Below are 72,089 nucleotides of genomic sequence, written 5' to 3' on the forward strand. Positions count from 1 at the left end.
TGTTGCCATCTTTTGTGGTTTCATTGTCTCTGGTATCAATGTACAGTGATTTGATGTAGATTGGACCTTCCACATCTGAGGAGGGAGAACTCGTCTCATTTCTACCAATATCCTTCACACACAGACACAAACACTCACACACACGGAGGCAAGATCAAGCTGCAGTTTGTGTGCATGCATGTGTCTGTGTGTCTCTGTGTATAATGGAGGAATTCTGGGAGTTGAAGTCCACAAGTTATAAAAGGGACACACACACACACACACACACACACACACACACACACCAATTTAGGTGAACTGAAAAGATTTCTCCAGACGTTTATGTAGAAGGGATAAAAACCAATTTGCTATTACTCTAGGATAGCAATAGCAATAGCAGTTAGACTTATATACCGCTTCATAGGGCTTTCAGCCCACTCTAAGCGGTTTACAAAGTCAGCATATCGACCCCACAATCTGGATCCTCATTTTACCCACCTCGGAAAGATGGAAGGCTGAGTCAACCTTGAGCTGGTGAGATTTGAACCGCCGAGCTGCAGAACTAGCAGTCAGCTGATGTGGCTGCAGTATTGCACCCGAACCACTGCGCCACCTCGGCTCTTCTAAGGATGCCATATGGCATCTGTTGCATAGCATTCTAGAGTTTAATAAAGCTGTAATACAATTTCCAGCTTCATGGCTGATGTATAAAGTTTTAGAATGCTAAATAAAATAAAAATAAATAGTTGGATGATTGAAGAGGGCTCATTGGGTATCATTTCATAATGCAACACTGGTGCATTAATACAGTGGCATAATTAGCCATTCCAAGTAAATGCTTGTGTTTGAAAATTAATAACAATAGTTTATTAAGTGACCCAGTATACTTCCAATGGTTTTTAAAAGCCCAACTTTTGTGTAAAAATAAAAGATAATTATTGATAGTAAATGGTCTAGTACCATGATTAATCTGTAGTGTTTGAGATATAGTCTCACTTTTTATTAAAAACAGATATTCCCATTTTATTGTGGGTTTGCGTTATTGATCATTGATTATGTGCCAGCAAATTAGTACCAACTCCTAGCAACCTCATCCATAAATCTTTTCCAGGAGGAAAGTATGATTATGCCACAACATAATATTCACTCAAAAAGAAATATATAAAAACACATATATAAAAAACACATATATACCCCATGAATCATTCATCGCTTTCTCTGAGAATGAGAACAGATGTTTTAATTAAGAAAGACTATGTGATAAACTGCAGCATACTTTAATTCCATCAGTGAATTGGCAGTGATTGGAAGGAATTATAAATATTTATCTGTGCATCACTTGTTTCAATATCTTTTTTATTAATGCAAATGGAAGCCAGAGAAAGAGAGAGAGGAAGATGGGGGGGTCAAAGTTACATTGGGTTGCCTTTCCAAGAAAATCTTCCTTCTGCTTGCACGTATTTCTTCAGTTCATCACACAATCATCCCAAATGTCTGGTTTATTATATACTTAATTCTTCAGTCAACAAATGTTCAGATATCTGACTGTTGCACTGGGAGAAGAGAAATGCCAAACAGTAAACTTGTCAATTATTCTCCATATATCATAAAGTAACATCTCTGTTTAATTTATTATTGAACGAAATACATGCTTGGGGATAAAATATAAATTGCACAGTGTAATTTTGTAATTTGGTAAAAACAACAGGCTTACATTTAATGCTTACATTTGTTCATGGGAGATAATGAATCATCGGTTACATTTTGTGCGTTGGGACCAAAGGGTTTATTAGAAAGGCTTCTTTGTTTGTTTTTACTTTAGTAGCTGTACAACATTTACTCAAATTGAGTTGGCTCTAAATTTAACACAGTTCTCCACCCTGCAAAAAGAACATTAGAAAATTGGTGGTGGCGGTGGGGATCTCATATGTCTCTATTACCATTTTTTTTTTAGGAAGTGCAGGATGCACTTCCATTTAAAATTTAAATTATCCATTTAAAATTATTTGGGGAAAAACCTTAGTCTTTCCTTCATATAGATACAGTAGGTAAGGAAATTGTAAATTCTAAAAGTCCATTTCTATCAGTATTTTCCAAACAGCTACATAAGTATGATTTAGGACTCAACCACACATTCTGCTTATCATAGGACAAAGAACCCCTATTCACCAGTACCATCTCGACACTTATTTTATACACCCCAACACTTATTGTATACACTTATTGTATAGAGTATTTATACCACCCCATCATGCAATTGGAGATATTGACATTAAAAAAATGCAAATCCACTGTGGTCTCTGATTTGTGGCAAGGAAAGAGCAGGATTATATTACTCTGCACCAGAGGTGGGTTCCTACCAGTTCGCACCTATTTGGTAGAACCAGTTCGTCAAATCTACCGAACCGGTTAGAAGAGGTTCCACCAGTGGACCCAGAAAGCAGGCCACCCCTATAGAAGAGGTTCCAAAATTTTTTGAAACCAACCACTGCCACACAGACAGACAGACAGACACAGACTGACAGAGAGGGAGAGAGAGAGAGAGAGAGAGAGAGAGAGAAAGAGAGAGAGAGAGAAAGGAAGAAAGAAAGAAAGAAAGAAAGAAAGAAAGAAGAAAGAAAGAAAAAGAGTGAGAGAGATGAAAGAAAAAAAGATAAAAGGGACAGAGAGACAAAAGGAAGGAGAAAGAGAGAGAGAGAGAAAGAAAGAAAACACATGGGCGGCAAGCCACTCCCACCAGGTCACATGGCTGTCAAGCCACTCCCACAAAGGAGGCCACACCCACAGAGTAGGTTCCAAAAAAATTTGAAACTCACCACTGCTGTGCACAGTCTAGAGTCAGTTTGAGCTTGGTGGCATGCAAATATTATATTATCAGAAGCAGAGTGGGAAAAATATATATAGTACTTCATTCACTGCCCCATGTCCTGGAAATTGTGTGTGAGCCAGACAAATCATTATGAGGAAAATATATTAACTTTATCTTCTCCCAGTTATAACATTATCTGTGCTTGCATGCTGTCATTGAAGGGAAGCATAAAGGAAGCTGCAGTCATGTTTTCTATATTAATGTATATAAAAAAACGTAATGCAATTTCAAATACCAGATTCATACCCAAGGTCCCTTATTGTTTGACTAAAGAAAATTTCACTGACATTGTAAACATCCTGAAAGCCAGATGATTTATGCAGCATATTTGTGTAAATAGCACACAGATACACCAACATGATATATAAATGTATGGTGCAATATTCTTTGATCTCACTTGGCTGTAGTTACTATTTATTGATTATATGTTTCACTTGTTACGAGACCACAGTTCCATGGTACGACACAACACAAGATTTGTACTATGCAGACCCAGCTCCAATTCAGTAGAATCTAAGTTTCAAAATCATGGAGAGATACTATAAGGTGTAAGGAATACTGAGTTAGCAAGATCAGTTATTTATGAGCATATATACGGTATAAGGTAGCTTTGCTATGAATGACGACTATCTGGAATTTCACAGATGAAACTACTGACAGTCACTGTAAACAATCCTGTAGTAGTTTAAGAAATGTCTATATTAGGATACAGCCATTCCATGCACCTGTATTGTCTTTTTGCCAATTCTTTACTCATGATTTCCCTGTTTCTCAGGCTAACCAATACAAGAACACTGTGCATGATCTCAAAGTTAATCATATTCATCATGTGCTTCTTCTGTACGCCTTCATTTTCAGCAACTGTGAACACTTCAAAATAGCATGCAGCAGCTCAATGTATATTATTCCCCAATCAAACTTGCATTGTATACTGCTAGTAGTTTCTTTCTTCTGTAAATATTCTTTTTAGAAGCTTTTCAGTTAGGAAAGTGAATCTGCCTCATTATGCACAGGCATTGTATGGTTTAAAGGTATACACTGCATAACTCTCATAATTTATGATGGTGTATACATGCTTTTATCAAATAAAATATAATTATTGCAAAACAAATCTGGTGCAAATGCATAATATGTCACAGGGCATTAAAGCATTAAAACATGACATTATTTCTTAGAAACTTGATAGGTTGGAGTTGAAGGATTTCAGTTAAGGAAAATTAAAAAATAAAAAGATGTTAGAACTATTGCATGAAAATGAGGCAGAAGAAAAAAATGTGAGATGTCATGAAAGGATAGGATTATGAGAAATTATTTATTCATAATTCTCTGCTTTGATTTCTGAACATGCTTATGTGTCAGTTAAAACCATTCATTTCATAGAGGAATCAAGAATTGGTTTATTAACTGAACACCATAAGAGTCTGATATATCTACTACAGTATTAATTAGAGTTGAAATAAATTGCAATTTTCCAAGTTCCTGCTCTAATAGAAAATAGTTAGAGAAAATTACATTAGTCATAATAGTTCAAGTAGAAAAAAATAAGTGGTTAAATTATGATGCTAGAGCTATATTTTAGAAATTCAGGCTAAGTCTGCTTCCCAGCTGAGCTCTTTTTAGCATGAGAAACGGGCTAATGTAACCCAATTGAGAGCAAGATTCATGATTCTACAATCCTATAAACAGAAAAATTTCTGGCTTGCGTTGACAATCTTAAACCAAGCTACTTTATACCAAACCGATGTTACTTCACAAACATGGTGATCCCAGCGGTTATCAAAGAAATCTTGGATGGCGCTTAGAAAATATGTGCATTGATAACATTTCCATCTGTCAATTGCAAAAGCCAATAGCGCTTGGATCGTTGCATGTAATACACTGTCACATTGCAACATCCTAGGTATTTGCAAAAACCTTGATGCCTATGCTTATGGTGTATATGAAGATCAACACCCGCTGAACAACCAGGAGCTGTGATTTCACATTGTTGTGAACAAATAATAACAATTTACTTTTCAAAATGCTTTGACAAAATGACTCAACATCAGCCTGACTGTGCCACCAATCATAACTGGTGACTGAGTTGGAATGGTAAATAGCAATAGCAATAGCAATAGCAGTTAGACTTATATACCGCTTCATAGGGCTTTCAGCCCTCTCTAAGCGGTTTACAGAGTCAGCATATCGCCCCCACAGTCTGGGTCCTCATTTCACCCACCTCGGAAGGATGGAAGGCTGAGTCAACCTTGAGCCGGTGAGATTAGAACCGCTGAACTGCAGCTAACAGTCAGCTGAAGTGGCCTGCAGTACTGCACCCTAACCACTGCGCCACCTCGGCACACCTCGTTTCTCACCTGCCCCAGAAAATCATAAGCCCTCCCCTATAATAAGCCCAAGGCCATATGAAGAACGGTTGCAGGAACTGGGTATATCTAGTTTAATGAAAAGAAGGACCAGGGGTGACATGATAGCAGTGTTTCAATATCTCAGGGGTTGCCACAAAGAAGAGGGAGTCAAACTATTCTCCAAGGCACCTGAGGGCAGAACAAGAAGCAATGGGTGGAAACTAATCAAGGAGAGAAGCAACTTAGAACTAGGGAGAAATTTCCTGACAGTTAGAACAATTAATCAGTGGAACAACTTTTCTCCAGAAGTTGTGAATGGTCCAACACTGGAAGTCTCAAAGAAGATGTTGGATATCCATTTGTCTGAAGTGGTGTGGGGTTTCCTGCCTAAGCAGGGGATTGGACTAGAAGACCTTCAAGGTCCCTTCCAACTCTGTTATTTTAAAGGCTAATCTGTACATTCCTTCTTGGGCTCATGATTTAGCAATCAAATATTTACACATACATGTGTTTATTTCAGAACATTTGTTCATATTGGTATTTATCTTGGAAGAAATTGTTTTTTAATCTTTTGATTTCTATTAATTTGAGATAGATACAGAGGGAATAAAACAAACAGATTCCATTAAGAGCTGACTATCAGTGGGTGAACCTACCTTTTTCTGTGGATTCAAGCATCTTATTAGCTGTCATACATGTTGTCTGTGATGCATACGATTTTATGGGCGTGTTCACACAACATGCTTAATGAGATTAAAACTCCCCAAGTGCTTCTTGGGAACCCATAAATTTTAGTATTGCTAATCTTGGTTAGATTATCTGTAGTTTAGCCCACTATGCAAACCCAATCTGATTTGTTTGGTCATAGCACTTTTACCTGTATCAATTGTTATGCTATAATTCTATTAACTGTATAAATCCTTAAAATAATAAGCAGAAAATGGTTAAGTCAATAACCCATTTAAGCATGCTGTGTAGTTCTGCTTCAGTGGTAAAAGCTTTTTAAAAAGTATTTTTAATAACCAGAATCAAATTTTTTAAAGAAAGAAAAGGAACATATAAATCTGTCCATTATTTGTGTCCTCATTTCATACAGGTGTATGACAGGAGAACAGGCTATTTATTTTAATTCGTTTTAATTCGTTAAATTATGCTATTAGCATCAAAGTCATATTATTGACTAAAGCAATGCTATTTTATTAATCTATAACTTCAGATGGTGGATTTAAGTTCAACAATAAGAGTGTTTTATATATTTTCCATGAGCTGTTTTATATTTTATAGCCAGCAGTAAAGGTTCAACCTTTGCCACCTGATCAAGTTTAGCATCCATGATGATTCACTGTGTATTCTGAATATGTTTGTAAATTTCACATAAACTCCCTTAAGTTGATGTGAAAAAATAAAACACTATACATATGGTAAATTACTGTAGGATTGCTTTGATAAATCCCACAAATTGACTATAACAACTATGATATGTAGACCATGTCTAACTAGCTGAAATTTGGAATCCATTTATTCATGTTTATATAATGCAACTACATATCAGGAATGCAGAACCTAAAGTCCAGAGTTACAACTTCTTCAAATTACAATTTTTAATGTGACAAAATGAAAATATAATAAAAACATATGGATTAATCAGATAAATTATACTTAATCAATTTGTCTAATTTTCATTAATTCAATTTTAACTGAATACAGTCCTGGTCTCAACTCCTTCCTTGAAATCAGACCCTTTGAATGATAGTTCAAAGCCTATTACTGGCCCTGATATATCCGGCATGGTTCCCAGCAGGGGTAAAATCCTTTCACCCATTTGCCCATATTTAATTTTAGAAGTTAATAGCAGACATGCTAAATTCCTTAATTTAAACTAGATGATTATAATGGTTTTGTCTACTAGGCATTACCAGAATTAACAGAAAGCATAGTCTGTGAGGATGCTAATAATTTTGGTAACATACATCCACTCACCCACCTAGTTCCAATATTGCTTTGGGAAAAGAGAATCACATTTAGTCCAGTTTAATTCCGGATTGGTTTGAGTGTTGTAGAACTCTGAAAGAAAGTCACAAGTGAACTGGAGAAGTCCATTCATATGTCTTTTCTTCTTGAAATACGGTCATCTTCACTCCCTATCTCCCTCCCTCTCTCTCTCTCTCCCTCCCTCCATCTCTCTCTCTCAGCCTCCCTATCTCTCTCTCTCCCTTCATCTCTCTCTCTCTCTCTCCCTCTCTCTCCCTTCATATCTCTCTCTGTGTGTGTCTCTGTCTCTCTCTCTCTCTCTTGTGGAAAATGTTGGCAGCAACATTTGGAAAGTTAAAACATGTCAAACACAGCAAAACTGTTTTCTGCTCATACTCTTGGCGACACTCGAATGAATGTTGGCAGGTTTCTCAGTTCCAAAAACCAATCTGCCTATCATGAAAGATGCATTTAGTGCCGAGGCTGAATGAAACAGTGGAATGGTTGTGACAATATTCTTACCTGGTCTGTCTCAGGAAAAAAGAAGAGTGATGAGATCAATGCACTTTTTAAATCTTTTCTGCAGCTTTCCACCTTTACTTTTTTTATACATTGCAATATCTTAATAGAAGGTTCCCCAAACAAGCAAGTGATGGCAGAGGTGACATATCTCCATCTGACAAAATGTCTTTCAAATCATGTCAGCTTTATGTTGAGTATTTCAAGAAAAAGATGACATTTAAAGCTTAGTTCACCCAAGCAGTTAGCCTAAAGTTGGATGCTTTCATCTGCCTCCCCTTGAATAAGAAAGATATGTAGCAATTTATTAATTATTTCTGCTATATCCATTGCTGCCTGTATCCAGCCTACTAGGAAGCTATTTTCTATACATTTGCACAAGATGCAGAGAATTACAGCCGAATCTTAGCAGAGCTAGATACACTAAATTATCTTATTAGTGGGAAATAGACATCTAACTTTGAGTGGTCCTCTTTTCTCACTGAGCTTGCTTCTTTTCTTGAAAACGTTTTGCTACCCAAATAGGTAACATCATCAATGCTAGTTGAGTAACACTGATGAGGTTATCTAGTTAGGGTAATGAAATGTTTTTTTTTTTTTTAAAAAAAAACAAGCAAACCTCTCATTTCAACCTTGAGCTACAAATATTGGTACATCTAACTTTGTATAGTTCTATGGGTCCACTTTGCTTTATTTTATAAAAGAATAAATAAGATTCTAGCTGTCCTTGCTACAAATACACATAATGATGTTCATTAACAGCAATATTGTTCTTTATTTCCCACTTAATTACGCTAAATACTTCATTGATGGAGCAGTTTTCTAATGGAGTGGCTTTTCAATATTCCTGGTCACTGTCCTACTATGACTAATTAGCACACAATATTTGTATTGTACAATATTTATATCTTTATAAATATTGTACAATATTTAGACCTTCTTTAAAGAAACTTCTGATGGCTTACCTCAAATAAATTTAAATCATAAACATCTTTGGAAAAAAAACACCCAGTTGTTAACAAGCGATGACAAGGAAGTTAAACAAAGAATTTAAAAATAATGTTAAAATTATTCAATCTGAAAAAAGTTTACTGCAATAACCAGGGTATTCCCCTAAAATATTAGTCGCATAGGAAATGTTAGAGTCACTAAGGGAGTAATTTATTTGAGGGTAATGAAGGTTGCTACTGAAAAGGTTTATTTGTGGACTTGTTTCCCTAAGTTCCTGAAAAAGAGGACTTCCAACATTCCTTCCCAGATGATCTAATGGGTCGAGAAGATTTCACTGAAGACGTTTCCCAAGATATGCCAGACTACAGTAATAGGACTTTATACTGTGTTTCCCTGAAAATAAGACAGGGTCTTATTTTGATCTCCAAAATAAGTGCTTGGCCTTATTTTGGGGGAAGTCTTATTATTTTTGAGGTGCAGGAGTCGGCGAGCATGGTCACCTCATGGCTGCTGCTGTGCTGCAATATTTTCAGGGAGGGCTTATTTTCAGGAGAGGGCTTATTTTAGTGCATGCGCTCAAAAGCCCGATTCGGCTTATGATCGGGGGAAGTCTTATTTCCAGGGAAACAGGATAGTAATCCTTGAATTGCACTTAGAAACACCTGTATAATCAACTCAGCTTCTGCAACATTAATGCTATGCTGGTGAATGAGTTCTCACCAGTCAACATATGGGCTTCTATATTTTGTACTAAATCCAGTGTTAAAGTAGTCCGTAAAGACATTCCTAAAGAAACTCTGTTATTGAGAATTGTGGAGGCGCAGTGGTTAGAATGCAGAATTGCAGGCAAATTCTGCCAATTGCCAGCAGTTTGATTCTTACCAGCACAAGGTTGACTCAGCCTTCCAGTCTTCTGAGGTTGATAAAATGAGGACCCAGATTCTTGGGGACAATAGGCTGACTCTGTAAACCACTTAGCGAGAGCCGTGTAGCACTATGAAATGGTATATAAGTCGAAGTGCCATTGCTACTCTAATCTAGATGCAACTGGGGCATAAATCACCATTGGTACAACTTCCTGCTTTAACAGCTCTGCAACTCAAATTTAAGTCAAAGATGGGGAAAAGGTCCCCAGCTACGTGCGCCATTTGTTATCCTGAAGGTGCAACAAATTTAGGATAGCTCCAAGTTTTAGATGTGTTCTTTTGGAAGTGGTATAGCTGTATCTAGAATTAGCATGGAGACTGTTAAGCATCTTGACTATTTTATCTGTGAACAGCAGCTCTGTCTACTGGGATTTAGCCTTAGCTTGTTTAGGCCTACTGACATCTTTGGTGCTTTCAAACAAAATGATAGGACATCTCCTGCCTGTTCTTATGCATATGTTACATAACACTGGGGACAAAGCAAAATAATGTATCACCTGTGAGAGACTGTGTAAAACCATTGGAAGAAGCATTTGGATTAACTGAGAAAATATAACACAGTGCAGATGGAGAAGAAAACATTTGAGAGAGATTCCACCTTAATTAACTCATTATAAGTGAAGCTAAGAATGTGCTCTCACGGTTTCCAGAGTTTGTTTGGCCTTAGATTAGCAGTAAAGATGCCTTCATGAAATCTATCTGGGTTTGCTTCCTTGCCAAACAAGTAGAATTTAACAATATTCCATATTGGAATACCCAAAATTTTGAATGGCCCTCTTCCATACATATTTTTGGCAGCTCAGGATAAACTGGAAACACAGTACAGGAATGGCCACATCCCAAAGTGCTGTATTACATATTAGGCAGTTGTGTTAGCCACTAAGCTACAAGGTTCTCCTCCTTTATCAGCTGAGCCAGGGAAATAGGTATGTATTTAGTGTCAGGAGGAGAACCTTGTGGCTTAGTGGCTAACACAACTGACTAATATGTAATACAGCATAGGTTCGATTCCCAGCAAGGGTATGGCTAGCTGATGAGAGCTAAATAGCTTGAAATAGATCTATACTAGTCTCCCTTTATTTATCAGCACAAACATAACAAATGTAACAAAAACAGTAAACAGTAAAAAATATTGGGTTTCTGTCTGGATGGTCTCTTGTGACGAGCCACAAGGACAGAGAACGGAAGTAATGATCTTCCTCCCATATTTGGGCATACCAGGGGTTGTGACTTTATATATATATATATATATATATATATATATATATATATGTATATGTATATGTATATGTATATGTATATGTATATGTATATGTATATGTATATGTATATGTATATGTACGTACGTACGTACGTACGTGTACGTGTACGTGTACGTGTACGTGTACGTGTACGTATACGTATACGTATACGTATACGTATACGTATACATATACATATACATATACATATACATATACATATACATATACATATACATATACATATACATATACATATACATATACATATATATATATATATATATATATATATATATATATATATATATATAAAGTCACAACCCCTGGTATGCCCAAATATGGGAGGAAGATCATTACTTCCGTTCTCTCCATATATATATATATATATATATATATATATATATATATATATATATATATATATATATATATATATATATATATGGAGAAAATACCAACAAAAAGTGTCTCTCAGAGTTGAAAATACACTACATTTTATTTTCTTTCTGTTATGTAAAGGAGAAAAAAATATGGATTTTGTTGGGAAAAAAATCATTTAAAATAACGTGAGAGCAGACAAATTCAAGGCAGTGCAACAGATGGAGAGTAGTGTAACATCTTGTGTTAATTTATTTTTGAAGTACATAGTGAGCTTTTATGATATAATTGAATGAAAGAGTCAATAGAGTGTACACACACACACACACACACACACACACACACACACACACACACCAGACCCGCTATGTTTATTTTTCTTATAAACTTTTCTTAGGTGTCCCTAAAGGTTTGAAAAAATACATCTAAGGAGACTCCTCTTAAAACAGGTTGCAGCAACAGGTGGCCAAGTGGCTGTTTCCCACAACGTAGTCCCGTTTCAAAAGTATGAGGTGGCAGCCATAAGTAAATAATCAAAGAGCTATGATATTTCAAGTATCAGTATCTTCTAGAAGTCCCTTGTGAATTGGGATCTCTACAGGTATTTATAAAAATGCATAAAGAAGAGCGTGGAATACAGTGAAAACATGCAATTCTAAGACAGAAATATCACCCATAACTTTCCTGACTTAAATAGGGACTCTCTATTCTTGTAAACAATGTTTATTTACCCACCAATGAAACACAGACTTCCTTGCCTCTTTTTAAAGAAAAAATAAATAAACTGTCCAAATAGTTGAGATTCAACTTCCTAGATGTAATTCTTGTCTTTTAAAAGTGGATTTAATTGTCCCTTCTTTGCTTAATTATCACCCATAATAGAGAATCTTCAAAAGTTCAGCTTGAGAAGAAGACCTTGATGTCTTCTATCTGCTTTTGTGTTTGGGGCAATTATAACAGCTTTTAAGCTGGAAAACAAACAGATTTTTGGGGAAAATACTAAAAATGGTTTGAATTTTTATGGTGCACATTTCAATTTCCAAGATGCATATATAATTTTCATGCATATGCATCTTTCTTTATATTTTTGTTGTTCCTTCAGTTGAGATAGGATGCACAGATCCTTGAAATAAATAGCAAAAAATAAATAAATAACTGCAAACTCTACTTATCACAAACATCTTTTTCAAATTATCTTCTGCTCCCTAGAAAGAGGAATTGTTACCTGGCTCTCTACCTAAGTTCACCATCACTTAGTTAGATATTTCTTCAGAAAGTGTTATAAACTTCAGAAGAAAGTTAGGAAACTCTTATTTGATATTTTTTTCTGAGCATCAAGTTAGTTATGCAAGGACGAAAGGTTGCCAGACTTGAAATATTCCCCCACCCTATCCTTCCTCCACCATAGGGAATCTATCATAACCTCTTCAGAATAACATCTGATGACAGGTAACATAGCAATAGCAATAGCAGTTAGACTTATATACCGCTTCATAGGGCTTTCAGCCCTCTCTAAGAGGTTTACAGAGTCAGCATATCGCCCCCAACAACAATCCGGGTCCTCATTTTACCCACCTGGGAAGGATGGAAGGCTGAGTCAACCTTGAGCCGGTGAGATTTGAACCACTGAACTGCAGATAGCAGTCAGCTGAAGTGGCCTGCAGTACTGCACCCTAACCACTGTGCCACCTCAGCTCAATAACTTGGCGCAGTGGTTAAATGCAGCACTGCAGGCTACTGCTAGATCAGCAGGTCAGCGGTTCAAATCTCACCGGCTCAGGGTTGACTCAGCCTTCCATCCTTCCGAGGTGGGTGAAATGAGGACCCATTGGGGGCAATATGCTGACTCTGTAAACCGCTTAGAGAGGGCTGTAAAGCAGTATGCAAGTCTAAGTGCTATTGCTAGTGTCCTTCCTTCCTCCCTCCCTCCCTTCCTAGTGGCTAGAATGCAGCATTGCAGGCTGACTCTGCCCACAGTCTGGAGTTCGATCCTGACTGGCTCAGGGTTGACTCATCCTTCCATCCTTCCGAGGTGGGTAAAATGAGGACCCGGATTGTTGTTGGGGGCCATATGCTGACTCTCTGTAAACCGCTTAGAGAGGGCTGAAAGCCCTATGAAGCGGTATATAAGTCTAACTGCTATTGCTATTGCTACATGCTTCAGTTTCTTTTCTCTTTTGCAGTCTGCCTGATCTGGCACCTTCTTCACTGTAGAGGTGTTTTCCGTTTGCCCACTTGTTGAGATAATAGAGCAATTCAGTCACACCATCTCTGAGAACTCCTGACAGAACATATTTGCTGCTTTTGAAACTTTAACACTCACCATATGGTGAGGGCAGTGCAAGCTTCTGAGACTGTAAAACATGATTCCCCCCCCCTATATTTTTTTCATTTATTTTGTGAAACACACTAAAGCTTTATAAGAGCCAAAATTCATTTAATGTTAACAAAGTCATCCCTAAAATTGTAAAAGCTGTTTTCTGCAGTGAAATTGAAGTGCAGTTGGGAGCTTTTGAAAAAAAAAATGCAAAAAAAATCACCCACTCAAAATCTGCTGTGGGGTATTGAACAACCAAATAAACATTTGCTAAATATTCCTTCCTTCCTTCCTTCCTTCCTTCCTTCCTTCCTTCCTTCCTTCCTTCCTTCCTTCCATCCATCCATCCATATCTATCTATCTATCTATCTATCTATCTATCTATCTATCTATCTATCTATCTATCTATCTATCTATCTATCTATCATCATATAACTATACCAAGAGATAAAGTTATTGGTACAAAAACCACAGGAAGATGATTTGATGTAAACTTATTAAGGACTAAGACAAGAGTTAAGAGCCGAGGTGGCGCAGTGGGTAGAGTGCAGTACTGCAGGCCACTTCAGCTGACTGTTATCTGCAGTTCGGCGGTTCTAATCTCACCGGCTCAAGGTTGACTCAGCCTTCCATCCTTCCGAGGTGGGTGAAATGAGGACCCAGACTGTGGGGGCGATATGCTGACTCTGTAAATTGCTTAGAGAGGGCTGAAAGCCCTATGAAGCGGTATATAAGTCTAACTGCTATTGCTGTTGCTATTAACTAAAATATAACTGTAGGAATCATAACAGAAAAATCAAAATTGAAGATCTTAGCACCTTCACCTGGAACCAGGAACATTCATGGTGTAATTTTAGTTTAGCAAAATTCACCCCTGATATTCTGATTATAGAACTGCCTTCCTCTATCATAGAAGGAACTAGAGGTATAATTTAGGAGCATTAAAATTACATAATATTATTCTGTCTCCTGCTTTATCACATTTGATATAAATACTAGGTATCTGTTCTATATTTTCAAGATCAGCAATGTTGTACATTCAGTTTATTGTATGTGACTCATATTCCAGTTCTAATTAGTTTAGGGATAACAACAGAAGGATATTGCATTCTCTAAATAGCAAGGGAATTTGTGCTAGTGGTGAAGGCTCCAGGCTAGAGACTGAGAGACTGTGAATTCTAGTCTCTCTTTATGCATGAAAGGTGGTTGGGTGATTTTGGGCAAGTCACTCTCTATAAATTCACAAGGCCAGGCTAAGGTGACAAGCCAGTCAATCAATTCCTGTCACAACCAATGGATGAACACTCAATTGATTCCCTCCCTCCCCTCCCAAATGGACCCTGTTCTTGCAAAAGAATGCTAGGAAGAAAAAGACACACAGTCTCCAAATCTAGGTACATCCATTCAAAAATCTTGCTTAGCTCCTACAGTTAATCAGTTAATACTATTAATTTCCAAAGTTAAAAAAAAAAAAAAACACATAAACTCATGCAACAGTTTGGTTTGTAGAGGGGTTATTCTGGTAAGTAATATTACAAGCTTTCATGGAGAGACCAGGGGAACATTTTAAGAACTACGGAAAGGATACAATAAAGTTACCAGCCCAGAGATATTGACCAAGTAGAAGTGATATAGCCAATACAGAAGAAGTTGTAAGCGTCTGATATATACATACATGTCAATTACCCTAGGATCATTCATTCATCGGGTAAGAAGATCAAAAGAAAAAGTAGTCTAGATGCTAATTTTATCCAAACAATTTTATCCAAACAACTTTGCCATTATGCATATTGGGTGAAGAATTTTGGGTGCTGAAGTTCAAAAGATCTTAACCTTGCTGAGGTTGAGTAACAGTCCTCTATTGCAAAATGCAGATCACACTCCTATGGTAAACTTCATTTTCAAATCTAATTACTGCTATGTAGATGTAATGTCTTTCCCTATCTTCACATTTTCAGTTTTTTTGTAGGGTTTTGATTGGAAAGAAAATATTAATGCTATTTGATTTTAATGCTGGGATTTGTCCCATAGTGAAGTCTGATGAAAGCAGAATGTTCTAATTCATTTCCAGTGGAATTTACAGCAGAATATGTTTATAACCCTTGCTATTAGGTTATAATGCAAGGGTCTGGGCAAGTTCTAATTAGCACCAGCAGATATTCTAGTTCTAAATCATTCATTTCAAATGCCATCACAAAAATTTGAATGGAACCTGAAAAATGACTCAGGAATCTCTCTTCTCAATCAGAAAGAAACTCATGTATTCCTTTGCTAGCCCACTTGCAACATGCATTCAATTTCAATTTAATAAAATTTGTATGCCGCCCACTCCCTTGGGACTCTCGCATTGGTCCAACAATAGTTTTTGAGGTATCTTAAAAGTAGACCTCTGTATTTTGAAAACATTGTGACAATCCAGCTGTGATGTAATTACAGTATAACACCTGAATTACTTTGATTAAACTGAGTAAAGGCAATGTTAGCCACAAACAACTCCTGGGCCTTTAGGGTTCATTCTAAACTATGACTCAATATTTTAATAGGAAATAAAAACTTGTTCAACATCTACTGATCTCACTTCCAAGGTTAGCTTCATTTATCAAACCACCAATAATTTCTGCTCTGCATAGATTTGCATTACACATGAAATCTTCTTTAAGGAATAGTGCTATTGAGTAAGGGGATCATTAACTCCACTTTTATTTCTACCTTAAAGGCCTTGCATTGAATTAAATAATGTTACGATGCTCTGAATTAGATAATTTTAAAAGACCATGGCATTTGGCATCGTCTTCCTAGAGTAACATTATTCTATATAAGTTGTATAGACATTCTTTTTTCCTTGCTCTCATTTCCTATTTTGGCTTTATTATGATTCACATTAAAAGGAAAACTATAATTCTCTAAGTGCTAAACAATTAGGTTGAGAGAAAACAAATTAAAACGGAGACACTAACATTCAGAAGAGGAGCATTAAGTTAATATATCAAGTGATGAAGTTCGTCTTTTTTTAATCTACACAGCCGTTTAAGGGTACTGCAAAGTTTCTGCATTTTTTTATTTTGCGCCTTGTTTAATCTAATGTGAAGAGCACACTGGGCTAACTCATTTTTAAAAATCGGATTTTAGTGGCAATGATTGAAGTTAATGGAAGGTGGAGCAAATTACTTTAAGGGAGATTAGGGATCATAAGAGAAGCTATAAACTTTCCCCATTAACTTTGTTTCCATGGCACAGTGTACCACAATCTCCTCTCTCTCCCTCTCTCCCTCCATCCCTTCCTCCCCTCCCTGCTCCCTCCCTCCCTCTCTCTTTCTCTCTCTCCCCATCATGCACATAAGTATGTATACATAGGGGCAGGATTTTCATGATTTTCAACAAATCAATGATAAATACATATTTTTAAAAAGTGGTTTAAGAGAGAGTGACTGGCCCAAGGTCACCCAGCTGGTTTCATGCTTAAGGGAAGGCTGGAACTCACAGCCTCCTGGCATCGAGTTTGATGCCTTAATGACTACACCGAACTGTCTCTGATGAGATCTAATAAAATTATTATGTGATACGTAATAAATACACCACTAAAAATAATTGCACATGAATGTTTTTTCACAGAATGATTATAAATAAAACCACAGACAGGGAAGAGTGTACCCCAAATCAAATTACTAACAGTGTACGTGTTTATTCAGAAGTAAATGCAACTAAATTCAATAGCAATCATGGGTGAGTATTTATAGAACTAAAGACATCCATCCAACATTATGATCTGCTCATTGCCGTGATTTCTGCACCATAACGGAATAGAAAGGTTAGACCACAATAGACATGCTATAGTTAATGGTATCTATGACAGACAGTAAGGTAACTGACGTTATAGCAGGAGGCCACCCCTAGTTCATTGTTGCAGGAAGTAAAGTGGCAGAAGACAGTTAAGCAATTTCTTCCCTGCCTTCCTATGATTTCAGACATTATCTCTACACTATGCAAGAAGGTGTCTATTACAGAAACTTTTGCAAGTTACAAAAGATGCTGGAAGAAAAATCCCAAGCTGGAGTTACAATAGTATATAAATCCTGAAGTGCTCACACTAGCTTTTACTATATTTTATTGTGGTTGGGTTATATTGAGTGATTCTATGTTATCCTGCCTTGTTAGAGTCAGAGACAGAGGTAGGTTCCTACCAGTTCGCACCTATTTGGTAGAACCGGTTCGTCAAATCTACCGAACCGGTTAGAAGAGGTTCCACCAGTGGACCCGGAAAGCAGGCCACACCTACAGAAGAGGTTCCAAAAATTTTTGAAACCCACCACTGGTCCTTGGATATGATTATTCTACACTATCATGCTCCTATTTATAAAACTCAGGGCCTCTGTGAAAGGTAAGGATGACTACTGCGTTTGTGGTGCAATCGGAACATTGCGTGTGTTGAAGTTGTTTTAACGCAAACCAAAGATGCCTTTTAAAAAACAAGCTTACATCCTATTCTTCTGCATGCCAGTGCTGTGTGTGAGGTAATTTAAGGTGGTTCTGACAAGTGTCGTCGGCATCTTCATATCTGGTCACATGGGCGGCAAGCCACTCCCATCCGGTCACATGGGCGGCAAGCCACTCCCACAAAGGAGGCCACACCCACAGAGTAGGTTCAAACAATTTTTGAAACCCACCACTGGTCAGAGACTTCTATTAAAATCCAAAAATGTCCTTGTTGTTGTTGTTAGTTACGAAGTCATGTCCAACCCATCGCAACCCCATGGACATCGTTCCTCCAGCCCTTCCTGTCCTCTCCCATCCTCTGGAGTCCATTTAAGCTCACGCCAACTGATTTGGTGACTCCATCCAGCCACCTCATTCTCTGTTGTCCCCTTCTTCTTTCGCCCTCAATTTTTCCCAGCATTGGCACTGAAAAAAGTGACTTGTGACCATTTTTTTCACACGTACGACCTTTGCACCCTCCCCGTGATCACATGATTAAACTTCAGACCCTTGGCAAGTGATTCATATTTATGATCTCTGTAGTGTCCTGGGATCATGCAATGTTCTTTCGCGATCTTCTGACAAGCAACGTCAATGGAGAAGTCAGATTCACTTTACAGTCATATCACTAAATTAACAACTGCGGTGAGTCCCTTAACAACTGTAGCAAGAAAAGTCATAAATTGGGGCAAAACTCACTCAACGAATGTCTCACGTAACAACATAAATTCGGGGCTCAATTGTGGTTTTAAGGCGAGGACTACCTGCACCACTTTTATATTATACGAGATATGTTAGATTAAAGACTAGAATAAACTAAGTATCAAGTATAGCCTCTCTCAAAATATGCCAGTAGTTGTCCATTTTGCTCCAGGTAAGTGCAATATTATATATGGATAGCTACTGCTGTATGCTATTTCCTCAACCATTTGTTTTTTCCTAAATTTCCTGCCTCTTAAAAATGATGTTCAACAATACAAGTGAGAACAAATCTTTAAGGTGTATACTAAGGGAATGAATTTATTTGTTCGGTATGAAAAGATTATTTGACTAATGCAGAGGAGCTAGAATTGTTGTTGATAAATGTTGGGTTTGATTAATCCTAGTGTAGTGATGAATTCACAAATTAGATAGCAATAGCAATAGCAGTTAGACTTATATACCGCTTCATAGGGCTCTCAGCCCTCTCTAAGCAGTTTACAGAGTCAGCCTATTGCCCCCACAGTCTGGGTCCTCATTTCACCCACCTCGGAAGGATGGAAGGCTGAGTCAACCTTGAGCCGGTGAGATTAGAACCGCTGAACTGCAGATAACAGTCAGCTGAAGTGGCCTGCAGTACTGCACCCTAACCACTGCGCCACCTCGGTTCTTATAACCAGATATTGTTCTAATGGGACAATTGTAGCATTCTTTTCTCATTTGGAAGTCTCAGTAGAAGAGGCTCCATTTCTCTCTCTTTCTCTCCCCAGGCACAAATGCACAGATGGAAGAAACAAACCAACAAAAAAAGAAATTATTATTATTATTATTATTATTATTATTATTATTATTATTATTATTACACAATTGTATCACAGCGGCCAGTTGTTTCGCTGGATTTGGCATTGGTTACTAGTCGGGCCCCACCCACGGGCCTAGGACGTCGTAACGTATTTTCGTAATATGCGTGCAGATCCAAGCAGTGCGGCTTTTTGCATTTGACTGATGGTGATTTTGTCAATTTTTAACTGTTTTAAATGTAATTCCAGTGCTTTTGGAATACATTTAAAACAGTTAAAAATTGACAAAATCACCATCAGTCAAATTATTATTATTATTATTATTATTATTATTATTATTATTATTATTATTATTATATCAGACTCTTTTAGAAAGATTAAGGTTCAGGTCCTAAAGTAGCTATGAAGCATATTTGGTAATGCTAAATTCAGTTTTTTTGGCACCATTCAGATTTATATTACATTTGTAATACCCATACTTTGAGTGTGCCAATAAAACCTTGTCCTTATTACCACTATTAAAAATGAGCTTATCTTGTAGACATTTGTAAATGATATGGATATATTGGCAAGACATTGAAGAATTGTGCATGCAACTGTTCACATGCCGGCTTCCATGGAAACCATAATCTATAAAATATGGAAGGTAATATTCATGTTTTCTTTGATGACTATGGCTTGAAATTAGCTCTATTGCATAGAGACGAGAGATTTACATAGACAGGACTCTCAAATGTAATGTTTCTCCTCTTGAAAACACTTCAGAATGAAAAATCACTAATGATATCCCATCTATGTTGACTTCCACCCATTCCCTCTCCTAGAAAGCAAATAACTGATGGTTTTTAAATGTTGAAGACCTAAATAGCTTGGACCCAAGAATTTAGGATAAACCTCTTTTTGAATAGTCAGCCCAGATACTCAGATGGGAACCTCAGCTTTGAATGGCTAAGTGGAAAATGAACATTTGGCTAAGGTGTTCATTTTAGGATTTTCTTCCTTAGAGGATTTCAAAAGATATGCTGTAGAATAAATTCCACAACATTTATTTAAGCCAGCTTCTACTACTCAGCATTCCATACCTTCATTTTCTTGAATTGTACTGAGATGTTGTTGAGAATATTCCTCTGACAAAAAATGGTGCTTGGTTGATTGATTAACTCATACATTCATTACATTGATATCCTGTCTTTCCTTCAGGAGGTCAAAGTCACTTTTTAACCAGGATTCAGCAAAGTAGGGAAAAAAATGCTGTTGCTTTAAATCAGAACTGAGCATGCCTGGCTGTGGAATATTGGGAGTTGAAGTCCACAAGTCTTAAAGTTGCCAAGGTTGCTTTGCTGGCTGTGGAATTCTGGGAGTTGAAGTCCACAAGCCTTAATGCTGCAAACTTCACATTGAAACCTGCTTTAAACTGAAAAACTCAAAAGATTTGCAAAGTGGCATTCAGTGGTTTGTTTCTGGGTCAACTGAACAACAAACTGGATAAAAGGTAGGATTCTTACATGGTTTTTATATTTTTGAAGTTTTGGGGTTTGTGCAATATGGGCTTTGTGTTTCTAAAAGGGTTTGGATCATTCCATGCTTGTGAATGGAGCCAAACTTTCTATAGGCTCATTATCTCATTATCTATCAGGCAGGCATGTGGAATGAGCCTTTCTGGAAGTAATATTTGGGGGGGAGGTTGGTTGCTTCCCACAGAGGGAAGGGAGAAAGAAAAAGAGAAAGAAGGAAGGAAGGAAAGGAGACTATTTTTATTTATTTATCAGCACAAATAAACACACACACACACACACACACACACACACACACACACATATATATCCCGTATGAGCTGAAATTGTGCTTCTGCAGACAAGGGGTCATTAAAACCATTCATTTCCTGTTGTATTGCATTCTTTATAAGTGCTCACATCCTCATTTTATAACACCTTACCTGACAAAATATCCTTGGAATTCCAATCATTTTTTTATGTACAATTACTTCCATTGGATCAGTATGATACAGTTTCTTTGAATGTAACTAAGTATTACTCTCTGTAAAACCAGACTGTGGTTTTCCACTGATGATTTCACCATCAATTGTAATACATTAGTAGGCCCTGTCCTCTCCTGTTCTTTTATTTTATTTCAGTGTTTAACTTTTACTCTGGTCTATGATCGTAATAAAAATTGATTGATTGATTTTTTTTAAAAAAAAAACATGCTCACTTCTATACTTGACAGCAATTGATGTTTATTTATCTAGTATACCCAACATTTTATATGCTCTTCAGTAACTCTTTGAAATGGTCAATTGATTTATTTATAGAAAAAAATTGTTGTGAGAAATGGCTTGCCCTGATCAAGCTTTGATCACACACAAGTGGAGCAAAAGTGAAATTCTGACGGCGTGTGACTTTCCAAATGGCAATACCCTGAGTTATTTAAATTTCTCAGTACGGAATTGTGTTGTTGTTTTTATAGCTATGTTTAAGATTTGGAAAACATGTTGTTGGATTTGCATGGTAACAACAAGAAGCTTCAGGCTCTGTATTTCATTGCTGACATCCAATAGCTGTTAAAATTTTGCATTCTGGTTATAGTAGCCATAGCCACCATCCAAGTTCAGCTGATATCCTAGTTAACTATAGGCTGCTGTAGAAAGTCACTTACTGGCATAGATGGCTGCAGAAATCAAATCAATAACTTTCCCTAAGTCTGCTTGCAAAGGCACCATTTTAGTTTGTTGAATGAATCATTAGCCTAAACTGTGAAAAACTATCCAGAAGTTGAGTTTGTTTTGATAATGGTGCAAACTTAACTTTACCTCCATTATAAAACATTAAACTTTGCTTTACTTTATCAGATGCTAAATTAAAGGTTCAGTATACTTAATGACAATGGAGGGTTGTTTTTTATTTGTTTCTTTGAAAGAATACTACATTATTTATTGGTTTGTTTCAGTTCAAGACTAAATCCATAGATAGCTATTAAGTTCTGAAGACAATGTGTGTAAGGGTTAACTTAACTTACTGGAATAACTTTGTTATTCATCAATTGTTATGTGCTTTTCAGTAGAATACTCTAGATACAGTATGTCTCTATGCGCTAACTCCTAATGATCACTCTCTGACATCCTAAATGTTGCTTAGGATAAGCCCACCTGATTCTGACAATTTTGTTTGCTTCCTCTTATAATAGCAATAGCAATAGCAATAGCAATAGCAGTTAGACTTATATACCGCTTCATAGGGCTTTCAGCCCTCTCTAAGCAGTTTACAGAGTCAGCATATTGCCCCCAACAATCTGGGTCCTCATTTCACCCACCTCGGAAGGATGGAAGGCTGAGTCAATCCTGAGCCGGTGAGATTTGAACAGCCAAACTGCAGAACTGCAGTCAGCTGAAGTAGCCTGCAGTGCTGCATTTAACCACTGCGCCACCTCGGCTCTTATAAGGAAAGTGTTCAAATTTTGGATTAATTGTGGACTTGCTGAAGTATTATTGTCACTTAGATCTATTCTGATGGACTTCTGGATGGTTTGTAGCATTCTATCCACTAATCACGAAATGTCAGAAGACTTATTTATATCTGTGTGAAACCATTTTTCTTTTCTTTTCTATTCTATTTGCCCAATTGGTGTGTCCTTTAAGATGACATGGATATTTATTCGCTAATTGAATTCATACTTATTTGAAAAAGAATCATGCTAGATTTCTTAAACCATTTGTCTGTTTGGCAGATTTATGAAAGCAAGACCCTCTATTTCCTGTAGCATAGTAGCATTGAAAAGACCACTGTGATATTAGGCACATATTCAAACATGTCTTTTTGAGTTAAAGAAAATTCTCTGAACTTCTCCAAATTCCGTTTCCCTTCCTGCAGAATTTATTATATTCCTTGCCTTATCACAAGCCACCAGATTGCTCTTAAAATTTCACCTGCAGAAATGTGGAAATTTTCTCGGGAAAAAGTGTAGTCTTACTAAAATTCTCATATATCCATATTATACTATGTCTCATATGATTAGGTGAAGTATCATTTTACTCTTTGCTTGGTAGATCTTCCATAATCCTTGTATATGTGGAGAAAACCTATTTTGTCCAAGGCAAGATTTTCAGAAAGATTGCAAGGCTTTCCAAGTACATAAAGACATTATTGGCTCAGAAGAATGGTAATAAGTTTCACGTAGTGGTTTAAAGTACTCCTCCTCCTCCTCCTCCTCCTCCTCCTCCTCCTCCTCCTCCTCCTCCTCCTCCTCCTCCTCCTCCTCCTCCTCCTATTCCTGCAATTGCAGAGTCCACTTTTCAGATCATTGAACACCACTTTGCACAATCAGCTGCATCTCCAGGGCTCAGGTCCACAGCTTGGAAGTGCTGGCCTAGAAATCAGGAGACTGTGAGATCTCGTTCCACCTTAGGCAAGAAAGAAGCTATCATTCTTTCTCTGCTCAACTCAACTCAACTCACAGCGTTGTTGCTATGGGGAAAATAATAGGAAGAGGAAGGAGTGTTAGATATGTTTGCTGCCTTAAGATACTTAAAAATAAAGGTGGGATACAAATCTAATAAATAAATAAATAATCAAGTAACAGGAAGGTTATAAACACCACCTGGAATCCCAGTCATTGTGCAGTAAACCACTTCCATAATCAAAAGGAAGAATTTTACTCTGTTGCAGTAATTCCTAACTCCTGCTCAGTCTTTGCTAATTTATGCAAGGATTGGTGCTGATAGGATTCATACAAGAAAATAGGGGAAAACTTGAGAAAAAGTTAAAATTTTAAGCGGCTAAATCTCTCTCTCTCTCTCTCTCTCTCTCTCTCTCTCTCTCTCTCTCTCTCTCTCTCTCCCTCCCTCCCTCCCTCCCTCCCTCCCTCCCTCTCTCTCTCTCTCTCTCTCTCTCTCACACACACACACTTTTGGGATCTGGTATTCCAACACTGAATTTTAAGCATAACGTTCATTATTGGCTAAATAATTACAAACTGAAGATCTATGCTCTGTGTACTTTTAATAGTTATTTTCCCACAAATAACTCATAGCACCTGTTAGGCTCTCTTACCTTATGTGTCAAATGTCATCACGGCAGTGTCACGTGACATATCGGGACTTTTCCCCCTTTGCTAAATTGGGCATGGGCATGCCAGCGCGTGACTCATATGGCCCGCAGGCCAGGAGTTTTACAGCCCTGTCTTATATCATATATTTGACTATTAACAGTATGTATCTATTTAATGTATTTAAAAATGCTTTCTATTCTGCCAACTTTAATTTAAACCAATGTCTATGAGAGGAAGATTAGAATTTTGTTTTGCTGGTGATCTGTAACTCTTTACAGATATGTGGCTACTAAATTTTTAGCATGACGAATTCCTCAAACAAGGAGCCAAATTACATTGAGTATTACAATTTTATTTTGTACTTCATTTTTTTGCTTCAAGGAAACACAAAAGGAAAGCTACTTCATATTCCTTGGCATCTAGCTGTATTAAAAAAAAATCACGTACCTATTTCAAAAAAAAATCAAACCTATTTCTCACCACTCCAGTTTATATGACGCACTGAACTAATCATTTTCTGTTTTTTTCAAACACTCAATACATTATGAGTTATTATTCCTAATCATTTTGCAACATGTTTGCTATTCAAAACAATTTGTCAATTTATTTGTCTTCACAAATATTGTGAGGCAGAGCAATGATAGTGTTATTTCACAAAAGGGAGAAATTAAGTACCTAGCTTGTGACAAGAGTTTAAAGCAGAGTCTGTCTTTTGCCAGATGAATGACCTAGTCTGTTATTTTTTTCCCAGTTAACCTTTAAACCTCAGCCATTAGCTCATGTGGAAACAGCAGCCTTTATAGAAAACTGTTGTGATGCCAGAATGTCAACATGGAAACAGTAGTGCCAACATGCCAATGCTTCCAGTACACACATGAAAGTAGATATGTTGCAACACTTATCTGATGCCATCCTCATTCACACTTCATTCGCTTCCTTGCACCCATTCATAGATGCTCATATATTCATATTGAAAGGAACTTCTCAATGGATGCAGCTGCTGCCATTCCTTAGTCTTTAAGGGCCATGGGTCATACAGTGATCGTTAGTGACCAGGAATGCATATGGATGAAGTTGGGTTTGGGACTGTGGTGGGATTCAGCCAGTTCGCACCTATTTGGGAGAACCAGTTAGCAGTTAGACTTATATACCGCTTCATAGGGCTTTCAGCCCTCTCTAAGCGGTTTACAGAGTCAACATATTGCCCCCAACAACAATCCGGGTCCTCATTTTACCCACCTCAGAAGGATGGAAGGCTGAGTCAACCCTGAGCCGGTGAGATTTGAACAGCCGAACTGCAGAACTGCAGTCAGCTGAAGTAGCCTGCACTGCTGCATTTAACCACTGCGCCACCTCGGCTCTTCAGAGAACCGATTGTTGGAAGAAATCTCCTTTTGTTTTTCCCCACTTTACAGGGCTAATCCTGTAAGGAAGGCAGGAAGGAAACATTCTGGTGTTGTTTCTAGCCTCATCTTTATTGACCTGCTTACAGAAACTGCCTCTCCGGTTAACCCTTATTTCCTTGGTACAGCTAAGGCAAAACGCCCATCGACCTGAGTGACCTTGAGTTGGCCACGCCCACCCAGTCACATGACCACCAAGCCCCACTTGGTCATGGTCATTAGGGCAGAGAACCGGTTGTTAAATTATTTGAATCCCACCACTGGTTTGGGAGCAGTTTGGAGATTCCCTACCACCACCACATCATCTATAGGCTTTATGTTATGCTTTCCATCTGTTTTCTTGTGCAAAATGGTCAGGGGGGGAGTGCTTTCAGCCCTTAGTGCTTTTAGATAGTGGAAGCACTAAACGTAAGGCCAATATCAGTCTGGTTTTTTCCCCAGATATTTTAAGGCTTTAAACCAGTGGTGGGTTCCTACCGGTTCAGATCTCCAAGCTGAATCAGGCTTGAATAGGAAGAGTATAATGAAAGAAACATATCAAGTTCCAATTTCTGTGTCTCTCTTACCAAATTCTTAATTTTATAGCCTGCATTTCACTGAGAAAGTTATAGATCACAGTTCAATGGCTAAATATGCATATTTCATTAAGCCATAGTATAGCTCAATCGGTTATATATTACAATATTGTATTTGTCCAACTATAGTTATTTGTAAAATGTAGTTATTTATATGTAAATTAAATCATTTTATTTTATTCCATGAAACACAGTTGAAATTAACTATGCTTTATACAATGTATGAACATTAGTATAGGAACAAAAAAAACCAAATTATTTTAAAATTCGTTTACAATTCAAATGAAATTTGCACATCTACAAATTTGATGCTACCTAAAAGATCATAGAGACAATATTATGTATTTGAAAAATGTAGTATTCTATGCTTGATGGTTGATTTTATAATATCTGGGGTTTTTGTTGACAATGTCACCAGTGTTGAGAATTATACCTTTTTTCTATCTCTAAACAAAACAAATTTATTTGGAAATAACTCCCCTATTCTATATTTCTTCATCTGATATTTAGCAGGATTTATCCCCATGGAAAGAGCAACTATAAAAACAAATAAGTAATGAATAAACAAAAAAAAAAAAGAATTGTTTTACATAAGCACATTTTTTAAACAATCCATATTTCAAGAAGTTCATATCAAATTCTTGACCCGCTCCTCTGAAAGCTTCCCGGTTCTACTCCTTCTGCAAAGCAAGTTGTTATGTTTATCATTGTATGCAGTCCTTTATAATAAAGGTGGGCTGGAAACATTTAACTAAATTATACACAGAATGTGTTTAACATAGAACTAAGGATATACATGTCCTGGAGTCTTGGAATGCAGAGATATCCCATCCCTTCCAGAACACTGAATGGACAAAAGTGATGATCATAATAATATATATTATTTTTTAAAATCCATGTTATTTGTAACATGGATTTTACATTATTTGATGCAGAGACCTCATAAACAAACTCTTGTGAAACTGCAGTGAACTCGAGTATAGGCCGACCCGGATATAAGCCGAGGCACCTAATTTTACCACCAAAAAGCTGGAAAAGTTATTGACTCGAGTATAAGCCTAGGGTGGGAAATGCAGCAGCTACCGGTAAATTTCAAAAATAAAAATAGATACCAATAATGCCATTGCCCATTGAATAACATATACAGCCTGCCTGTGCCCATTAAATATACAGTAGCCATTGTAAAAATTTGCTCTGCATAACAAATTATTATCACACAATACCGGTGTATTCAATGAAATACTTCACTCACCTCATGATGCTGATGTCCCGCTGTGATGATGATGTCCCGCCTCCTATGACACACGGCACAGTGATTCCTATCATTGGATCACTGTACCAGAGGAGGTGGGACATCGCTATGTGGCTGCTTGCCATAACAAGGAGGAGGTGGGACATCGTTGCAGAGCGGCAGGAGGGGGAGGAAGGGGAGTCGTAAGACAGCCCTGCATTACATTAGAACGTGAGGAGGGGGGATGGTGCGGTGCGCGCTGCGCGGCAAACTGACACAGAGGGAGGGGAAACTCTCAGGGGCTCTGGGCCATTCACGAGTGTCACCCAGCGGCATGGCCCCACCCCTTTTTCTCCTCCATTTCGGGCAAATTTTTCACTGACTCGAGTATAAGCCGAGGCGGCTTTTTTCAGCTCAAAAAGTGGGCTGAAAAACTAGGCTTATACTTGAGTATATACAGTATGCTCGTCCACCTGTCTCTAAGGCATTTTCATTGTATAGGTTTATATTTATAAAGGTTTACAGCTTTACCATAGATTATCTATCAAACCATTCAGAGCCCATCAACAATGTATTGTGCCCTTTCAAATTAGTGTCCCTCCTATTCCTGATAATTATCCCTGAGCATTGTGTATACTATATATATATATATATATATATATATATATAGTAGAATACCTAAAGACAGATAAGATTTGACTTTAACAAATTCACTACTAAACTTCCTTGCACACTCTATTTCTTATATAACAATACCTATATTGGGAAGCAAAAGACTTAGGCTGACATTATTCTGAATCTATGCGCTGACATATCAAAGCCACAGGTGTTGAGGTTGGAGTTGTGACATAGTAACTTAACTCTGAAAACTGCCTTGTCCTCTTTGGGTTGTCCCATATGTGAGGAGTTACTGCAGAGTTTGCCAAGAAGTAAACATGAGAGCATGTGCTGTTTGATATAGTGCCATCTCGTGGTACTGAAAGCATAACTCAGAACAGATATCTGGTGAAAAGATGGGTTAATCTGAAGTTGAAAGGGCAGAGCAAATATCAGCGATTTTCCATGTGTACAGAAATCTGTATGGCCTGTTAAATAAAGAAGCTTCCCATTGAATACCAGTGAAAGTGGATTCATAAAGAAAAAAGAAAAATGAAGTTGACAATCAATGGAATGGTATATAATTCTAAGTGCTGTTGTTCAATTTCTATCCCCCTTCCCCCATATCAGGATCTGGGCATTATAATCTGCATGAATATTGCCTGTCAAATGGAAGCAATAAACAGTAACTTAATTAGTTATTTTGGTCTAATTAATCCTTTGTGTTGTTGTTTCTCTTTTTTTTCCTTTGAGTAATGGCCCAAAGATGTCCAAACACAATAATTGCCTTTAAAAAAATCAGAATTTCCTACTGTGTGCTTTTGAACAAGAAATAGTATGCAATAGACCTCTTGAAGGAAGAATAAAGCATAAAACAAAATACAATTGTGATGTACTGATGAATAGGGAAAAGTGAGTACAGATTCAGGCCCACTTTGGGAATTTATAGCAATAGCAATCGCAATAGCAGTTAGACTTATATACCACTTCATAGAGCTTTCAGCCCTCTCTAAGCGGTTTACAGAGTCAGCATATCGCCCCCACAGTCTGGGTCCTCATTTCACCCACCTCGGAAGGATGGAAGGCTGAGTCAACCTTGAGCCGGTGAGATTTGAACCGCCGAATTGAAGATAGCAGTCATCTGAAGTGGCCTGCAGTACTGCACCCTAACCACTGCGCCACCTCGGCTCTTCATATTTATATTCTCCCTGAAACCGATGTAGTAATTTCATCCCACTCTAGCAAGAGACATGAAGGAGATAAGGTTGGAGAAACAAGTATTTATCCCAGTGGAATCACTTAGGTACAGGTTCTTGCCCGAGAGCTGTGGTAGTGCAGTGATTAAAATGTAGCATTGCAGGTTGACTCTGCCAACTGCCAGGAGTTTGATCTTGACTGGCTCAAGGTTGACTCAGTCTTCCATCCTTCTGAGGTCAGTAAAATGAGGACCCAGAGTGGCAATATGTTGACTCTATAAATCGCTTAGAGAGTGGTGTAAAGTACTATAGGGTGGTATTTAATTCTACGTGCTATATTGTTAAGTGCTATTTATGATTCCCCTTTTTCCTCAGATATCAGTAAATAGACGTTGTCAGCCTTGTGAAGTACGCTAAACAGAAAGTATGTCCAGCTGGACTAATTTCACTTTATTGTAAGGTTGCATTAACAGAATCCTGCAAATCTGAAAGCTCATTTTCCACTATCCCCACCCCTGTTTTTACCATTAAAAGAATAAGGAGGGGTACCTTCTGACACAACTGCCACACCCATATAGCTACATTGTGGGCTTTATAGCTCTTGTTCAGCCATTCTCCTGGCTCCCAAGTTATTCCTACATGTTATTACAGAATTATTCCCGTCAACAATTGGTCTGAAGGTGATGAATAGGGTTCAGTATGGAACCCTATTCAGGAATGTGTGCCCCAAATGAGGACAAAATATTGCTTTATAAACAACTTACGGAAATACCTGTAGGAGCTGAGAAGGGAAGGGAAGTGTCAAACACATAGTTGGTCTTGAATCCCTTAATACCCACAAGAGATCTAAATCCAACCCACCTTGATTTCCATTGACTCTTGCCTTCCACCAATTTGCTTTGACCATTAGTAGTTCAGATTCTTGAAGAGAGCATAAGCTTGCAATAACCTTTATATTCATTAGAACTGCCAGGACTTCTGATATTCTCATGCTTGGTAATGCTAATAAATTTATGAAAAATTGTATTAAATGGGGGATTGGAATGGAGTGATGTAGCCACTAAGGCAATCTACCCGTGACCTGACAAATGCGCGCACGACAAAAGTGCGCCGACAAAACCGCAGTGGAAAAAACACGACGTCATAAATGGGCCCGCAACAACGCACTGACAAAACTGCGCCCACAAAAGCGTGATTTAAGTTAAGGTAAGGGTTAGGTTCAGGGTTAGGTTTAGGTTTAGGGTTAGGGTTAGGGTTAGGGTTAGGTTTAGGGTTATTAGGTTGTTATTAGTTCTTTGTTGAAGGTGCGCTTTTGTCAGCGCACTGTTGTCGGCGTGATTCTGCGCTCATTTGTCGGCGCGATTTCGACCTCACAGTTTTCTCGCCATGGTTTTGTCGGCGCACTTTTGTCGAACGCACATTTGTCGGTGAACCCAATCTACCAGATCCCTTGTAAGGATTGCTCCTGTGATTATATAGGACAGATGGGGTGAAAGCTAACCACCTGAGTGCAAGAACACAAGCAAGTGGTCAGATGAGGAGACTAAAACTCTTTTGTAGCCTCACATTGCAGTGAACATGGATATATATTGAATTTTGTAGCTACTCAGATTGTTGGTCAAGTAGGTACAAAAATAGCCAGGGAAATAATTGAAGTGTGGGAAAAGGGACCCCTTGTCAGTCATGAAGAATGTTGATTTACTACCAGCTTATCAGGTAGTTAGGAGCTGAGGGCTTGGCAACACAAGGGAATAACAGCCAATTGCCAGACAACAACATACCAATCATCAATAGGAAGACACCACATAAATACAACTCATACCAAAAGCACATATTGAAGGTGAGAGAAGTTCCCTGAAGATGGGCTTTAGCCAAAAGCTTGGAAGAATAAACTTCTGGTCCAGTGACCAACCCAGATTCAAAGTCACAACAATTTGATAGAATCTCTGAAAAAATATTAAAGGTACTCAAGGCAAGTTGCCAAATGTTCTCTTTAATTTGATGGACATTTTAGGGTTGACTGATATATGGAGACAAAAAGAAAAAAAGAAAAGAAAAAAGCATTTCAAGAGAGAAAACCTATTTTTTTTTTCCTGAAAGCCATAAATCTGTTTCAAAAATAGGCATGATTTTGATTGCAAACAGCCTGGCTACTAAGGTTTCTGAAATAAAGATATTACCAATTTTATTTATTTCATAAACCTGTATATTTTATAAGAAAAAAATCTAATTCTTTTATAGGAAATTAAACAAAATGTTGCTACAGAAAGAAGAATAGTGAAAGGGTGTGAAAAGAAATAACATTTAAAAAAATAAGAAGAAAACACAAGATTTAGGAATTGAAGGTTAAAATATAAGTAAACCTTTTATTACAGATTATGTTATGCAACACAATAGTGAAAGGAGGAATAAAAACACACACACTTTTGAATAAATTAAAAAGAAAGGAAGCATTAAAGAAATATCCACAAAAGTTAAGTATTTCTCAACAAATTAAGCTTTTGCAATGACAATTATCTGTATTAACAGTAAGAAATGGAAATAAACATGAATTATGTAAAGCAAAAAAAATTAGTTTGCAAATAAAACAGGGAAGTGATTAGCATATAAATTACAAAAAGAAAAAAAGGCAATGTTATTGAAATTACAAGAGGAAGATACTATATTAATGGACAATGCAGCCGTATAAAAGCATTTCATCAATATTATTCCAATTTGTATAAAGGAAGTGACATCTCTCTAGAGAGAAATAGATGAATATCTAAAGAAACAAAATTGACTGAGAATTACAGAGGAACAGAGATAGATTATGAATGGACCTATAACAATAAGAGAAGTTTCTGAAGCTATTAAAAAAAATTGTACTAGGAAATGTGCCTGGATCGGATGGATTATCAAGTTCTTTATTATAAATGATTGGGAGATGAACTGTTGTGATCTTTACAAAACAAGATGAACTCTATCCTACAGGGAGGAAAGATGCCAGAGGGCTGGAAAGAGGCCAATAAACCATATACTCTATCTATATACTAATAAAATACTTGTGTCAGTTTGATTGTAACTTTCACTTCTGTGAAACAGTGCATCATAGGACAACATGTTTTGAATCAACAGACCTTAAATTGACTTTTTTTACAAAAGCCAACACTCATGATTCCTATGGGATTGAGATTTTTGCAGGTGTGGTCAGAAAAATGCTGGTGTGATCACATGATCAACCTTTCCAACCCTTCTACCAGCTTCCTACAAGGGGAAGCCATCAAGAAGTTGTAAGTCATTCCTGCTCCCACAGTTTTTTTAACCTGCCCATGCTCATACCTCAGTTTAGGCCAGGGGTCAGCAACCCACGGCTGTGGAGCCGCATGTGGCTCTTTCATCCCTCTGCTGCAGCTCCCTGCTGCTCAAAATATGCATCACAATCGCCAATGTGTGACACCCGCTGGCATGTGATTTATTGAGCTTTTCAACCCCCGGTAGGCCAACCATGTTTAAATCCAAGAAAAGAAAAGTTTCAGAAGAAAACAGAATATTTAATTCAACTACATATACTACCTTTGTAGTATAAGGAAATAGTCATGCATGGGAAGGGTTTTGTGGTTCCCGATGTTTTCTTTTCTGTGGGAAACGGGTCCAAATGGCTCTTTGAGTGTTTTAGGTAAAGAGATATTTCTGAAAGAATAACTCAGCGTGTAGCAGATGGTTTAGTATAATACCTAAAGAGAGACAAGATTTGACTTTAACAAAAATATATATATATATATATAAGCTGGTATCATTTGAATAATGACCAGCAAGTTGTTCACAATAATTCTAGCTGATAGTTTGAAAATAACATTGCAATCATTTATTCCTGTGGATCAATGTGGTTTTTTTAAAAAAAGAATTAAAGGATAATGTTAGAAATATGTTGGAAGTTTTGGAATATTTGAAGGAACATCATGAAAAAATAAGTCATGCTGACATTCTTAGTTGTAGAGAAGATCTTTGACCAACTGGATTGGGTTTTCTTGTTCAAGATTTTAGAATGTGTGATTTTTTTGGGGGGGATATAACTTTATGAATTGAGTATGACGGATTTACACTCACAGAAAGAACAAACAATTGTTAATGGAAATCTATCAAACTCCTCTGAGATACAAAAAGGAACATTTTGGAGGCTTGCACAGCCCTCCCTTGCCCCATTTTGGTTTCCAAGTCGGTGCAAGAGGCCTGCACAAAGTTAGGGGCTTTTGCAGATGACTTGGTATTGGTGCTTGAAGATTCTTTAAAGAAAACATAAATATTAATGGACAACTTAAAATATTTTGGTGCATTAGCAGGTTCCAAGTTTAATACACAAAAGACAAAGTTGTTAACAAAAAAGTGAAACTAGGAAAATCAAACAGAATTGATGAATAACGCAGGGTATAAGATTGAGAAGCAGGTAAAAATACTTGTGTACCAGTATGGTAAATATGAAATGTCTTATACTTCAAAATAGCTATGAGATAAGATACGGGGTGAAGTTAAAAAAAGGCATGTTAAGATGGGCAACATGTTAATGTTACAACTCCCCCATTGCTTGGGAGAAGGGTTGTGATAAAAATGGTTGTCTTGCCTAGAATGATGTTTTGTTTCAGAGAACAGATGCTCCATTTAAAGAGTGGCAGAAGGATATGTCTAAATTTGTGTGGCAGGGGAAAATATATGAAATATAAGATGTTAATATGCAAAAGAAAGAGGAAGTTGGGTTTACCCGATTTGAAATTGTATTTACAGTTTGCTGTTTGGTTTGGATGAAAGAGTGTGTGTTGCTGAGAAATAGAAGATTTTTGGAATTGGAAAAGCACAACCTGAGATTTGGGTGGCATGAATATTTGTATACAGTAAAGATTTTAACCGTAAATCTACATATTGAGAATATTACAAATCCAGGTTGCACTCAACAACATCTTTGTGAATCTCAGGGCAAAAAGGATTTTATAGAGAAGAAATCATAGGCAAACACAAATGGGATACTATCATTTTGTCAAGGGGAAAGTAAAATAAAATGAAAATATGAACTGTTGTCAGAGGGAATTAGCTGTCAATGGCTCTCTTATTTACAATTATTTACAATACTTTTTTTCCCCTAAACACAGTGCAGATGTTTAAGGTGGCTGAAAATTTCATATCTCATACCCCACCAGTTCTGTTGCTAGGGTAAGTATAGGATTTATTTTAATCTTCTCAAAACAATGTTTCAATGCTACTTAAAAGAGTACTTTAAAATACATTTCAATGTGCATTTGTACATCTATCAAAGTATATTCTCAATTACACATTTTAATATGAAGGTGTTGTGTTCTTAAAATTTAAATATGAGCAATTTTACGACACCAGTATTACATCTGGTGAAGATGTGCATGTTTGAATGTTGATTGCATTTCAATACCCATTAATATCATTTTAGACTGTGTTTGTTAAAAATCTATACCGTGTACGGGCTCTGGGAAGTCAGGTGGGGGAGGGAGGTGGGGTGTTGGGGGAGAGGGAGGGGGGAGGGAGGGATATATACTAGGTTAGATACGATGTGTTAGATTTCAATGTAATGCAACTTCACATGTATACTGTTTCTCTTTACTTTCTCTGTAAAAATAAGATAAGTTAAGTACATTGACATATAGTGGAAATACACCAAGGGGAGGAGGAGTGGGATAGAAGAAAGATGGGTAGAGAGGGCGGGAGAGAGGATGGGAGGGAGGGTGAGAAGGAAGGGAGGGAGTGGATCGGGAGAGAGGAGTGGTAGAGGGGGAGGGGAAGTAGGGTAGAGGGGAATAATGGAGGGAAAATAGAAAGTTGGAGGGGGTGGAAGAAAGAGGTGTACGGAGAGTGGAAGAGGTATATTGGGTTTCTATTTTGGGGGGTATTGTTGACAAGAGGAATTGCTGCGATTATTGTTTAATGTTGTATGGACCCGGCTATGCACAGTATATATGTGAGTGAATGAAAATGAAGAAATGGAAAATAAAAACCTTTTTACAACAATACCCATTAATATCACCACCAACATTCTTGAATCTAAGAATGCCTATTTATAACTAAATGAGCTACATGTAAAAACAAGTACTGTGACTGTGACCCCCCCCCACACACACACAGACACCTCATCTAGTTGCTAAAGATGAAAGGTGCCCAAGCTATTCAGAGAAATAAAGATCTAAATTTAGTCTTGCTTTAGACCCTTAAAGATGAACCGTTACAAAGATCCAGTGCTCTGCGTGGGAGTTTCGGTACCTGTTCACAGCAAATTGGACTTCTCAGTATAATTAGGGAAGCATAAGATATTTGTTCCACCTATTTATTTATTTTTTTTACGTCAGCTCACTGCATTTCAATCTCCCGTATTTATAGAACTGCTGTTCATATGTAGAGCAACAGCTTCATTTTTCAGAATATACGATTCAAAATTTCAATTAGAACTTTTAAAACAAATAGGCGCAGAAGAGATTTGTAAAAGGCATATAGAAAAAAAGAAGTCACCGGAACATGCAGTTGGTGAAAAAAGACTTTAAATGAAACAGAAATACATAGTCATCATGCAGTAAACTCTATATTTTTATGAACTTTGTGCTTGAATATTCTTTTACTGAAGATTTCAGTCAATTTTGTAATAAACATAACAAACAAAGGAAAAAAATGGCTTTTAAATTTAGTTTCCTGTTTTCCATTTTTTTAAAAAAAATATTTACGAGTTATACAATATTCACTGATAATATAAACAGAAATCAGAAAAAATAGAAAGAAAATAAATACAAAGTTCAAAAAAGAGACAGCTAGAGATTAAAAACGTGTGTGTGTGTGTGTGTGTGTGTGTTGCATTTATGCTGATAAATAAATAAAGGGAGACTAGTATAGATCTATTTCAAGCTATTTAGCTCTCATCAGCTAGCCATACCCTTACTGGGATTCGCACCTGATGAGAGCTGATGAGGGCTGAATAGCTTGAAATAGATCTATACTAGTCTCCCTTTATTTATTTATCAGCACAAATACAACACAAATGTAACAAAGGCAACAGTAAAAATAATGGCTTTCTGTCTGGATGGTCTCTTGTAATGAGCCGATAGACAGAGAAAGGAAGCAGTATGCTTCCTCCCATATTTGGGCACACCAGGGGTTGTGACACTACATACATACATACATACATACATACATACATACATACATACATACATACATACATACATACATAGACTCAGGCTTTTTGCTTTGTTTTAAACTTTCAGTCAATAATTTTCTCTTGGTAGACCAAATAATTTGAATTATCATGAAAGTATTGTTTTACTTACTCATTTTTTTGTTTCAAAAATCTTAGCAAAAGTCCTAATCCAAATCTGCCTTTAGTCCCTTAAATTTAGATCCCTTAAACCAGGGGCGTCAAACTCACTTTCATTGAGGGCTGCATCAGGGTTGTGTTTGACCTGGGGGGGGGGCAGGGGGGCATGGCCAGCTTGACATCACTTGTGTCAGGGGTACCTGTGGTGGCCTGAGTGCTCTGTCAGATTCCCAAGCCCTGTTTCCAATTGTGATTGCCTCTTGCAACCTTCTGCCGGTGAAAATGGAGCCCTGGAGAGCCATGTGCTCCCCCCCCCAGCTCAATTTTCCCTGGCAGAGGCACCGCGGGCTGGTCCTTTGCTGTTTCCAGGGTGACCCCTGGGCCATATCTAAGCAGACAATGGGCCTAATCTAGCCTTGAGTTTGACAACCCTGCCTTAAACTTCTTAAAATTAGATTCTTCCTCAATGTTTGCCATTTATTTTATATTCTTTTTAAGTTTTTAAAAATGCTATTTAAAATTTCTTATATTTTGGGATGAACATTTACTTCCCAGGTAAATTTTGAAACTTGTTGTTTGGAAGACCTGTTTCAATTATAAAATAATTGTTAATTCCAAAGGTGATTAGAAAATGAGAAGGTTGAACTCAATTTCCTTAAAGGCTCCATATCAATTAAGATATCGATGACTTCCCTCATCTCCTAACACTTCAACCCATGGGATGATGCTACCCTGCAGTCTTCTCATGAGGACCAGCCATTGGGAGCATCCAATGACTCTTCTTCAATGGAGCACAAGTGGGAGAACTTTCATCCTCTTCCTATCAGCAGTAACTCCAGATGAAGCTGCTGTTGGTCCATTGATCATTGTCATGTTGTTATAATTGCTGGTTTGGAGACATCTAGTTTGCCATTTTTCCTCATCTGGAAGTCCGCCTTATTTCCCAATTCTTGAAAATCAGTTTAGTGACTGTATTTGGATATTTTTACATAACACCATATCTGTATTATTATAGCAAGTTTACACACAATAAATACAATAAAACAGCCAATAAAAACATAAACACAACAAAAGCAATTCAATCAAACAATATAAGAATCCAAATGTATTAGAATCTAAAATAAATTTTATCAACCTCCTTATGAGAATCACCCTTTAAAACAAAAAGATCCAAAATCTCTGAGAAACCAGCAGAGTTTTCACTGGCCTCATAAAAGCTGAGAAACAGCAGTCTGTATTTCTGCAATGAGTCCATTCTATAAGAATGGAGCAATCATTCCGAATCATTTCCTTCCCCTACGACTCTCAGCAGCTACATGAAGTATTTTCCTTTAGTATGAACATACATGATTAGTACATATGATTCCATGGTAAGGATCCTAAAGGTAAACCAACACTTGAATTGTGCTTGGAAACTATTTCTAGATAAAGTCCTCACTCAACGGATGTTACAGGGACGCGGTGGCTCATTGGCTAAGACGCTGAGCTTGTCAGTCAGAAAGGTTGGAAGTTCGATGGTTCAAATCCCTAGTGCTGCATAACAGAATGTGTGTCCGTTACTTGTCCCAGCTTTTGCAAACCCAGCAGTTTGAAAACATGTAAAAATGCAAGTAAATAAAATAGAGACCATCTTTGGTGGGGAGGGAACAGCGTTCCGTGCGCCTTCAGTGTTTAGTCATGCCGGTCACATGACCACAGAGACGTCTTTGGACAGCGCTGGCTCTTCAGCTTTGAAACAGAGATGGGCACCATCCCTCGAGTCAGCAATGACTAGCACATGTGTGTGTGGGGAACCTTTACCTTAAACTAATGTTGCATGGTTGAAATGGCTCTCACCAACCAGCAGGCAGAACGTCACATTCTGGGTAGCGGGAAGTTTCCATGTAGTTTTCAGAGTCTCCAAAAACAGCATTAGAAGTTGGCAATGATGACTTGGTTTAGTCAGGTAAAAGTCGAATTACCAGCTACAGAGTCTAAAGTAGTGAAGCGTCCCCTGAAGCAGCTTCCACTGAAGATATTAAATGTCATCATTTTCACACTTCATTAAAGTGTATAATTCAAGAGGGAAATGGCTTTATAACATCTCCTGACTTTAGACAGGGTTTGTTGTACTCTGATAAAATCTTGTTGACCTCAGTAATTTAACTTTAGGCAGGAACCTAAAGTTTGTTCAGTAGGTTTTTTGAGAGTAATGAAAAATCTAATATTCCCATCATATAAAATATGGATGCTGAAAACTCCAATAAGCATCTTCAGTTTAGTCAAGACATTTAATTAATCAGTGTCACTGGTCCCTGTTCACATAATGGCAAAAAAAGTTAAAATAGCACCACCGTGAAGTCATTTCAAATGGATTTGCAGGGACCTTTACAAAGTCCTTGGCACCCCTCTCTCCCACAAGCATGATATATTAATCTTTATTTTTTTAAAAATACAAACCTGTGACAAATAGAGTAAAAAAAATGAAACGGCTTCTATATGGGGTAGCTGAGGGCAACAGAGTACTGAAGGAGGGCGCAATCTAAATTCAAACGTAATTAGAACTCATGCTATAGTTTTATCCGCATAACATGTTTGACTGGATTAGTGAATTAACACATTTTGAGGGGTTCGTGCAATCTGATGAACCTTAAATAAACGAAACAGGCTGGGTTTGTGCAACAGAGAAAATGAACCTGAGATTAACATTAGCTAAATTTAACATATGGTGGGTATATAAATCTTTTATTACTTGGTTAATAAAGCTAGGTTACCAGCCACCCGGAGTCCTCCGGGATTGGGCGGCATAGAAATTAAATAAATGAAAAATAAATGAAATTGCATGAATGAAGGCAGTAATACATTCAGGCATCTCAATAGTACAGATATAGTACATTGGAACAATATATAACAGTAACAATTAACAATGTTTGGTAGAAATTGTTGTAAAACAGAAACTACCTGACAATTAAGGGTTATCTGATTTCTTTGTTCATTCTTTTGAATGTATTAAATTTTAGAAGATTGGAATAAGAGTGGAAGCCTCACTCAAGAATTACTATGTTGCCTCATCAATGCAGGGGCTGATCCAGTGGTGGGTTTCAAAAATTGTTCGAACCTACTCTGTGGGTGTGGCCTCCTTTGTGGGAGTGGCTTGCCGCCCATGTGACTGGATGGGAGTGGCTTGCTGCCCATGTGACCGGATATGAAGATGCCGATGACACTTGTCAGAACCACCTTAAATTACCTCCCACACAGCACTGGCATCCATAAGAATGTGATGTAAACTTGTTTTTTAAAAGGCATCTTTGGTTTGCTGGCTGAGGAACTCTGGGAGTTGAAGTCCACAAGTCTTAAAGTTGCCAAGGTTGGAGACCACTGCCCTAGGTCATATAATTCAACAGTATTTTCTTCCTGACAGTTTCTAACTTAGGCATTCAAGTCTGCAATCACAAGCAGCACTTCTTGTTTGGATGTTCTGTTGAATTCACTTTGAACTTGATCATAAAAATAGTCAACCTCATCTTATTTTGTGCTAGTGGTTGGGTCATAAACTTGGGTAATTGTCATATTAAAGGATTGTCCACCAACTCTAATTGATATTGTTTGTTCCATGATTGCATTGTACCCAAGTGCTGTCCTTGCTATATCCTTCTATAACCTCCTAAAATTGGAAGCGTTTCTTCTTTGTTTTTCATGTCCTCAATAGAAAAGTGTAGAAACTTCTGGCTGACAATGTCCAGTTTCAATTAATTTTCAATTCACTGATATTTGTGTGGCCAATTCATTTTATGTTTCACTGTGTTGAATTTTCCCATGCTCATGTTTTATACATTCCATAATATTGTCATGGTCTTTACACCTTTGATTCTTTTTTCTGCATGGCAATATCATCCATGTAATGTCCTGAGGGTGTTATTCCAACCAGGTAACAAATACTATTAGTATTCCAAAAGATTCTCAGCTCTTCCTCAGTAATACATCGTGTACCATCCCACCTTGGCTGTCCATCATCAATCACTTTATATTGTCTATCCAAGTAGATGGTAAAATGCGAGAATAGTTTACCATTGCTTTTTCCTTGAGGGCAGTATAAAATGATGCCTTTGCCATTGTCCCTAAAGCAATCTTCCACATACAGTATCCTGATATTAATTGTATGTATCTGAATGCTTTAGCTGGGCAGCTGGGATTACCTTTATGTTTGGTGATTGTGCAGGATTTATATATTCTTGGCATAAACTCTAGGTTTCTTCACTCATTCCTCCTAGAATCAACCCAGAGGTGGGTTCCTACCAGTTCGCACCTATTCGGTAGAACTGGTTCGTCAAATCTACCGAACCGGTTAGAAGAGGTTCCATCAGTGGACCCGGAAAGCAGGCCACACCTACAGAAGAGGTTCCAAAGTTTTTTGAAACCCACCACTGGTCCTTGGATATGATTATTCTACACTATCACGCTCATATTTGCGAAGCTCCGGGGGCAGCTCATTCCAGAGGGAAGGGGCTCCCACAGAGAAGGATCTCCCCCTGGGGGTCGCTAGCCGGCACTGTCTGGCTGACAGCACCCTGAGGAGGCCAACTCTGTGGGATCGCACTGGACGGTGGGAGGCTACCGGTGGCAGTAGGTGGTCTCGCAGGTACCCTGGGCCTAAGCCATGGAGCGCTCTAAAGGACATAATTAGTACCTTGAATTCTTGTGTATTTGTCTGCACCCAAAGGCTTTCCCTTCAGACTTAGTTTCAAATCTGTTGATTTTCCCTATGTCTTGTGGCTAAGAGCCCCATCCTGTAGGATTTGGGAAGCTTCAGAGGGGAACTCTGTCAACCCTTTGATGATTCTAAGGCTGATAATGCCAATCAAAATATATGATGCGTTCACCAAACCAGGAACTCTTTGATGCACTATTCTGCTGAACTTAAGCAAATTGTCCAGGATTTGGGGAGGGAGGATGATGCAGCTCTCCTGCATCAATTTCAAGAGATCTCTCTGACGATTTGAGCTGGCTAGAGTTGAGTGACCTGCTACACTGCAAGGATCACTTCAACTTTGTAGGGAAATAAACACACATTTGGAAACTTGTAAGGCTCAAAGGGAACATTCAAACGTGAACAAGAGACCTAATCAACCCCTGTCATCCAACACTGGCTCCCTTGTCAGCCCACTTCCAGGGGAACCCATGCAGCTGGGCAGCAGTTGAAGTTGCATAATGGATACAGAGGGGGAAAAACTGTTGGCACAAATAAAATCTCTCTCTGTGCCGCAGCCAGCCAAATCACTATGCCCAGTAATACTCACAGAAACAAGGCAAGGGAGAACAGCCAGGAAACACCGGATTCTCAGTCAGCTCCAGACACTGGAGTAAGATATGAAAAGCAAGAGCCTGCACCATTCAGTGATGCGCCACCCCGTTTTCAGATTCCAATAGAGCTGCTTGTACCAGGTCACAACCCTATTTAAGCACTTGCCATTTCTGATCCTGGGGCTTCCTGGAGTTTTAAAAATGCTGCATTCTAGTGTACTCAATTAAAATGCCTGTGGTAGTGGAAACTATCAAGGGATAGGAGGAGAGCCTTCTCGGTGGCTGCTCCGGCCCTCTGGAACGAACTCCCCGTGGAGATTCAGACCCTCACCACCCTCCAGACCTTCCGCGCCGCCCTTAAAATCTGGCTGTCCCGGCTGGCCTGGGGTTAAAGACTCTAACCCCACTCGAATTGTATGACTGTTGTGTTCTTAAATGATGCAGTGTCTTTATGTTGTAAATTGTTTGTCCTCCCCCCCCCTTTGAACTGTGAGCCGCCCTGAGTCCCCCCAGGGAAAAGGGCAGCATACAAATAAAGTGAAACTGAAACTGAAACTGAAACTGATACCCCGTAGAGTAAGAAGTTACTATGACCACTCCACCAGTAACTGGACATATGGGACAATATAAGACAATATATTTACTGAGGACTAACCAGTTCATGGTCATGCTAGTCCTTCAAACCATCTTGAAGCTTCCTTCCTACATTACCCCCCAGTATCCTGGCCCAAGATCATTCTAGCCTTCCAGACATAATTATGTCAAGCTCATGTGTAGGTTCTGAAGATCATAGAAATGGCTATGATATGACAGGAGATTCAACAGCTATCGCCCACTAAATAACCATTTAGTGATGGGTGGCAAGCCACTCCCACAGAGGAGGCCACACCCACAGAGTAGGTTCGAACAATTTTTGAAACCCACCACTGACACACACACACACAGCAAATCCAGCATCCCAACAAAATAACTGTTAGGCGAACAAGTAGAAAAACATTGACTCTCATTATTGGGCAATGCTGATCAAGCAAAGCTTCAGCTGTGTATTCTCAGCAGGAAGAGTATTTAAACTGTAGATGACTGCCTTCCATTGCTGGAAGCATTTGGCTTTGGACTTAACATATTCTTGCTCCCGACTCCTGCTATGTTTTTAACCTCAGCACGTCCCCGACTCTGGCTCTTCATTTGGTGCTTTTCAAGAGATTGTATGTTTCCTGATTCCAGACTGACTGACCCAGTTTATGCAAACACGTTACATTTTTTTTTTATTTTGCTATTATTTTGGATGATAATCCAACATATACATAGTACACATATTCCTTGTACATTGAAATGTCTTAAATCAGAAAACATAGGCTTATTTTTCTCTTTTATTAGGATTATAACCTTTACAGTTTAACCATTTAGCATTCTTTATTGTATTATTTATTACATTTATATACCAAAGTTTGTTCTTGAGCTCAAGGAAGCATCTGTACTTCTCCCTCCCACAGGTTTTATCTTTAAAACAGACTTGTCAAATAAACTGAGAAATAACAATTGTTCCACAACTGTCTCTATTAGTATTGCTTGTCAGGATTTGAATCTGGATTTGCCTAGTATCACCACTTCTAACCAATGTATCACATTGCTTTTCTATTTCAGCACTATCTTCATCACAAGATGATGATGAATGGTGATGAACAATTATATTGGTGTCTTTAAAATAACATAAGCTTTATTGCAAGCAATTAAAATTATTCTGCTATATACTGAACAGTTTTTTAAATCCTACCAAACTAAACTCTGGCCCCAAACACACACAAAAATTACAACAATTACTTATTAAATGATGTATAATAGAGTATACATTATTAAATAAAGCAGAACTCTTATTTTGCCTTACCAATCCAAAACATCTTCAAAGCACTCCCCCACAAGCTCCCATGCTCTCATCTTAATTCCCCCCAGTCTTTCCATTCTCAATAAACCAGAGATGGATAGATGTTGGAATCGTCTCAGAATATGCACAGTTTTCAGCCGTGGGAGCTAACAGCGATTTTGCAAACATCATAAATGCATTCCCTGCACAGAAGTATTAAATTAATTATGCTACTTAGGACACAAATGTGCTATCTCAGCATCTGGAGAGATAAATATATAGAGTTCTGCCAATTTAATACCTTTCAAACATATCTTGATTTTTTTCTTCTTCTTCTTGGCAAAGAATTTACATTGATTGTGGGAGTCAGGGAAGGTGTGAGGTGTGATTGTCAGAGGAAACTATTTGAAACCACATATATTCTGTCATTTAATTCACTTCACTCTCTCCCTCCCTCTCTCTCTGAGAGAGAGAGGGAGGGAGGGAGGGAGGTGACTTAAATGATAGTTTTCTCGGACAATCACAGAGAGAGAGGGAGGGAGGGAGAGTTGACCATCAAACTCTATAGGGATTTTAACCATACTAAGTGATGTATTTTGTAAAACCTGACAGTTTATTACCATAACTGAATCTTTAGTTGTTTAATTTTAGGAGTTTATCCCCTTAATCACAGGTGTGAATAGGGGAGTATCTGTGAACAGGCTGGGCCACTGTCATAACCATTACTAATACTTATGTTCCAGAGTTGAAAACTAAGGAAAAACAAGAGTAGGGTTTATGTCATATCATATTTATCGTACTGGCTGCACAGGCTTCCATAAAACAATACTTGCCCTTGCTTCTGATTTTTTGCAGTGATTTTCCTAGTGATTTGGGTCTCAGACATAAATAAAACTATATATACCCTGTTTATTTCTATCCATCTTACTTCTATCACAGTTTCCTGCGATTTCTGCATAGATAGATAGATAGATAGATAGATAGATAGATAGATAGATAGATAGATAGATAGATGATAGATAGATAGATAGATAGATAGATAGATAGATAGATAGATAGATAGATGATAGATGATAGATGATAGATAGATAGATAGATAGATAGATAGATAGATGATAGATAGATAGATAGATAGATAGATAGATAGATAGATAGATAGATAGATAGATAGATAAATATAGAGATAGATAGATAGATAGATAGATAGATGATAGATAGATAGATAGATAGATAGATAGATAGATAGATAGATAGATATAGATAGATAGATAGATAGATAGATAGATATAGATAGATAGATAATGATAGATCGATAGAGAGACAGAGACAGACAGACAGACTGACACACAGACACACACACACACACACACACACACACACAGAGAGAGAGAGAGAGAGAGAGGGGGGGACTCCAAATGCACAGATAACTCTGAAGTTTGGGTTTTTTAATTTATAACAAAAATATATAATGCACATATAATGCACTCTGAAAACAAACAATCTATCTCTTCCAGTTTTGTTCTTCAAAAGAACACTGTAAGTAATGTTTGGGGAAAAATAATTTCAAAAACTACAATTTGAAACCAGCTTTTCCTTTGTAAGCAAAAGCTGGTTCATATGGTAGGTTTATTCTTTCAAGGCAGAGTAATAACGGTCTTAGAAACTGCAGCACCAAATCATATAACCCGCTGTTAAAACATACAGTGTTCCATGTCACAGCAGTAACAGGAACATGCTTACATCCTATGTGGCATTCTTGCAGAAGGCTTAATTTCTTACTTTCTGCTTTCCCACATTCTCTCATTTATTTTATTATCAAAGTACCGGTAATATGAAGTAAAGCTAAGAGGTAAACCTTTACAGTATATTTTGAAAGCTGATACTCAAAACCCAAATTGAGCCATCCTGCTTGAATCCATAATCAGTTAAAAAAAATTCAGAGTTTATATATATTTTTACAGTTCCTTTTTCCTGTTTTCTCTCTCCACCTCCTCTGTTAATGCTCAATCTCAGAACAGAGCAGAATAAAAGAGTTGGAAGGGACTTTGGAGGTCTTCTAGTTCAACCCCTGCTCAGGCAGGAAACCATATACCATTTCAAACAGATGGTTCTCCTATCTCTTCTTAAAAGCCTCCAATGTTGGGACTACCCATAACTTCTGGTTGCAAGTTGTTGCCCTGATTAATTGTCCCAGCTGTCAGGAAATTTCTCCATAGTTTTAGGTTGGTTCTCTCAATGTATTAATTTCCATCCATTGCTTCTTGTCCTGCCTTTCAGGTGCTTTGGAGTACAGGTTGACCTCTTCTTTTTGGGGGCAGCCCCTTAGATATTTGGAGCCCTGTTATCACTGCTCGACAGCAAAGAAAAGAATGCAGTTATTTTCAGCTCAAAGGACTGAGGGGAGAATAAGGAAAGCCTGTTTTTTATCCCCCAAATATTGAGTAGTGAAGAGTAATATTGTTCCTTAAAATGCAAAAGTTTGTCAATCCCATTTCAGAGAAACTCTCTGAACTTGGGTGTGTGCTTATATGTTTTCCCCAAAACAGTATTTAATTAGCATCAATAAAAATGTCAAAGCTGGACCATTTCTGAGGATTAATAATCAGCGGGATTTAATTAACAGCCATCAGTACCTCCCAGAGCTTAAAAAAATCCCCCAAGAAATGACCTGATTCTTATCCATTATTGCTTAATTGAAAGATTAGTAAAGAATCAGCCTTCAGCCTGGTTGTTATATTTTATCTCATCTCCTGATAGCATTTACAGAGTTTTCATTAAAGAGATAGCAACAATCGTTAAAATAATCCTTCCCACTAAAAGAGGACTTCAAATATCTAATTTATTAAATGCCCTTTCCCTACGAAGACTGCATTCCAATTTCCGAAAGAGTTGCAGAAAAGAATAATTTCCTTAGATGTCTTCTTTCTAATTCTTTTGAGCTCATTTGAGACAATCTGGGACCAAATTCATCACCCAAATGAAGCTCTGTCTCTTCTTCATAAACACCACCACCATATTCTCATAATTCCTCAAGGCAGAAGAGCAGGAAGGCAGCAATGGTACCTTCTTGCATGATATTTAACTTCATCTTAACATGGAGTAAAATGAATACCAATAGCAACAGCAGTTAGACTTATATACCGCTTCATAGGGCTTTCAGCCCTCTCTAAGCGGTTTACAGAGTCAGCATATTGCCCCCAACAACAATCCGGGTCCTCATTTTACCCACCTCGGAAGGATGGAAGGCTGAGTCAACCCTGAGCCGGTGAGATGTGAACAGCCGAACTGCTGAACTGCAGTCAGCTGAAGTAGCCTGCAGTGCTGCATTTAACCACTGCGCCACCTCAGCTCTTACGCAGGCTATCTACCTAAGTAGGAACCATGTAATTAATTAGCCATGGGTTTGTCATTTTTGGTGCGTTTGAGAAACATTTGTAAATTCCTTATCCAATAAAGGGAAATGTCTAAACCTGTTTTTGACCTAAAAAATGTTTCTTTTCCAAGTGGCAAATGGGATTCGTTTTTCCTTGAAGACATTTTGCTTCTCATCTAGAAGCTTCTTCAGTTCAAAACGTCTTCAAGGAAAATGAGAAGTGAAACATCGTCAAGGAAAAACAAAGTCCAGTTTCTTCTAGAAGAAAAAAAAAGCACCATTGGCATAATCACCTCCAGGACGACTGAGAATCTCCATAAACATTTGACCTTTGGAGTAAATCACAGCTTCAAAGTATAACTGTTTGTAGAGTCAGGATTCGTGGACTGCTTAGATGAAAGAACAGCTGTTCAGGGACATAGCAATAGCAATAGCAGTTATTTATCTATCTATCTATCTATCTATCTATCTATCTATCTATCTATCTATCATTTATTTATTTATTAGACTTATATATCGCTTCATGGGGCTTTCAGCCCTCTCTAAGCGGTTTACAGAGTCAGCATATTGCCCCCAACAACAATCCGGGTCCTCATTTCACCCACCTCGGAAGGATGGAAGGCTGAGTCAACCTTGAGCCGGTGAGATTTGAACAGCCGAACTGCAGATAGCAGTCAGCTGAAGTGGCCTGCAGTACTGCACTCTAACCTCTGCGCCACCTCGGCTCTATTAAATAACATAGGTTAACAAGAAAGAATGGAACTGGGCTTTATCGGGTCTGTATACTCTCTCCTCCTCCAAAAAAAAACCTGTTCTACTCTTCTGTGCTGAGAGGCCTTGACTCAACACAATGTTCGAACCGAGATTAGAACTAGTTCTTCACTCATACAGTTAAATCTTAACTAAGATGGGGAAAATGCTATGATATACGATGTAATTAAATAAAGAAAGGAGAAGGATAATAAACTATATACATGGAGGATGGAATTTTTGGTATTAAATATTATGGATCTTTAGCTAAAACAGGATATGAGGATTTGATGTTAATGGAGAATATTATAAACAAGTAAATGAAATGCCAGCATGTGGTTATGGATTAAATCTTTGGCATAGTTAAGGATGAAGGATGTTTAAACAACTGTAGTCAACTAAAAGTGGAGGTATGATGATGTTAATATGGTAAACATTTGAGTTAAGATATTTGAATTAATATGAATTAATGGAAGAGATGCACAAAAACTTGTTGTAACCAGCTGATATACTTTTTTATAACATATACTTGTTGTGTTTTTTCTTTTCTTCTCTGTTTTGTTTTTTGTTCTTTTTTCCCCATTGTTGTGGGTATGTGTTATGTAACAAAAAATAAAAAAAAATATTAAAAAAAAAAAGAACTAGTTCTACACTCTTGGAAGAAAAGGAGCCAGAGATTGCACAAGCTCTACACAGGGCTGTTGCCAGAACATTAACTTCTTTGATTAGCTGTTTTTATTTTTTATTATTTAAATATGGCATCTTAGTTTGGACTGCTTGGGCTTTAAAGAGTCTGGCTTTTTTTAATTTTATTTTCAAAACTGTCCCTGGATGCTCACGCGACCAGCTGGAATGAATTTCAGCAGGTTCTTTTGGATAATGCTATGTTTGCTTTCTGTAACTTACTAGTCAGCTCCTCACCTCTCTGTCTCCAAGGGTCACTGCCCTACCATGTCTTAATAACCTCGCATATGAAATGCATTTCTAAAAAGGAACCTCTATGCCAGTGTTTCTCAACCTTGGCAACTTGAAGATGTCCGGACTTCAACTCCCAGAATTCCCCAGCTAGCGAATGCTGGCTGGGGAATTCTGGGAGTTGAAGTCCGGACATCTTCAAGTTGCCAAGGTTGAGAAACACTGCTCTATGCTGTCTTCAGCAATTCATTCCGTGATCTAAAATCTGGAATCCAGAATCATTCATCAACTCATGCACAGATGAATAAGATGCAGTTAACGGAGAAGATCCAATTGGATAAGCAATATATTACTAATAATATGTCCCAAAGGTGCTTTCCCCCCCCCCCTTTCTCAAGAGGCAACTGAACTTTCTGTTTTTTTCTTTGAAAATGGTTCCACTTCTCATCCAAGAAGTTTCTTCAACTCTGACTGGATGGTGGGGACTAGATGGTGAGGAAAACTCCTTGCAGACAGCTGGACATTTGCATTCTTTTAGCGGGGCCCTTAAGGTCACCTGGATGTTTATCTGTGTCATCAGGGTCATCTGAGTGGTGCAAATGGGTGTGGAGCTTTCTTGGAATGGTTGGAAGAACTGTGTTGTAGATTGGAGATAGATGATGTCATATCCATCCCCCTCTGTTGACAGAGGGAGGTTCAATTTTGACATAAATGGCCTTCTTTCAAACCAGAGGTCCTCTCTGTCCAAAATGTGGACATGGTTGTCTTCAAAAAGTGAATTTTAAATGCAGATAGACTGCTGAATCTAGTCCTGATGTCTTTGTACTCCTATGTTGTCCCATGCATTTATGAAGTGGTTGTTTTGTTTCCCCAATGTACAGATCTGCACATGACTCACATAATACGTTGCTCAGTTTTACTGAGCAATGTGGTATATGCAGTACAATGCAGTGAATCAGAAGTGGGTTGCTTCCTGTTTGGCCCGAATTGGGCGAGAGTTTCCGCCCAACCACCCGGATGCTTCTGTGCATGCACAGAAGTGTCACATGCGCGCACATGTCCACACGAGCAAACCGGTAGTAAAAATAATGGAAACCCACCACTGCAGTGAATACTGAGTAAAACGCATGCAGTGAAACTGAGCCATGTGGAATATGCTTAGTGAATAGTCTACAGGTGCCTATTACTGAAGATCAAAGGTAACTGATTGCTATCCATAGGTAGCATTTTTCTACTGCCTTTCTCTGTTGTATCATTCATCCTTGTTCAATTTTTGACTTTTGCAACAATGCGTTCAAGAATAGATCAGAATATGTGTGTGTGTGTGTGTGAGAGAGAGAGAGAGAGAGAGAGAGAGAGAGAGAGATGAAACTATGTGAATAACTTCTCATTCATACAGAGTGTTTAATTGGCGGGAAGATCACTTGATGTACCAAATGAGATGAGGACCCTTGTTCCAGTTGAAGAGTTGCTTGGTATTAATTTATGGAGAATTCTGCTCATGGAATATTCTGTCTTCAATGATTATACTCTCAGACCAATGCATTCAGAAATCAGAGCTTCAAATTGGGCCATTGAATGTGACTAAGAAGGTTATTTGGGATCTTTTTCTGTGCAGTAATATAACTTCCAAGGAAAAAAAAATAGCAGTCATAACACAATATTCAAAAATGTTACTTTTAAAGCTTCCTCTCTTTTAGATGGGTCATGAAATAACAATGACTGCCTTAATGATGCTCACAATTAATCACTTAGAGTAGTAAAAAAAGACCGGAGGCTTGGAGTTGCTATCTGTTACATCCTTTCATGTATGTATTTGTGTGTGTTTGGTAGCATCTTTAAAAAAATGTAATCGTAGAACTATTAATGATGGAGCTTCGTTTATGAACACAATTTTTAAAAAACACACTTGAAAAAAATACAGTTAAAATCATATTCAGATAGCAACAAATTTTCCTATTAAAAACATGAGCTGCATTTTAATTTTTTAGAATTACACGGAATCTTGCAAATTTGATGCTTTATGGACTGGAAACATCTCTGAACAGATCAGCCAGGAAGTTTCATTTTGAAACTATAAGCCCTGAACTGTAAAATGTACACAGTATCTTTTTGAAAGAAATATAAATCCATTGGGATTTAACATGATTGTAAAATGAAGGGAAGAATAATAATAATAATAAAAACCCCACCCTGTCCTTGCAGCTGTATGCAAGGGAATTATTTTTATTGGGGATATCTTTGTTGGCTAAGTATCTGTTAATCTGCTAGATAGAAAAACTCTACATGAAGATAGCAAGATTAATTCTGTGATAAAGGATTGTAATTAGTTCCTGTTTGTTTAATATAAGCTTGAAGCCGAAGACCAACCTCTTTTGAAATATTTCCAAATAAAAATGGATCTCATGCATTGCTCTGAATATAATTTTTTTTTGCTATTGCAACGAGAAAGGAAAATAAGGGCATTTAAAATACTTCTCCAACAGAAGTGGAATCCTGTGAGGTTCCTACTACTCATTATACAATTTGGGATTTCTATATCAAAGGCTACCCACCACCTTTGATTTCCACTGAAATTATTACATTAGTGACCAGAAAATCAAGCAGGGGGCTAGGTTCCTTAGTTATTGTTAATATTAATATTATGATTAAAGTTGATGAACCTCTCCCCCCAAACGTTCAAGTTGTCCTGGTATAGTTAAAAATAATATGAATTTATTATCCTTTGCTCTTCTGCCTCTCTGCCAAATTAAAGCAAAGATCTTAGTTAAAGGTTTTCAACCCTTATTGTGTGCCACTCTTGCCACAGAGTGTATCTGCGTTTCTAAATCAAATCAAAGCCACATTGTATAACCCATGACCAGAGGTGTTATTCAGCAGGTTCTGAACATTTCTGGAGAACCAGTAGCAGAAACTTTGAGTAGTTTGGAGAACCGGTAAATACAACCTCTGATTGGCCCCATCCCCATCTATTCTCTGCCTTCTGAGTCCCAACTGATCAGGAGGAAATGGGGATTTTGCAGCAACCTTATGCCCTGTCCACCAAACCATGCCCACAGAACCAGTAGTAAAAAAAAAAAAAATTGAATCCCACCACTGTCCATGACCATGCATTCCAAATAATTCCTCAGTTTAAAAATTGCAGCCAAGGGTTTGTAGAAGTATTCTAACTGGAATGCAACTCTTCTGATCAGTTTGTATCAGAGGTGGGTTCCTACCAGTTCGCACCTATTCGGTAGAACCGGTTCGTCAAATCTACTGAACCGGTTAGAAGAGGTTCCACCAGTGGACCCGGAAAGCAGGCCACACCTACAGAAGAGGTTCCAAAGTTTTTTGAAACCCACCACTGGTCCTTGGATATGATTATTCTACACTATCATGCTCCTATTTATAAAACTCAGTGCCTCTGTGAAAGGTAAGGATGACTACTGCGTTTGTGGTGCAACCAGAACATTGCGTGTGTTGAAGTTGTTTTAACGCAAACCAAAGATGCCTTTTGAAAAACAAGTTTGCATCCTATTCTTATGCATGCCAGTGCTGTGTGTGAGGTAATTTAAGGTGGTTCTGACAAGTGTCGTCAGCATCTTCATATCCGGTCACATGGGCGGCAAGCCACTCCCATCCAGTCACATGGGCAGCAAGCCACTCCCACAAAGGAGGGCACACCCACAGAGTAGGTTCGAACAATTTTTGAAACCCACCACTGGTTTGTATTCTGGGAAAGAGCCCACATTAAGGGGGAAAAAAGACATGGTGGAAGGAGAATAGGGAAAGTGGGCAGAGCAGGCAGTACAGTTGAGAGAAAGGAAAAAAGAGCAACTTAATAATGTGATTCCAAAAATCCAAGACTGAAGCAAATCAGCCTCTATCCTGTTGTCTGTAAAGTTGTTCTACACAGCACTCTTGAATGAAAATTGAATGTCATCAACCATGGGAAAGGCTGCCGTCAATCACCAACAGGGCTGGTCTTTTATGTCTGTTTGTGTGTGGAGTGTTGATGGTTTAGAAACTCCATTCATTTCATTTCCCTCCTAAAGACTGCTAACCTATCAACATAATGATGCTAAATATTAGCAAATAGATTGGCTTTCTTAACCGTAAAACTGTAATTGCGGGCGGTGTTGCTGGTCATATGGGATCATCATTGCTGGTCATAAATATTTTTGGTTTTGATCTGTATTAACGTATAGAGCATCCTCAGAGAATCCAAAACATGAAGCTTCTGGGTAAATATGATTGAAGGAGCTTGAAAAAGTTGGGTTGTATAGGTAAATATAGAGTCATATATCTATGAATACCTTTTGCTAAAAATGAACCTGTACTCCTAACCCTGTCTCCCTTACAGCCGGAACAATGATAACTTCAGAGGAAAGTCCTGGAAGCTGTCACCTTCACAATGGATGTACCAGGAATGGAATCCCCCTTTTGAGAACCATGTAATTGTCTCCTGGCTTCCAGGAATAAAAAATGCTAAAGGGGGAAAGTTCCTTGAAGATCATCTGATGTATGCACTGTGGAGAAAGCCTCTACTTTAGCCTTCTCAGAAACTGCTGAAAACTTGTCCAGAAAAGAGTTCAGCCCTCTTGAAACAGTTTTTTTTCCCTATTCCTGAACAGCTCTTACTGTTAGGAATTTTGTCCTGGTACCCTATTGAATATATATTTGTGTGTAAGTCCACTGTTTCTTATCTTGTTCTCTGGAGCAATTTTGAACAATTCTGCTCTATCTTTTACACAACAGCCCTTCATATACTCATATCTCCCTGCAGTTTCTTCAAATTGAACCAATCCAACATTTCTAAGCATTCCTAAGTTTTATTTCCACCCCTCCCTCCCTTATCTCCATTGTGTACATTCTTCAGTTTACCACTCTCTTTCTTAAAATTTGGTATCAAAAGAGCACATAATATTCTTCCGACCCAGATACTGTACTTCTGTTGTTGCTGCTTAGAATTTTATTTCTATTTTTTGTAGTTACATCAGACTGTGGGCTAACATTCAGTTTGTGATGCACCAAGGAAATTTAGTTTTTTTTTGCATGTCCTGTTGTCTTATATCCTATTCTTATTACCTTATATTAATTCCTTTTTTTCCCTCCCCAAATGTAGGACTCTATAAATGTCCAGATTCATCTTCGGAAATTTTCCCAATGTTACAGTTTTCCAGTTCCTAAATCATCACTTTGTCCTTTAATGTGTTTGCTATCCTCACCCATCTTTGTTTCTTTGCGTATTTGGTAATAATATTTTCTAACCTCTCTATTGTTATTAATCTGGTGAACAATGTAACACACAATACCAGGCTTTATTTTAGCTTGATATGGAGCCATCAACGTATCTCTGAGTGAGGGAGGTGGGCAGTTAAGAAATATGAAATATAGATAAAAATTAAGATAGTTTCTTTTAAACCAGATTTGTAATTATATCATGTTAGCTCACGGAATGCAGTGCCTCAGTGGCTAAGACACTGAGCTTGTTGATCAGAAAGGTCAGCAAGTCGGCAGTTCGAATCCCTGACATCCCGGAGTGATGCTCCTGTTGCTTGTCCCAGCTTCTGCCAACCTAGCAGTTTGAAATTCATGTAAAATGCAAGTAGAAAAAATAGGAACCACCTTTGGTGGGAAGGTAACAGCGTTCCGTGCACCTTCCGCATTTAGTCATGCAGGCCACATGACCACGGAGACGTCTTCGGACAGTGCTGGCTCTTCGGCTTTGAAACAGAGATGAGCACCGCCCCCTAGAGTCGAAATGACTAGCATGGTTGTGCGAAGGGAACCTTTGTTAACTCAAACCAGCTCACATTTGGCTCTCTTCTTTACCAAAAACTCATGACAGACTTTGTCTGATGCTTTCCTAAAAAGGTACACTACATCAATCCCATTCCCATGGTCAAATAAACCCTAACCCTAACCCTAACCCTTACCCTAACCCCCCCAAACCTAACCCTAACCCTAACCCTAAACCTAACCTTTAACCTAACCCTAACCCTAACCCTTAACCTAATGCTAAACCTAACGCTAACCCTGAACCTAACCCTAACCCTAACCCTAAACCTAACCCTTACCTTTATGTGAATCGGCTTGCTTTAATTTAATTTTAATTTAATTTATTTTTAATTTTTTTCATCGCGCTGATGATGACGTCACGTACGCGCTTTCATCGGGCGCGCTTTATTCTACTGCAGTTTTGACGGGTCACGAAGGTGATTATATATCCCTAATTCTTCTTTTTTTTTCTGCTTTTTGTCCTGCTGATAACAGAAATAGCATTTATCTTTCACAAGTCCTCTGCTTGCTTCTCTGATTAATTCATTTCTTTGGCTTGTATGCTGACTCTAAGCAGCTTACAGACCAACCCGCCACTAATAAGATTAAAGCAATATACTACAAGATCTATAATGGTGATAACAAGTTTTCCCAGCCCTGAAGAATAACTCTCACTTTAAAAAAAAAGTCACTCCCAAGAGGGACAAGACAAATAGAACCCCTCAGATATCACAGGCCTATTTTTAAAAAGTCAGATCTTAATAGCCTTGTCAGAAGAGTTGGAGCCTGTATGTTGTCTGGGAAATTCTGTTCCATTCAAGGAGGCTAGTGATGGAGATTCCTCGTGATTATACTTCCAAAAGATTAAGAAAATGGGGGGTTGGGGGGAGGGTGGGAGGGAGGGATGTATAGTAGGCTTGACGAGCGGTGTTAGATTTTAAAGTAATATGATTGCACATGTATACTGTCTTCTCTTATTTTTTCTTTAAAACTAAGATATGTTAAGTATATTGATATGGAAGCATAAATACCATCAACATAGAATGGAGTTTGCTCAGAAGCGGAAATACACCAATGAGAGGAAGAGTGGGAAACAGAGGAGAGAAGAAAGATAGGAAAAGAGGGATAGGAGAGAGGGTAAGGGGGGAAGATGAGGAGGATAAGGAGGAGTGGAATGAAGAGAGAGGAGAAGGAGAAAGGAAGGGGAAGTAGAGTAGAAAATGATGTTGGAGGGAAAGGAGGTAGGAGAGAGGTAGAAGAAAGAGGTGTGTGGAGAGCAGAAGAGCTAATAATGGGTTTTTATCTTTCTGGGCGTTGATGACAAGAGGAACTGATGTAATTACTGCTTAATACAATAGGATATTGGCTATGGAATAGTATACATGTGATTGTATGTTATGAAAATGGAAAATAAAAAATATTTAAAAAAAACAAACCAAAAGATTAAGAAAATCTTCTGGTCCAGATCCTAATAAACTGGCAGACACCAGTGGGAGTAGGTTTTTCCATAGATACACAGGCCCTAAACCATGCATGATTTAAAGATTATCAACATTTTGAACTGCACATTTTTCTTTTTATTCAACCCTAAAAACATTCCACCCAATTTCTGCTTCTTTCTGTGAATTCTGCTTCCAAAATCAACTCTCCTCTCAAATTCCAAACTCTTGTAGTATCATCCAGTTTATATATCTGAAAAGGACTATTGCATCCCTCGAAATATCGAGGCCTTCTGAATCCTGACCCTCTCTCCTACCTCCAATCAACCAGAGTCTGTTTTATCTGGTCCCTTTGGGTTTTTAGATGAAAAGGACCAGAAAAGTAAACCTTATATGTATTTGTGTATTTTTTTTTAACTATAGAAAAGGATAGCTAGAGGATATGAATAAAGCAGTGGTAATATTCTGCTGGTTCTTACGGATTTGGGTGAACTGATAGTGGCGGCTGCTGGAGACTCCACCCACCCACCCTGACATAATGCGATGTTTTTGCGCAAAAGGCGTGCCAGTGTAGCATGTATGCAAGCGAGCTCACATTTGCAAACCAGAAGCAAAGGTCAGTGAATCCCAGCACTGGAGCCTTTACCTTCATCGCTGTCATCCTCGGATTTGTAGATGATAGGACTTTATTCAGTTCCGCCTCTGTAATACAAAGAGAGATTACTCTTGATTTTACTTGTCCAGGTGAAAATTTACATTTCCTCTCTGTTCTTTTAAAGTAATTATTGTTGTGTTGGTCCATCCAGCTGCTTTCTCCTTTTCCCTATCATAGGGAAATACACATGCTTGAAGTCTCCTCCTATGAAGCATTGCTCCTTCTATTTCAGCTCTAAAAGTCCATAACAGTTAAGCACATGCCTCTTTCCCTCTACATACCAGTTGGACCAGAGGTGGGTTCCTACCAGTTCGCACCTATTCGGTAGAACCGGTTCGTCAAATCTACTGAACCGGTTAGAAGAGGTTCCACCAGTGGACCTGGAAAGCAGGCCACACCTACAGAAGAGCTTCCCAAAAGTTTTGAAACCCACCACTGGTCCTTGGATATGATTATTCTACACTATCATGCTCCTATTTATAAAACTCAGTGCCTCTGTGAAAGGTAAGGATGACTACTGCGTTTGTGGTGCAATCAGAACATTGCGTGTGTTGAAGTTGTTTTAACGCAAACCAAAGATGCCTTTTAAAAAACAGGTTTACATCCTATTCTTATGCATGCCAGTGCTGTGTGTGAGGTAATTTAAGGTGGTTCTGACAAGTGTCGTCGGCATCTTCATATCCGGTCACATGGGCGGCAAGCCACTCCCATCCGGTCACATGGGCAGCAAGCCACTCCCACAAAGGAGGCCACACCCACAGAGTAGGTTCGAACAATTTTTGAAACCCACCACTGAGTTGGACCCTTGGGTTAATCTGATGCCTTTCCGTGATGATGTAATGTAATAGCAAGTGAGAATCCAACTCACAGGTATCTAGACTTTCCACTGAAGGCTCATTGGTATCCATGCAAGTGTCTGTGAAATCAATCTTACTTTATCATTTATTGTTATGATTATCTAACATAGCTGCTGCTCCTGAAATCATATCTGTGACATATACTTGTCCTACACGGCTATCTCATTTACTAATTCAAATGTTGGAAAATCTGCTTTGATCTTGTGCCGCTTGAGCTCTTTGATCCTGTCGACTTGCACAAAGCTTAGTTATTTCTTTTTTCCTCTGTAGGAAATCTAACAACCTCTCCAATGAATTAATTATTCTCCTTAACCTTGTTAGAAAGTTGCATAATGGGACCAGGCAGACCTCCAAACAACAAGGAGTTAACAAAATAATAATAATTTGCAATGTAAAGTATGAGTTGATGAGGGAAGGGGAGGGAAGCTTTCACCCATTAACCTGCTCAAGCAGCAATTGCATTTCTTAAGAATTAATTACACTGTATTTCCCAAAGGGCTTGAAAAACTGTAGCCTTCTAGAAGAAAACAAGTCTGTTAAATTTCTATGAACGCAGGCTTATTTTTACAGTATTGTCTTTTGATATGATAGCCTTCATTTCTATAGGTCCATGTTTTATTAAACTTTATTAAACAGACATCATGAATTAATATGCTTGCAAAAGCCACGTGGCCATTCAGTTTTTCTTAATATGAATTGAATTTTAATGTGCAAGTTGACCAGCTAAACGCTAGCAGGTTTTTGGAAGTGGCCCCAAGAAGCAAATTGCTAGAACCTTCTCTCAAATTTCTGTAAGGTTCAGTTTCCAATGCAAAATTTACATTATCAGAATGGGTGAGAAATTCTTTGTTACTAAGTGTGAGTTAGTGGATTTATACATTATGTTTATGCATATTGTTTTCCCAATCTGTTTTTTTTTTAATATTCAGTGGGAAGATTATTATTTATGTATTTATTTAAATTTGTGGCAGAGGAAGCTCAGAGATGTTGAAAAATGGCATTAGAGGCCATACGAATTTCTGGATCTTAGACTACTCATTGTGTTGATACTGGATTTTTAAGGATGCACATTGCCTATTGCAGTATAAAGCTGTAAAAAAAAACTTCATGCCACGTCAATATATCTTATTCTAATTTTTTAAGTAAATGTATTAAATTTTACAAAATATACGTATAAAAATTAACATGAATAACAATCATGAAGAAAAAGATAAAGAGGAAAAATGAAAAAAGGAAGATAGGAAACAGAAGTGCAGAAAGACATAAAGAAAGGAAAACAAAACAATTTGCAACTTTGTCAAAGGATATAAGAAAGACATTCAATTTTTAGTTTAGCACTGTAACATAGTGTCCATTTCACACCATTTTTTTATTTTTTTAAATTTTAAATCCAAATCAAATCCACATGTCATAATTTCATTTTGTTTTATCCATCTTCAGTAAAATGTCCACAGATATTCCAATTGTAGATGCATTTCTTCAATGACTTTATCTCATAAACCACTGTTTATGAGCCAAGGTGGCGCAGTGGTTAAATGCAGCATTGCAGGCTACTTCAGCTGACTGCAGTTCTGCAGTTCGGCTGTTCAAATCTCACCGGCTCAAGGTCGACTCAGCCTTCCATCCTTCCGAGGTGGGTAAAATGAGGACCCAGACTGTGGGGGCAATGTGCTGACTCTGTAAACCGCTTAGAGAGGGCTGAAAGGCCTATGAAGCGGTATATAAGTCTACTGCTATTGCTATTGCTATATCTATCTATCTATCTATCTATCTATCTATCTATCTATCTATCTATCTATTATCTATCTATCTATCTATCTATCTATCTATCTATCTATCTATCTATCTATCTATCTATCTACCTACCTACCTACCTACCTACCTACCTACCCACCCACCCACCCACCCACCCACCCACCTACCTACCTACCTACCTATCTATGCTTCTAATGTTGGTGATTTTCCTTAGATAGTATTAATATCTTCTCAATTATCTCCTCTAATTATAATAACACCTCAGCATTCCAGTCACATGTTAGACACCAATGTTGATATAGTGAATTTAATACTTGATCAATCATATATTTATAAAGTGATAATAAAGAAGTGTATCATTCAATATATAGTTTCACAATGCAAATTTTTTTTTTTTTGGTCATCTACGTCAATTTCTACCCCACATATCTATCATCTTGATCAACTTTTATTGTTATTTCAATTGTGATTGTTATAAAAAAACAAACTCCATTGATTTTAAATCACAGATTATGTGACCCAATTAACAAAGTTGTATATTCACAAAGTTGTAGCTCTAGAAATTTCAGGTATAGCACATTACTTTTTACATTCTATTTTTGTCACCACTGGAAACTCTCATAAATCTGTTTTTGTTCTGTGCCAGATCATACGGGTAAAAATGGAAAGAGAATCATCATGCTGCATTCATATTTCACATAATTTAGTATTCAAAGCAACAAAATAAACCATGGCCACCTAAATATACTTTTCCATGCAGTCAAAATAAGTATCCCTATCACTGAAATTACTTTCAGCTACCTATATTTAAGGGAACATATCAAGTTCAAGACTCTTGCTAAAAAAAAAAACCCCCACAGAGCCCTAAAATAGTTGTAACAGCCTCATGGTGGCTTTTTTCTTCAACATAAAAATGTGTCACTTAAGTGTTTTCAACTTTGATTCTAAATTAATAATAATTTGTATATCAATGTAGCTCAATAATTATATATGCATAATTATCTATGCATCACGTGCTGGCTATGCACCCCCAAATTTAGTGAAGGGGGAAAGTTGTGATACGTCATGTAACAACAACATGACAACAAGAGTTTGACATCCCAGTATTAAAGAGAGAGACATATTTTTATTTATTCATCTTATTTCAACATTTGTATAAATAAAACAAGATGATAGACATACCTAATACTCTTTCCTCCTATTTTTCCCCACAACAATTTCCCTTTGAGGTAGGTTGGGATGAGAGAAAAATGGCAAAATGGCCCCAAAGTGACCCAGCCAGCTTTCATGCCTAAGGTGAGGCTAAAACTTTAGTTTCTAGCCTTGTGCCTTAACAACTAGGACTCTCTGTCAAGGTGCGTTTAATCCCAATTCTATCAGCTTTCTGGAAATCTCTTAAAACATGGGCCTGGGGATTCAGTGGAAATGAAGTGCCTGCAGAATGGGTATATTGTGTAAAAGGCTTTGACTTATCCTCCTATGGTGCTATTAGTGTTTAAGTTTTATGTGTTTTAAATATTTTTAAAGGTTATTTAAGACTTTAATTGCTTTGTTTTATTGTATGGTCCCCAGAGTCACATTTGGGAGTCGGGTGGTTATATAAATTTGATAATACATAAACTTTAAAAGGAAGAAGAAACTTTAATATATTTTCTTGCCTTTAAGAAAGGTCATTTATTTTATTAATAATGCAGTTCTTTTTTTAAAATGTTCAATTTTAAACATTCGTTTTCCTTTGTACAATATGCATAAAGGAGGGAAGCAATACTAAGGGCAAAAAGTATGTCCATTTTCTAAAGTAAAAGGAACTGTTTAAATTTCTGAAGTTCAAATATTTAGTCCAGCGCCTTCTCTGAATTTTTAGAGACAAGGGAGCATAATTATTATTACCGGTATTATTATTTTTAGGAATGGTAGTGATACTGTTTCACACACTGCCTATCTTTTATCTTATCTTATATTTAAAAGAACATCTTGCCATGAATGGTAGCTTTTGATGGTCCAGGCATCTGTGTTAATTCTTAACTGGTTTTAGAACAAGATTAGAACAACAAGATTTAGAACAACAATTCAATTGCAGGTCACAAAATATGATAGAAAAGTACTATTCCTCTTGCATTGTTCAGATATTTCTTTTTTCTTCTTCAAAAATGTCCCATTTGTTCAATATCACTGTTCTTGGATTACGAAGAGAAAAGGGAATGTAAAACCTGAAAATATTATATAACTTTGTTGAAAATAAGATTGCAATGTATGTATATGTGTATACGTATATATATATGTGTGTGTGTGTGTGTGCGCACATACACAAACACAAACACACAAGCATGCATAAGAATATGATGTAAACTTGTTTTTTAAAAGGCGTCTTTGGTTTGCGTTAAAACAAATTCAACACACGCAATGATCTGATTGCACCACAAACGCAGTAGTCGTCCTTCCCTTTCACAGAGGCACTGAGTTTTATAAATATGAGCATGATAGTGTAGAATAATCATATCCAAGGACCAGTGGTGGGTTTCAAAAACGTTTGGAACCTCTTCCAAACCTGCTTTCCGGGTCCACTGGTGGAACATTTTCTAACCAGTTCGGTAGATTTGATGAACCGGTTCTACCGAATAGGTGCGAACTGGTAAGAACCCACCTCTGCTCTGTTGTTATTATTTCTTTTAAGTTATTATGTATGTGTTCCATGTCAGTTGTTTCCTTCATATTTGCAATTGTTATCTGAGTTTCTTCTATTATTCTACTATTTTGTGTGTGTGTTCCATTTTCACAATTTATCTTAATCTCTTCCCACTCTTTTTCTCTGAATATTTTATATCTTGTAATGAATCTCATTTGATCTGCTAATCATTATTCAGTGATACTCAGGTCTGAATATCACACCCCTCCCCCCAATATTTTAACTTTTGCTTTAAAATTCATATTATTATGAATTGGAACCAACAAAGTGAAGAACTTTTGCTTTGAAAATCTTCACTTTGTTGGTTCCAATTCATAATAATATGATTTTAAATATAGGATACTTTTGCCGTTGTGATTGTTGTTGCCCAGTCATAGCTCCTGAGCCCTGTTGTTCACTGGTTGACATATGCCCAGGAATTCAAACAGCTGACATGGCCCTTGTTGACCTTGGTGACAACTGATCCAATATAGGAATCTTTTTTTCCTGTTTTCTGATCATATTAAACAGCTTGGTGGATACATTTGTGCTGAGACCTGTCAGGTATGTTTGACCCTTCTGAAAGACTATACTATTGTCAGCATAGCACTCAAGCTCATCAGATAATCAATCACAATTCCCTCCCTCATAAGGGGGACTGCAAGGAAGGGGGATTATTGTTATTATTTCATTTATCAAAGTAGCAGCTAGCTCATCAGTTCAAATTTGTTGTTCATCTGACACTTAGTTGTTGGAACTCAAAATTCTTAGTATTTTCAGTAGAAACGATGTGCAAATTCTAGCCTTAATTCTCATATGCTACTGTCGCTGTCAGCATTTCTGAGGTAGAAATAACCCATTAACATAAGGAATGTATGGCCATTGCCCTGTTCATTTTGGCTGTAGGGTGAGGGAGATTTACCTGGTCCTTTTGCAGAAGCAGAGTTAGACTTTGATTCCCACCCCCTCCAATTTTACTGAGTAATGACAAACATACAGCTTTGAAGGAGCTGGATGGTGGACAGGTGTTGATGATTATTCCTCTGAAACATGAAAGCAATTGCTTACACCTGCTCCTTCCTTTATTGGACGCCTTCCAGGAATTTTATCAGTACCCACAGCTTGAAACCAGTCACACCTGAAACCAGCCTGCAGTTGCATAACACACAGCCTCACATAGAGTTCTTTGAAAAAGTTTTCACCTCCTCTCACATCTTTGCCATTGAACATTTTCAGAACTTCTTTTGGTTCCTGTTGATATTCAGATAGTCCTTGACTTAAGACCCAGAGTTGAGCCCAGAGTTTCTGTTGCTAAGCAGCACAGTTGCTAAGTAAGTCGTCCCCCCCCCCAATGATCTTTCTTGCCACAGCTGTTAAATGAATCTTTGCAGTGATTAAGTGAATCTGTATGTCAGGCCTGCAATTATATTCCTTTTAGAATTTTGGCCTGCCACATTTTCTCTTATTTCATTATGCTGTTTCATTAGCATAGTTGATGGGAGGGGGGAATAGACAGGAGTAGGATAGTGGAATGTATTGTTGTCATTCTTTACTAGAAGCCAAGGTCATCTTTTGTCTCCGCACTTTTACACCTGACCAGAAACAGCTGGGTGGAGACGCCAGCATGGGAGAAGAAGATTGGACCATGTGATGGATTGTGGGTGTGGGGACAAGATCATGAATTTTTAACTCGGTGGAATTCGATGTAATTTCCAGAATTGGGATTAACACAGATTTGCTAAGATGTCTGATCTATTAAATTGGAACTTTAAGGATCGTTTTGCCTTGGACTCTGATTTAATTCTACATGATACTTGGAACGCTGACACTGGATTTGTCACTGACTTTGCTAGTCAGAAGTTCGCAAAGAGTGATCATATGACCCCGGGACACTCCAGCCATCATAAATATATGTCAGTTGCCAAGTGTCCAAATTTTGATTGCAAATTACTTTTTTTCAGTGTCATTACAACTTTGAGGGGTTACTAAGCAAATGGTTATAAGTCAAGGACTACCTGTATAAGGTGTAAATAAATAATATCAAGTGTAGAGTTTCTTTCAAAAATGAAGTTTTCCAATGTGGAATATTCCAGTGTGAAAAAGTAAGCCCTCCCTCCTCACTTAGAGTCAATATCCATTCGCCCCACTTTTACCTGCCAAAAGCATGTAGTCAGTGATCAGTCCCAAATTTCTGTGTAGAAATATTGGCCCATCCCTCCATGGTAAACTGTTTTAATTTAGTGAAATTTGAGGGCCACTTGAATTGGACTTGGAAAACATTGACCACTAGGGTACTTCCCACAACAATGGTATTATATAAGTCAGTATTGTGACCAGCCAGTAAGCACATACACCATAACATTCTAGACTGTAGATACTCATAGAGATGACCCAGGGGTAGTAATGGTTCCATAAACCATACTTCAAATCCAGACAGCAACAAAAGGATGAAGAAGGAACTCAGAGAATTAGGGAAGAAACTCTTCCCTAATTCACTATAGCAGAACAGGGTTGAGGGAGGAAGGGCTTCCAATATTCTTTTACTATACCTTATTATCAATAAAACATAGTTTGTCATATATGCAGATAGACTTTCTTGATTTGGTCTACTCAAAAGGTTGAAGAGCTAATTGACGTTTCTGCTTTCAAGGCCATCCCCATGTAGTGCAAATTATAATAATGAATATGGAACATGACAGGGACATAATTAACTGTCTTCAGGATCCCCAATACTAGCTTAGGTTAAAGCTGCTGTATAAGCCAAAATGGGACACAGGCCTTCCTGAACATGACTTTCACCTGCTCTTTAAGCAAGACTCATGAGTCTAAAAAGATGTTCATGTTTTGATCCTGTTCTTTCTGGGGGAAGGAGACATAACCCCATTGAAATTTAAGAAAGCTACAATGCTAAAATCTGAATAATTTCTGAATAAATTATTTGAATGTGATATTGTTTTTTCCCCACCCAGACTCAGATAACTCCAAATTTATAGTGCATCTACTTTGGACCTGGGATGGTGAAGTACAATTGGATATGATCAGCACATTGATAATACCTCACCCTCAATTGATAGTTGGCCTTCCAAAGTGGATGTTAAATGGGAAACGTGGATGTTAGGGAAAAGGATTAAGTTCTGGCAAAACCACCATATGTGTTCTGACACCCCCCCCCCCCCCCATTCCACACCAAAGCACACTCCGAGCCAAAGATAAGTTACGGCATTTAATTAACAGACAGACAGGTCTTTGGCAGCAAACTGGCACAGACAAGCTTGGGCAGCAATCCAGCACAGATAAGTCTTGGCAGCAATCCAGCCTGCTAAGCTCACAATAATGTTCTCCAGCATTAGTTCCTGCGTTGACTTCTGCAAAGAGGGGCGTGTGCACAAGGAGTCTTTTTATAGTCTGGAGAGGAGCCTAATGACCACCTGCTGAGTGCAATTACCTCCTGTAACTGCGCAACTATTCCTGACGCCTATTAGCTCTTCGGTGCCCGGCATCCAGGAACAACTCACTGCTGACCTCAGGAACACACTCCCTTGTCTCCTCCCCACTGGTCCAAGGCTAAGGTGCCTCCTGGTGGCCAACCAGCCTCTCTGAACCCAGCTCCAAGTCGGAACCCTGTCCAGGGTCCTCCACATCCTCCAGAGCTGACTCATAGAGGCCCTCGCTGTCAGAGTCTGGTGGCAGCTCCAATATGGGCCACAACAATATGTAACACCACTGCTTAGCAGAAAACTCTGTGGTAGTATCAAAACTGGAAATTTTGGAGAAGAAGGGCAGTCACACTCCCTCCATCTAGGTTCTTCTATAATTACCAGAAATAACTGAAGGAGTTTTTGTTCCCTAGTCAGATTTGAAACAAGATCACTACCAACCTCACTAGTTACAACTAAATCAGAAAAATAATTTCACAGGAAGTCAAAAGCTATATTCGTCACAGGCTGTAACAATTGAATTTCGTAGGCCTAATTGTGCTTCCCTTCCCTTTTCAGAACTATTGGATTCTGATTGTCCTCCACCCGAACAGCTCATTAATTTTAGCCTGGATGCCAATCCAAGTCCTTTCCCTGACTTCTTTAATGAGCCAGAGATCACCAGCAATTCTTTACCCTTGCTTGAGATTCACAAGCTTAAAATAGTACTCCCAAGTACGATCATAACGTATCATCTCTGGCATCTCACTAAATTACATCAATTTGGTTTCAAGTTAGAGAAAGTCAGATTTATTTATCCAAATAATACTTGAGAAGATTATAACTATTTGTACTCACTGGTTTTCTCAGCCCATCCTTCCACAATACTATATAGGACACTTTAAGGGGGACAAATTGCCAACGTTTAAGGAATGCAAAAACGTGGAAAAGAAATTGTGCTTCCCTTCTGTTATTGTCACCTTTTGAGCTCACACGTTTGTTCAGTCAAACTCATTTCTTCCCCCCACCACCACCACCAAATTGATCCATGGATGTCAGTCCTTCATGGTAATCCAGACAATAAACCAAAACATTTAGTACTAACATGACCTTTACTATAAGATTACATTAACAGAATCTTGCAAATCTGTAAACACTTCTTCCATTCCTCGCCTTTCCTTTTCAGAGAACCGGAGGATGCCGTGCTTCCTGAACCATTCCCCACATTTTCATTCCTTCTATGAGCTGAAATATTTCTTGTCTGATCTCAGATATTGGAATACTGTTACGGGGTCACCCCTAGTCCTTCTTTTCTCTAGACTAGCCAAATCCAAACCAAATCCTGCAAATGTTCTTCATATGTTTTAGTCTACAGGCTTTTAATCACCTTAGTTGCTCTTCTTTACACTTTTCCCGAAGTCTCAACATGGATGCAGTATTCAAGATGTGGCCTTACTAGCAATATTCCAGGTGTGGCCTTATGAAAAGTAAAAAATCTAATCTTAATGTATGGTCATCACGCAGGTTGGATTAATGAAATTGGGGTAAGCTCATGATTATTCTGGTGACCATGATCTTCTGAGCTGCCTCTGATTCAAAGCAGGGAAATATAAATATCTGAATATCAACAGCACAGTTCCAATAGTCATAATATGGCACCCCAGTACCTCATGAGGTTCCATGTGTCCTTGAACTATCTTGAGTAAATAGCAATAGCACCAGGAATAGCCGTTAGATTTATTCATAGTGCTTTGCAGCACTCTCTGAGAAATGTACAATGTCAGCATATTGGTCCTTATTTTACTGATCTTGGAAGTATGGAAGCCTGAGTCAACTTTAAGTCAGTCAGGATCAAACTCCTGGCTTTGGGCAGAGTTAGCCTGCAATACATTCTAAACACTGATCCACCATCAAACTTTTTAGAAAACATAAATAGTACAAGTAGGGCAATGGTGGGTTTCAAAAATTGTTGGAACCTACTCTGTGGGTGTGGCCTCCTTTGTGGGAGTGGCTTGTCACCCACGTGACCGAATGGGAGTGGCTTGCCACCCATGTGACTGGATATGAAATTATGAATTAGTATTTAGGTCAGTCCAAGTAGCTATTCAGAAACTCTAGCATTGAAGCATGCAAGTCTTAAACCTTTCAAGTTACAAGATCCTTGCCGGTGGTGGGTTTCAAAAATTTTTGGAACCTCCTCTGTAGGTGTGGCCTGCTTTCCAGCTCCACTGATGGAACCTCTTCTAACCGGTTCGGTAGATTTGACGAACCGGTTCTACCGAATAGGTGCAAACTGGTAGGAACCCACCTCTGATGTAGGGAGAAGAGACTGAAACAATATTTCCCCTTTTCCTATCAATATTGCTCATTGATTTAAGCTATTCAAATAAATGGAAGATCAGAATTAGCAGCAAACTACAGACCGTAATAGTTTATTAAATAGGCTACTGTGTAGGTAATATTGGCATATACAGATGGTATCTTCAGGCTTCATTCTTCTCTAGATTTCAGTGACTTTCCAAACCTAACATAAAAAAATATACATCAAATTTTTAAGTGCAAAAAAATAAAAGTCATTTTCTTCTTTTCACTTCACTACATTGCCTACCCAAAGTTTAATGCATTTTTAAAATATATATTTCAGCTCCTGTTGCTATTGCCAGTTGGTACGTAAAATGTTACTGTAAAATTTAATTCCTTTTTCAGATTAAATGGCTGGTTTGGTAGGATCTTAGTGTTATATGAACCTTGGAAAGATAATCAATATCAAAAGAGGTTATTTGAAGAAGTATTATCATATGTAATTTACCTCTGAATTGTTTTATTAGTTGCTCATCTTCTATTATTCTTCTCCTACTCACCACTGTTTTCAATCTTATTAAACTTCCTAGACTTTGGTTGGATGAAAAAACACATTATAATTTCAGATATATTGTAAGTAGATATAAAGATGGATCAAGTCTCACCACCTCTCACTACTAGATCTTGTAATCTGGTTTCACCAAGAATGAATATTTTCAGAATTACTGATTGACCATGTTCATATTGATTAAAGTTTTTAAGCTGATAGTCAATAGGTATTAATTTCAGTTTTCATATTTTCTTCAATACTTCTAATAAATAATTCTATCAGTCTGTTTAATACACAAAATGTCATTGTATTTCCTCTAAAAGGGTACCTTTCCAAAAAAGCAATCATTTGCTTACCATGCTTAAAAGGCAGATTTCCAGTATCCATTTTATAAATGGTTATAACAGCTAAGGCCCAGTCCTCTGGGATTTGCACAGTGTAATCAATAATGGTGAACAGAGAAACAAGAACAGGGATCCCTAATCCATATTATTTTATAATATTTTGGGCATAATAAAGCTATTGCCTGGAGCTTTTCCAGGCTTTAGCTATTTAATAAGCTTATTTATTTCAGCATTTGTGACTGGAGCCCAGTTGGGGGGGACCTGCCACATATATCAAGGCAATTATAACTTATAGAAGCCCCAAGGCTGTCCCAGTCATCAGGAAATTCCTGGCTGGTCCCATTAACTGGACTATAGCATGCCCATTATAACCTCCCAGAACATCTGTCTGTAATTCTCCTACACCATTGCTTAGATCATCTTAGTAAGTTTTCCCAGAAGGTTTCCAGGAACATACCGGTAGTTACTAATCTTCTTCACAAGAGTCCAGGAAGTAAATAAATAATAGCAATATTCTACATTCTGCAATATAGGCTTATTGACCTGTATCTATTAAAATTTGATATTTTTCAGCTGGTGGACCGCATGTTGTTTTGATTGACCTTTGAGTGGATAATTATAGGCATTAGATTCATATTAACTGGAGATGCCTATCCAGTTACTGAACTCCATTAACTTTCAGCACCACTTTTAACACTTTTTGTTGTTGTTGTTATTGTTCATTTGATTAAAACTGTGTCTCAACCTCATACAAATAAAGCGAAACCCTATTTTTTTGGTTCCACCACAAAACCGCGTTCGACTAAAGCACGCTCGATGAAACCGCGTAGCTGACGTCATCACAGCGCGACAACAGCGCAGAGAAAAAAGCACGCTGTAAATGCTAAAGCTAAAATTAACCCCTAAACCTAACCTAACCCCCTAAACCTAATCCTAAACCTAACCCTAAACCTAACCCTTAACTTAACCCTTAACCTAATCCTAAACCTAACCCTAAACCTAACCCTAAACCTAACCCTAAACCTAACCCTTAACCTAATCTTAACCCTTAACCTAACCCTAACCCTAACCCTTAACCTAACCCTAAACCTAACCCTAACCCTTAACCTAACCCTAAACCTAACCCTAAACCTAACCCTTACCTTAACTTGAATCGGCTTGCTTTCAAAGCGCTATTTAAAGCGCCCTTCTTTCTCCACGGTTGCTGTTGTCGCCCTGCTGATGATGTCAGCGACGCGGTTTAATCGGGCGCGCTTTAGTGGAGTGCGGTTTTGTCGTGCCACGATTTTTTTTTCTTTACTGACTGCAGATGAGAGATATTTTTTTTAAAAGGGAAAAAAGTGACCAATACAAGTGTGGTGGGAATTAGATTCAAATCCTTATTAAATTGCTGAGTTCTCTGGGAGGTCTTGAGTAAATTATTAGTGCTCTGTGGAAGGTAAAATAAGGTACCTTAATACGCTAAATTAAGGCAAGCAAGGTGAAATACAATTGCCCTAGTATATACATACTGTGTTTCCCCAAAAATAAAACAGCGTCCTATTTTCTTTTGACTCCTGAAATAAGCACTTGACCTTATTTTCAGGGAGGTCTTATTATTTTTGAGGTACAGGAGGTGGTGAGTGTGGTCACCTCATGGCTGCTGCTGTGTTGCAATATTTTCGGGGAGGTCTTATTTTCAAGGAGGTCTTATTTTAGAGCATGCACTCAGAAGCCTGATTGGCTTATTATCCAGGGAGGTCTTATTTTCAGGAAAACAGGGTACTAGAGATTTAGGATGCAAATTTTATTAATGCTTCAGGAAATAGCATAGTCTATTGATTACATTCTAAAATGGGGAAAGCAAATGGCTCAGATTACCATTTACTAAGCAGTTCATATAATTCTGCCTGAATGTGTCCCCTCACCCACTTCTCTCCCTTCCTCTTTCTTTCCATGTATCACTAATCATCATAATCAGAATACAGCAATAAAATAATAATTAAACTCTATAAAACTAATTTGCAATTCATCAAAATGGCTAGACAAACAGAAAAGTGTGAATACTGCTTATCTTATGATAGTCTTCTTTTACAATTATAGCTATTAAATACAGTATATTTCTTTTTCTGTAACTCCAGGGAAAACAAGATGAAGCTACATCATTGGGGTTAATATAATATGTGGTTAATTCCCAGGTCAAGATTATTTTGATGTGCCTGGAATGTATCCATTCTTAATATAGAGTGTAATCCTTCAGGCTCAGTTCCACAGCATAATAAACCGTGATCAGATCAAGACACTTAAACTGGAATCAGGTTCTGTTGAAGCATAGGAATCAGTAGAATATAAACAGTCTACATAAGAATTTCTGCAAGATCTCCCTTTTCCCCATAAACCATATTTTTCGGAGTATAAGATGCACCTTTTTTCCTCAAAAAAGAGGCTGAAAATCTGGGTGCATCTTATACATTGAATTCAGCATTTTTTGGTTCCTGAAGCCCCACCCACTTCACCAAAATGACCGTGCATAGCCTCATGGACGCTTTCAGAGAGCTCCTGGGGGCTGGGGAGGGCAGAAATGAGTGAAAAATGGCCGTCTTCCCCTTCCCCAGCAGCACTTTATAAGCCTCCATAAGGCTATGCATGCAATTTTTTTGACAAAAAACGGGCCTGTTTTTGTGAAAACGGGCCATTTTTTGCTCGTTTTTGCCCCCATCCACCAGGAACACTCTGCAAGCCCCCCCTCCAAGGCTATTCATGCCTTTTTTTAAAAAAAACGGGCCCATTTTCGTGAAAAACAGAATTCTTATTTTCCATAACATTCCTACAGATATGCATTAACATAATTTCTAATGATGTCCAATTGTAAGCCCTTCCAGGTAGACAACACTGGAAAAGTCTTGCATTTAAATGCTACTTTCATTATAAGGTTACAGGAAGTGTATCCTGCAAGCCTGAATCTCTCAATGTCTCAAATAAGATCACTCCCTCTCTTTATTTTCATGAGAACAGGGCAGGGTCTTGACTGAGATACAGCTCAGTTCAAATTGGATGTGACTGAGAAGGAGGCTCAATAGAAGCACCTCACTGAGAACTACTAGCATAGGCTTTCCAAGCAAAGGGAAGACCTGCGGGAGTGCAAGGCCAGGTACTGGCACCTGGAGGCTTAGTGGGCTGAGATGGTCAGTCAGTTCCAGGCCATGATGCAGTCCCTCTGGAATAAGATCCTCTGGCTCTTTGCCACCAGCATTGCTTCCCTCCAGCCTTCACCCAATGCCCCCCACCAGGAGGCTGAAGCAGACCCCAAGTCAGAATTTCTGCCCCCTTCCGACCCGCACAAAAAGACCCCAAAGGGGGAGACTCTCTGCAG

The 72,089-nt window shown here is 38.0% G+C and overlaps 1 long non-coding RNA gene across 1 annotated transcript; it reads left to right on the forward strand.

Annotated features, from left to right (window-relative positions):
* The first annotated feature begins 20,791 nt into the window (after positions 1-20,791).
* LOC116510658 lies at positions 20,792-54,372 on the forward strand. The gene is made up of 3 exons (XR_004255664.1): positions 20,792-20,963; positions 34,637-34,697; positions 53,338-54,372. It is a non-coding gene; the product is annotated as an uncharacterized LOC116510658 (long non-coding RNA).
* Positions 54,373-72,089: the final 17,717 nt, after the last annotated feature.

This window comes from Thamnophis elegans, chromosome 6, assembly GCF_009769535.1.
Source record: "Thamnophis elegans isolate rThaEle1 chromosome 6, rThaEle1.pri, whole genome shotgun sequence".
Lineage (NCBI taxonomy): Eukaryota > Metazoa > Chordata > Lepidosauria > Squamata > Colubridae > Thamnophis > Thamnophis elegans.